The sequence below is a fragment of the Triticum aestivum genome, chromosome 3D (genome assembly GCF_018294505.1).
Source record: "Triticum aestivum cultivar Chinese Spring chromosome 3D, IWGSC CS RefSeq v2.1, whole genome shotgun sequence".
NCBI classification, from domain to species: Eukaryota; Viridiplantae; Streptophyta; class Magnoliopsida; order Poales; family Poaceae; genus Triticum; species Triticum aestivum.
In genome coordinates, this window is record NC_057802.1 from 530,335,348 (window position 1) to 530,407,023 (window position 71,676).

The 71,676-nt window shown below is 44.5% G+C and overlaps 3 protein-coding genes across 4 annotated transcripts; 2 read left to right on the top strand and 1 right to left on the bottom strand.

The window, feature by feature from the left end:
* Window positions 1-32,195: 32,195 nt before the first annotated feature.
* LOC123080264 (glycine-rich RNA-binding protein 2, mitochondrial) lies at window positions 32,196-34,155 on the top strand. The gene is made up of 5 exons (XM_044503175.1): window positions 32,196-32,334; window positions 32,825-32,988; window positions 33,070-33,138; window positions 33,371-33,477; window positions 33,715-34,155. Exons 2-5 carry the CDS (start codon window positions 32,841-32,843, stop codon window positions 33,919-33,921), a joined length of 531 nt encoding a protein of 176 aa, XP_044359110.1. The 5' UTR covers window positions 32,196-32,334; window positions 32,825-32,840; the 3' UTR covers window positions 33,922-34,155.
* A 1,449-nt stretch (window positions 34,156-35,604) lies between these two features.
* Window positions 35,605-36,742, top strand: LOC123075229 (uncharacterized histidine-rich protein DDB_G0274557). Its single transcript, XM_044497888.1, has 2 exons — window positions 35,605-36,149; window positions 36,246-36,742. The coding sequence occupies exons 1-2, from the start codon at window positions 35,756-35,758 to the stop codon at window positions 36,275-36,277; spliced, it is 426 nt and encodes a 141-aa protein (XP_044353823.1). The 5' UTR covers window positions 35,605-35,755; the 3' UTR covers window positions 36,278-36,742.
* Window positions 36,743-38,247: 1,505 nt separating this feature from the next.
* LOC123080266 (THO complex subunit 2) lies at window positions 38,248-58,711 on the bottom strand. 2 transcript variants are annotated; one of them, XM_044503177.1, is made up of 34 exons: window positions 58,406-58,711; window positions 58,206-58,331; window positions 56,384-56,425; window positions 56,183-56,242; window positions 56,006-56,068; window positions 55,687-55,767; window positions 54,442-54,516; window positions 54,305-54,352; window positions 54,140-54,208; window positions 53,904-54,037; window positions 53,010-53,085; window positions 50,837-51,027; window positions 50,584-50,664; window positions 50,207-50,408; window positions 49,700-49,888; window positions 49,546-49,626; window positions 49,332-49,451; window positions 48,082-48,141; window positions 47,722-47,849; window positions 46,859-46,955; window positions 46,653-46,781; window positions 46,469-46,572; window positions 45,949-46,126; window positions 45,689-45,840; window positions 44,295-44,901; window positions 44,087-44,191; window positions 42,714-42,869; window positions 42,566-42,646; window positions 42,388-42,463; window positions 42,241-42,303; window positions 42,035-42,129; window positions 40,528-41,592; window positions 39,906-40,195; window positions 38,248-38,743 (listed from the first exon to the last, which is right to left on the bottom strand). In XM_044503177.1, exons 1-34 carry the CDS (start codon window positions 58,547-58,549, stop codon window positions 38,674-38,676), a joined length of 5,238 nt encoding a protein of 1,745 aa, XP_044359112.1. In that variant the 5' UTR covers window positions 58,550-58,711; the 3' UTR covers window positions 38,248-38,673. The 2 variants fall into 2 exon arrangements, with proteins under 2 accessions (XP_044359112.1, XP_044359111.1); XM_044503176.1 differs by having other exon boundaries at window positions 42,035-42,303.
* Between the last annotated feature and the right edge of the window lie 12,965 nt (window positions 58,712-71,676).

The window sequence follows — 71,676 nt, forward strand, 5'->3', positions numbered from 1 at the left end:
CAGACATCGTGCTCGGTACGTTCCCTGTCAACACAGTACCTGCCACGGTTTTGTTTGATTCTGGAGCTTCCCATTCGTTCGTTTCGAAGAGTTTTGTTTTGCAACATGGTTTTCCGATACTTCCCTTGGAAAAATCTATGATCATCAAGTCCCCCGGAAATAAGCAAATCGCTCAGAGTTACTGCCAAGGAGTAATCATTGAGTTCGAAGGACTACAGTTCCAAGCAAATCTCATCGTGTTGGAAAATAAAGGACTGGATGTCATTTTAGGGATGGACTGGTTAACCACCAACAAAGGATTCATTGACTGTTTCAATCGGACCGTGATTCTCACTCACCATCATGGCAAGACAATAAAGGTTACAGCTCAAGAAAGGCCACGGTCACGGCAACCAAAACTGAACAAAGTGGACATTTCAGAACTGAGAAAAGTTCCAGTGGTATGCGAGTTTCCTGACGTATTTCCTGAAGAACTACCAGGCATGCCACCAGACCGAGAGATAGAGTTCAGCATCGAACTAGCACCTGGCACCGCTCCCATCTATAAGAAACCTTATAGAATGGCACCCTCAGAATTGGTGGAGTTGAAGAAGCAGATAAAGGAATTATTGGACAAAGGATTTATTCGAGCCAGCTCCTCACCATGGGGTTCGCCAGTGTTGTTCGCCAAGAAAAAGGATGGGACACTGAGACTGTGTATAGACTATCGAGCCCTCAATATGGTCACCATCAAAAACAAATATCCGATGCCACGGATAAATGATTTGTTTGACCAGCTCGCACAAGCCAAGGTGTTCTCAAAAATTGATTTGAGATCGGGATATCACCAATTGAAAGTACGGACAGAAGATATCCCCAAGACAGCATTCACTTCCAGATATGGGTTATATGAGTTCACAGTGATGCCTTTTGGACTAACGAACGCCCCCGCATATTTCGTCCACCTCATGAACAAAGTGTTCATGAAATTCATGGACAAATTTGTTGTGGTGTTCATTGACGATATTCTGGTTTACTCAAGGACACCAGAAGAGCATGCTGAGCATCTCAGAATTGTTTTGGGAGAATTAAGGAAACATCAGTTGTACGCCAAATTTAGCAAGTGTGAATTTTGGCTAAGACAAGTTGGTTTCCTAGGCCACATATTGAACCAAGAAGGCGTGGCCGTAGACCCAGAAAAGTCAAAGCCATACTTGACTGGAAGCCACCCGCCAACGTTACAGATGTGCGGAGTTTCCTGGGAATGGCCGGATATTACAGAAGATTTATTGAAGGATTCTCCACTGTGGCAAAACCAATAACACAGTTGCTCAAGAAAGACAAGAAATTTGTATGGACGGAAGCATGCGAGAAAAGCTTCCAAGAACTCAAGAAGAAACTGACAACTGCACCGGTCTTAACTGTGCCAGACATACACAAGAGTTTTGAAGTATATTGTGACGCGTCCCGAAAAGGCCTCGGATGTGTACTAATGCAGGATGGCAAAGTTGTCGCGTATGCCTCCAGGCAGCTGCGAAAACATGAGGAAAATTACCCAACACATGACTTGGAGCTAGCAGCAGTCATACATGCACTCAAGGAGTGGAGGCACTTTCTGTTGGGAAATCGCTGTGAAATATATACGGACCATAAGAGCCTCAAATATATTTTCACACAGCCAGAGCTAAATTTACGCCAACGACGCTGGTTGGAATTGGTCAAGGACTATGATGTCGGCATTCACTACCATCCAGGGAAAGCAAATGTAGTGGCCGATGCCCTTAGTCGAAACCCCAGCCCGGACAATGACGGTCCGCAAAACTTGAGGCCTGAGTTTCAGCAAGAGTTCGCTAGGCTCAACATGGTGTTAGTCTCTGAGGGCACCGTATCAATCTGGAGATACAACCCACCCTAGTGGAACAAATTAAGAAGGCTCAACAGGGACATCCCAGCATCGAAGGTATAAAGAAGAAAATGAACCTTGGTAAGGCTTCAGAATTCGTCACAGACAGTGAAGGAATATTATGGTACGGAGACAGACTTTGCGTACCTAACATTGAGGAACTCAAGCAACAAATCTTAATCGAAAGCCACACCGCCCCATATTCGATCCACCCTGAAGGGACCAAAATGTACAAAGACATTCAGGAAATATTTTGGTGGCACGGTATGAAAAGGGACATAGCCACATTTATTGCTTGTTGCGATTCATGTCAGCGCATCAAGGCCGAGCATCAAAAGCCAGCAGGGCTACTCCAGCCAAACAGGATACCGGAGTGGAAGTGGGATGAAATAGGAATGGACTTCATCGTCGGACTACCACGATCACAACGCGGAAATGACGCCATATGGGTCATCACAGACCGACTAACCAAGGTTGCTCATTTCATTCCCGTGAAGACTACCTACTCCACACAAAGACTGGCCAAACTTTATCTCTCCCGTATAGTTTGTTTGCATGGAGTCCCAAAGACTATAATATCCGACCGAGGCACACAATTTGTCTCCAAATTTTGGGATCACCTGCAACAAGCCCTGGGCACGCAGCTAGCTTTCAGTACAGCGTACCACCCTCAGACTGATGGACAAACAGAACGTGTGAACCAAATCCTAGAGGATATGCTGAGAGCCTGTGTGCTCACCTATGGATCCAGTTGGGAAGAGAGTTTGCCGTATGCCGAGTTTGCTTACAACAACAGTTACCAAGCCAGCTTGCAAATGGCACCCTTTGAAGCATTGTATGGACGGAGGTGTCGTACCCCACTGAATTGGTCAGAAACAGGTGACAGCCGTATCTTCGGCCCAGACATGCTTAAAGAGGCCGAGGAGAAAGTTAAACAGATCAGGGACAGACTCAAGACAGCGCAGAGCCGACAAAAGAGCTACTACGATCAAAAACATCGTGAGGTCAGCTTTGAACCCGGTGATTCCGTATACCTACGAGTGTCTCCTATGAGGGGCTTGCAACGGTTCAAAATTAAGGGGAAGCTAGCCTCGAGATTTATCGGACCATTTCGTGTAGAGGCACGAAGAGGCACGGTAGCCTACAAACTAGACTTACCCAAGGAGCTGTCAGATATACATGACGTATTCCACGTCTCACAATTAAGAAAATGTGTAAGTAACCCGGAGAAACATGTATCTCATGAGGACATTGATGTACAACCAGACCTCACCTACAGAGAGAGGCCAGTAAAGATATTGGAAGAGTCTGAACGGAGGACCCGTCAGAAAACGACAAAGTTTTTCAGAGTTCAGTGGAGCAACCACACTGAGGATGAAGCTACGTGGGAAAGGGAAGATTTTCTCCAGGCAGAATATCCATATCTATTCGAGGATCAGCTGAAATCTCGAGGACGAGATTTTTCCTAAGGGGGTAGGTGTTGTGACACCCAAAATTTTATTTGGATTTTTCAAAAAAATTATTTGACTTGAGGGAGGTGATTTAAATTTTTCCTTCAAAAGAACCCTCCCTTTCAAAATATTTTTTATGGCAAGAGTTTTATTTGGTTTCACCCAAGACTTGTTTTTGGTCTTGGAGGTTCTTGCTTTTATTTGGACTCAAACCAAAATGCTTTTCACTTGAGAAAAATGTCTTTTGAAGATTTCTTTGAAAATACTCTATGGCTTTTGGAATAATCCTTTACCACTTTCAACAAATCCCTCTTGCCATGGCCTTAGTGCAAATCCACTCTCCTAAACCTTCCCTCATCTTTGGATCATGATTTGCATCAAATCCAGCAAGTTGAACCTCCCCATATGATTATTTTCCATTTAAATCTTATCAAAACAATTTCTGCCTTCTATTCTAGCCCTTGGAGATTTACAAAGGAACTACTCTTTCTGTTTGATTTTTGCCCCCAAACCAATTCCCCTTCCTAGTCCTTTGAACCCTCAACCAAGATCCATGAAGATCCACTGGTCTTCAGTTCAAATTTTTCAAACTATACTTGCTGCAAGTTTGGACCAGATTTGTCAAATTTGATGAAATTCATTCAAATCCTTCTCCTAAAAATCTGAGAAAAATCAGGCAGCCTCTGGGTGCATTGAGAGGTCACCTCACCGAGTCCCAGCCCCAGGAAAATTTTCTTCACTCCAAATCATTTCGTCGAACACCTACTGGACACTGTTGCTGTCATTGTTCAGTTAAGTTCAGAGAACAGTTTCAGTGCACTGTCGTTTTCTTCAGTGTTCGTTGTCCATCTCGCCAGTGTCGCTGTGGCGCCTAGCTCCCCGTCTCCTCCCCCTTGTCCTCTGCACCGCACGAGCGCCTGGATGCTTGCGGGCGTCGGCGACGTGCTGGAGGAGGTGCGCCGCCCCGTGACCGACGCCAGCGGCGGCTTTGCGGCCGCCAGAGAGAGGCGCGGCGCAGACGGCGCCACTCAGCGCCGCCCAAGCCACCGGAGAGCGCCGCGTGGTCTTCCACTCCCCAGTGCGCGCTGCCACCCTCGTCGTGAACCGCTGGGTGCGGAGCGTGCTCTCTACCGCCGTCGTGCCCGTGCGGCCACCCCACTGTGGACCAGCACCGTTACGCCAAGACCGACCGGGATTAGCGGGGGAACGGCACCAGTACACCTCACTGATGCTGCCTGGCCACTTAAACTCCCTGCCAAGACACTGCCTCGCCGTAATTGCTCGCCGGAGCAACCCCGTTCACGGCCACCCCCTCGATCCGCCTATAAATAGAGGCCCCGAGCTTCAACTCGAGCCCACACCACCTCTGCACTCCACCTAGACCCTGCCTAGCCACTGGAAGAGCCCCGAGGGAGTCTCCTTCCTCAACTCCGGCCGCCGCGACCCGCCACGGGATCCAGCTCGATTCGCTCCCGTGCGTGCACCTCTGCCTCCCATTTCTTGCCAGTAGCCCTCTAGTGCATCCCTCCTTCTGACCCGCGCTTCAATTCGAAGTTTGCAGCACACCACCGGAGTTCTCCACCATCACCCGAGCCGCTGTCCGCCGGAGAAAGTGTCGCCGTCGACGTGGTGCTCTCCGTCGGTCGAGTCCACCACCCACCGACGCGGAAGGACACGCTGAAGCTCTTGGTACACTCCGATCTCCCTGTCTCGCCGTGGTTCGACGCCGGCGACCACCGCAGTCTTCGGGCGCCGGCGAGCTTTTTAAACCTGACATGTGGACCCCCCTGTCAGCCTCTATTCTCTTCTCCCTCGAACCGTTTTCTGTTGGCGCCTTCGGGCAAATACGTTTCCCTTTGAGCTGGCGCGTTTCTTTCCGAAGCGTTTTCTGTTTTCTCAGTTAAACCCCTGGAACTTTTCTGTTTCATTACAGATGACTCCCTGGACAGAAACCTTTATAACTTTTTAATAAAAAGTGATTTTTGAGTGATTCTTTTTCTGACAGTCTTAAAATTTTGTCTAGTTTTTTATGGGATTTACTTGGAAAATTTTTGGAGAAGTTTTTATGCACGCGTTGGTTTTCACGTTAGTGCCCGTTTTTCGTTATGCCGTAGGTTCCGGAAGAGGTGACGGAGCCGCGAACTTCGCCGAGCTAGACTCCGACTTCTCCGAACCAGGCAAGCATGTTTGAACCTTTGATATGATAGATGCTTTGCATGTTTGCATGAGAGTTTGTGCGTGGCATATGAGTGTCGGTGAGTACCTCGTTGCTTGTGAGGCAACTACCCGCATGTTCCAAAGTTGCGATGATCTCTGGTGAGAGATGGCCTAATCATGTGGTGACATGAAGGGCAGCAAGGTGGTACTGTTGTAGCATACCAGCCTTGCGTCGTCCGACTAATTCCGACGTTAACGTGGACGGAGTCACGTTATCGTTCTTTTCCCTTCCGTGCTACCACATGTTTCTTTTGCCAGGATGCGGTTTAGTAAGTTGGTAACCTCTTTCCGTGTACACACCAAACAGAGGGGCCGGGATGATGGTTCCATGGCCCTGGATTAAAGCCAGTCATCCGGTCAGGGGGCATGGGTGTTTCCGGTTGGGACCGAGAGGGGGGGCACCCCCTTAGAGCGCGCGTATAGAAATTTGATCCCATGCTACGCGAGGTTGTAGCCTCCCCGTCTCAAGGTTTTTCTTGAACGTTGCCGAGGGTGATCCCTGGCTTCGGAATGTTGAATGGGTGTGTACTGGTTAGACGTGTTTCTTCCAAAACACCGTAACGGAACTAGTCCCCGTGACTACTGAAATCCGTTGGCTGTGGTTAAGTACAAACTCTGCAGAGTCAAATCCTTCCAAGTCATCATATCCATGATCAAGTAGGACGATTAGTATATCCATTTCTATCCTCGTGGAAATTTATCCCCGGTGAACAAGCTCAAGTGGTAAACCCAGTTTAATTGTTATTCCTGCGGATGGACTAACCTTATATTTGTCTCGTACTTGTAATAATTTATGTTCTCGAGCTACTGAATTATTGAGCTACAATATAAGCCCTTTATGTGATGTCGCTCAGACGTCCGACTGTGGCATGTTTGCCTTTTACTTTCAATATAAGCCCTTTATGTGATGTCGCTCAGACGTCCGACTGTGGCATGTTTGTCTTTATTTTCTGTTATAGGCCCTTTATGTGGTGTCGCCCCGACGCCCGACTGCGGCATTATTATTCTTGCAGTTTCCTCTCGAGGAGTCATTCAGACCCTCGTTTGGCACCAGTATTACTATTCTTGCAGTTTCCTCTCGAGGAGTCATTCAGACCCTCGTTTGGCACCCAGTATTTATTTTGGGATTTCGGGAGGACTACCGCCCGACTTCTCTGTTATTTTCCCATGCATTATTATCTCTATGCCTGAACATACTTGTTATCTGTTCATATGCTTCATGTTTACATTTGTTATATCTTATGTCCAAACTGTCTTGCGAGTACTTTCATAGTACTCACCTGGCTTGTTGATTTGGCCAGATGTTGACGAAGGCGATCTCTTGGATGAAGAGTTTGATAGTGCGTCCGACGCCTAGAGGAGTCCCAGTCAGTCCTGTGCGATCCTGGATATTGGTCACCTGTGTTATAAACGCTTCCGCCACCCGCAATAAGTCTCCTCGAGCCTCACTCCGACGCTCGAAGAGCTGTAGTTTTCAGGAGTCATATCACCCACTCCGCTGTGATTTTTTCCACCACCGTTGTTTTCGTGAGTTAGTAGTTATGCCACCCTATCCGCCGTTATGTTTTATCGGCTGTTTGTAATAAATTGTTGAGCAGTCTCCGCTCAACCTTGTATTATATTCAGTACTCCTGGTATTTTTCTTCTGTGACCAAGATATTGTCTACCAGTGAGAAGGAATTCTTCTTTACTGGTCCGTAAAAGGGATTGGTCTCTCAATAAATATTTTATTGAAAAACCGGTCTTGACAGTGCCTCCTAATTACGCACAAAAAATGAATACTCCCCTGCTAGTTGGGACCCACCATAGTGGGAGGCTGACTTGTGGGCCTACTAAGTTGACGCAGACGGAGGGCTTTGTCAACTTAATCAACAAACGATTCTATCACTAGTGATTGTTGGATTGTTAACATCCAACGGTCGTCCTGCTTCTTCAACCTCTGATTTTCCTACTCTAGCCGTCCAAACCACCGCATGCTCTTGCCTCCTATGGCCAGTTGTGCCGCCGGGGAGGCGTCACCGCCCCCTACTACTCCCACCGCTGGCCAGGCCCTGCGGTGACGGTAACCTCACACCGCAGCCAAACCAGTGAACCCTCGTACTCCTCTCCGCGTGGGCGTCCACTGTCGCGTCTTCCCCGGCTCCGCGTCGTCTCCTTCCTAGGCCTCGCCGTCGTCCACCGCCTTGGTGCTCTCGATGCGTCATGGTCAATGTGGTCAAAGAACGACTTCCATCGGAAGAGTACTGTACGTGGAGAGGCTGACAGCTGGGTCCACGGCCGCAGCAAGGAAGTGCCTCCTTATTACGCGCAAAATAATGATTCCTCCACCTGACAGTAGGGACCCACCGGACGGTCCATCGTATTTCGTGAAAAAAAAGTTTCCCCTAACTGCTGGGACCCACCAGCTACATCTTCGCACGCAAGGAAGTGCGTCCATATTACAGGCAAAAAAATGATTCGCCCCCTGACTGCTGGGACCCACCAGCTACATCTTCGCATGCAAGGAAGTGCCTGACAGTCGGGACCCACCTGGTCGAAGCGTACGTAGCGTTGTCATTTTGGTCACGAACGTGTACGTACATACTGGTCGATCGGTCTATCTGCAGGCTGCAGCGATGAACCGTGGCCGAGTAAGGAAGCGCACGTGTCGTAGTAGAGGCGCGCATGTAGCATGTACACGTACGTAGTGCAAGAAAGTAAATACGGCCACGTACGTACATACGGGTGGGGTCTCGAACGCCTACTCACGCATACGTGTACATGGTTGGGTCGGAACAGAGAAACTGTGTCGTCGTGTTCATCGGGAGCCAACCGGCTTGGACGGAACAGCTGATCGAAACGAGGCCTGGCATACCGCAGAACGGAGGAAACAGCCTTGTGTTCGACCGACCACGGTCGAAACAGGATTCTGTTCATCGGAAGGGGTCTGACGTACCGCAAAACGGAGGAAACGGACTTCTCTTAGACCTCATATGGTCGAAACGGGGTCCTGTTGATCGGGAGGGGTGTGGCATACCGCAAAACGGAGGAAATGGACTTGTGTTGGAGCGCTACAGTCGAAACGGGGGTCCTGTTCATCGGGAGGGGTGTGGCGTACCGCAAAACAGGACTCCACAGGATACTGTTCATCTCCACCGTCGACCTCCTCCAACCTCCACAGGCTACTGTTCATCCACCGTCGACCTCCTCTAGCCTCCACCTGCTCCTGTTCATCCACGGGCTCCTGTTCATCCAGCCTCCACTGCTCCTCCACCCGCTACTGTTCAACCAGCCCTCTCCACGGGGTCCTGTTCAACCACCCATCCACGGGCTACTGTTCATCCAGCCCTCCACCGGCTACTGTTCAACCAGCCCTCCACGGGGTCCTGTTCATTCAGCCCTCCACGGGGTCCTGTTCATCCACCCCCAACCGGTCATGTTCATCCAGCGGCAACGGCCTCTACTACCACAGGGTCCTGTTCATCCAACCCCCCACCGGGAACTGTTCATCCACCCCCCCCCCCAACAATGCTCACTGTTCATCAAGAGGCAGCATCGATCGGCTTCAGTTAGCAGCAGTAGCGAAGGAATCACTCGGGTTCAGTTAACAGCAAGGGATCGATCGGGGTTCAGTAACGTAGCTAGTGCAATTGCTTGGGTTCAGTTAGAGCGCAACGCCTCGCACACACGCGCGTACGTGTACGAGAGAAATGTGCAAACCTCCGTGCATCGCTCGGCCCCGACCACCCACCGTAACCAGGAACTCCCCAATATTTTCCTCGCCCTCGCTTCTACCACGGTTTTTTCCGTCATGGACGGCCCAAAGAATGTCATGTAGCCGCCTCTCCGGCCCGCCCAGGACAAAAAGCCCATTTTATGTCATGATTTTTTGTCATAGAAGTAGGAGCCCACCACATCTATGATGATACCAGATTTTGTCACAATTATCATCATAGAAGTGTCATAAGCATGATAGAAAAAAATATGTTCGACCCAAAATGTCATGGATGTGTCTTTTTTTAGTGCTTGGAACATCGCTCATCTTCGGACTTATTACACTTGAGCCACCGGCTCTTGTGTTGTACATACTTTCATCAATGTATATATTATGATCAATATAGTAAAGCCGGCATCCCTGATAATTCAAGGCCTCTGTCGTTTCACTTCTAAGTATCTGAGTCTTTATTGTTTGTTCATAAGATCACTTGGGGGCTTTACTCAATGGGCATAGCTATTCTTACCCTCTTGATCGGCTTCCATGCCATATTATTGGTCACTTGGGGGCTTCCTACTCAATGAGCATAGCTATTATTACCCTCTTGATCGGCTTCCATGCCATATTATTGGTCACTTGGGGGCTTCCTGCTCAATGAGCATAGATATTCTTACCCTCTTGATTGGCTTCCATGCCATATTCTAGGTCACTTGGGGGCTTCCTGCTCAATGAGCATAGCTACTCTTACCCTCTTGATCGGCTTCCATGCCATATTATAGGTCACTTGGGGGCTTCCTGCTCAATGAGCATAGCTATTCTTACCCTCTTGATCGGTTTCCATGCCAGAGGTCGCTTGGGGGCTTCCTACTCAATGAGTATAACTTTCATACCCACTTGACCGGCTTCCATGCCATAACTGAGTTTGACCTGCCTGTCTGCATGATGCTACTCCACCAGGTAATCCTGAATGACCCGCCGTACTCTTAACAGTCAATCTTTTAACTAAGACACTGAACTTGTTAAGGTTAAAACGGCGGTTTGTCATGTGAGCGTCGGTTTACAGTGAGCGAGGACGACTCTAAGGCTGTGCGGCCTATGAAAGCACTCAAATCTTAGTGGTTGTGCGGCCCATGAAAGCACTTGAATTTTAAGGTTGTGTGGCCTATAAACGCACTTGTCTTTTTCTAAAATTCTTTTCTTCTGTACATTTTGGATTTGCGTCCATCAACGATTTCTTCTGCTCAAGTGTATTTGGTGCAATTCAGGCCATGTAGCCTTGATTATATGACTCATAATTGAGCATATTGGGTTGGTAACCTGCCCTAATGGCGGATTGTAAGCCGCTAGGATATTTGCCTCGAGCAATCAAACATGATGATATTTCATGTCTATGGCTTATCATTATCAAAGGAGTTACCATGATATTAATCTACAGGTATGTTTTTTCATGATGATATGAATATTCACGGTTTCGTAAACCGCCCTGGTTTTTTGACTTTAAGTCGCCAGCATATCTCCGGCTTAGTTAGCCTTTAGTCTTTCTATCAAATATTATTATATCAGGGTTTGTTACCCGCCTTGGCTTAAACCGCCAGGGTACATGCTTTTTCCTTGTGTGCAGGGGGTATGATAATATTCGATCTGACCCACATGATTGATAACATTATAAGCACAAGTGGGGGATCATAAAAATTAGATCGGCGGTTTAAGCATTCAAAAGATAAACATGCACGATGGCATGAGAGACAATTGTTTGCAAATCTAGGCTATTACAGGGCCACACTGGACCTGCCAATTGAAGTTAAGTGTTTTTCAGCACATTGTGCTTAACCCATGATTAAGAGCCGCCTGAGATCAGTTGCCATCGTCACGGCGGGTTGATGATTCCGGGTCATCCTGCTCCAGCTCTTCTTCTTCGCCCATCGGAAGTCAGGTGACGTCCAGTCTATGCCAGTTAAGGCCTTGAATACAGCTTCATAATCGACAAGTGTGGACGGATCAACATCAGGAGCAAAAGTATGCTTACGTGTTGGAGGGATGAGATCCACAACTTCATAAGTCGACGCTTTAACTTCGGCGTTATCCATGGTGTATGCTGCCTGGTACTTGGATAAATCAATCTCTTCAGCCATTTTGCATGCCAATGGACGCATCTCCTTCATGCAATTGGCAAAGTCTATCTTCTTGAAAGGAGATCCATCTTCTTTTAGGCTCGGACATCCAATGGCCATCTCTGCCGGGTCTAATTCCGCTTGCCATGCTTTGGCCCGGCTCAAAACGGTAAGGGCACCAGCTCGGGCGGAAGATCGCTTTATCTCTTCCAGTCTTTGAGGCATAACAGACAGTTTGTCCAGTACCTCCCTGATGAGTGTGGGTGGATGTTTGCTATGGGAGATAGCCGCTATCGTCCGCTGAGTGCCAGTATATAATTGTTCCACCAGGGTGTACACGGCTTTGAGCTTCACAAGCATATTCTGGCCAAGGTTGCAGCTCCTGGGGCATGTTGAGCAAACATATGGATAAGTCACCAGGCAGGTCAAAGTAAATCGGTTATGAAAGATTGAAGTAAAGTGTCACTTACCAAAGATGGCGGCTATCATATGATTAATGTGTCGCTTTAAGCCGGTTAACTCTTCAGTCACCGGCTTAAGAGCAGCTTCAACATCTTCAGCTCTTTTTAGGAGTGCTGCTTTCTCAGTATCCCAACCGGCTCTTTCAGCATTGAAGTCCATTCTCAATTTTTCAAATACTTCCAAGGCGGCTTTCAGTTCTGACCTGGCCTTTGAAGTTTCTGCTTGTTGCAATTTGATATTCTGCCGCAAGTCGACTACTTGTGACTCCTTCATGCTTATTCAGCCTGAAAAACAATAATCAAACAGCACTTTGTAGTTATGATAATCATTCTATTGAAGTCCCAAGCACATTACAAGTACTCTACTTGGCACTTGGGGGCTAATGTAGGTCATTTTTTAAACAAAAAGTACTTAATGACCCGGCTCAATTTTTCAATTTAAGCCGGCCCATGGTGGCTACATATTTGGATTTTTTTGCAAAATGATTTTAAGTCCCGGCTTAACTATTCAGTCTAACCTGACCCTTGGGGGCTACTCATTTGGATCCAATGGAGATAAACTGATTTTGAGGAGATACAAGATGAAGGCTATTATTTAAGTCTACAGTATTTTCAGTTCTTTCATATCCTCTAGACTTGACGGCTGACATGGATTCATATGAAAAAGGTTTGGTTGTTTACCTCAAAGCGTTCCTTCGTCGGGTTTACCAGGCCGGCCTCCATGTCACGGCTGGTGTGAAGGCGGCTCAAGTAGCCCGCATGGATTTCACTTGCGTTAAGCTAGCATAGCTCTCCAGGTCCAATTTCCATTTGCCCTTTTCGACGGTTAAAACTTCTTCTTTGGCACTATGTTTTGCTAAGATAGCAGGATTCCCTGGTTCTTTGAAGCCTGTACCAGTGATGATGACGTCCTCGGCAGTTTGTTGAGAAGGAGTCTCTTTGGCAGGCTTTGTAGGACTTGGCGGCTTAGCACTGGACGGGTCAACATCCATTGGATTCACTATGAGTTTCTGACGGCGGGTCATCGGCAGTGGCTTCGGGGTTCTGAGTTGAAGCTTCGGATATCGACGACTGTCTCTCCAGCTCAGTGGCCTTTGGAACTTCGTCCGGCTTGCTTAACTTCAACTTCTTGCTTGCTTTGGCTATACCGTTGAAAAGAAGACATAAATATATGAGTGTATCATCTTAAGATGTTAATCAAACAAGTAAGGTATTCTTACCCAAGGGCAATCTTGAAGGTAGGGAGCTGAGTTCCAGTTGAATCGCCAGAGGATGAATGAGAAGTTCCCTGATAATTTGAGTCGGAAGGACTAAGGGGTTGACGAATAAGACCCGCCTTTGGAAAGCAGAGGAGTGAACACTGAGGCACCTCTTTTCGACGTTTGCAAGGGACTGGCGTGTTGGGTAAGCTGGCATGAAGGTCTCCCCCTCCGCTGTTCCGGTTTGTACATCGGGCTTCATGCTGTTGTTTCTTCAAAATAAAGTTTGGATCGAAGTAAGCTAAAGGGTGACAAAACCTTACTTTCTGGGTCACTTGCCGAACTTTCTGTCTTGGTAAAGGCTCTGAGTCGGAAGAAATAATAGTTACCTCTTTAGCATCTGCCTGGCTGGTCTCCGCGTCATCCTGAGAGGGGTCAGCATCAATAAGATGTACAAAAAAGGAACCAAGAGAATCAAGTTCTACCTCCGACTCATCATCCAGGGTGACTTGTTCTGTTACATCTGTTGTCTTCTTGGTTTTCTTGGGAGCCTTGGTCTTTGTCCTGGCCTTTTTGGCCGGCTTATCCTGCAGCTTCTTGTTCCAGAAAGGAGAGTCGGCCTGAAGAAAGAAAGTGAGGATAAGGAGAATACAATGTATGAGAATAATGAATAAAATAAAAATGGTTTGAAACACTTACAGCTAGAGCCGGGTTAAGGACGCAGAAGGGGTTCAGCCCCATCTTGCTGCAGTTTTCTAGAGTCTCCCCAAGCAAGGATTTGGTCATTTCATTGATGTCCTTCTCTTCAAGGCGTGTTGAATTAAACCGCAGGGGATCCTTGACATCACCCGTATATGTGCACATTAAACCGGGGCGGCGGCTTAAGGGAATAATCCTCCAGGCAACCCAGCATCAGACCAAATCAATGCCAGTTAGGCCATTGGCCATCAAGGCCCTTATCTTGCTAAAAGCGGGTCCGTATTTGGCCCGTTCAGCAGAGCTTATTCAATCTGGAAGTGGGTGCATTGGGCTAAGCCGGCAGCTACGGAAACCCGACAGAGGGTTCTCACCCACCAGAGAGGTGTCTTGGCAATAGAACCAAGTATGATTCCAATCTCTCTAGTGACTGAGAAGTGAGGTTATAGGGAAGACAATGTCTCTTCGCCTCTGGATAGAAATTCCGCCAAGTTCAAGGCTGGGCCCATCTGTCATTTTTGTTTGGCAGTTCAGATAGTAAAATTCCCTGAAAAGGTCAACGTTGGGCTCTTCTTGAAGGTATACTTCACAAAAAACTTGAAAATTGCAGATGTTGGAGACTGAATTGGGTCCGATATCTTGAGGGTGAAGCTGATAGAAGTTCAGAACGTCACGGAAAAACTTTGAGCCAGGCAGCTCGAAGCATGTGATCAGAAAAAACTATGACTTCTCCTTCCTTTGGTTGAGGAGGAACCTCGGTTACTGGAACCCACCAGCGGATGGCGTCTTTAGATGGTAGGACGCCCATATCAACAAACTCTTGGAGAGATTTTTCCGCGACAGTGGAAACAACCCAGTCGCAGGAGGTGACGGTTTTAGTCATTTTTATCAGGTGAAAGCCTAAAAAGGAAATTGCGACGGGTCAAATTTGTGATAAGCCGCCCAATGGTTACAAGAAAGCAACTTTATTATGCAAAATTGCTTAATGTGCGAAGGCTAATATGAAAGAGGAGTATAAGCCGGCGAGGTCCTGGCGGGTTATATTAACGTCGGATATAATGATAGCAGACTAACAGTTTATATGTAAGCCTGCTGGGTAGCGGCGAGTCATGAAGGCATTATTGAGCCGCCTATGCAACAGTACTGAGGCGTTTACGGAGCTGGAATAAGGGGAGAATTTTGCTAAGTACCGAGAAACAAGTTTTAGAGGATGTGTATATATTTCTGTATCTATAGCGGTACAGAAAAGATGAAATATTGTTAGACCTAAAAACGTGGCGGCGGACGAACATGTGGTCTGAGCTTGAATCTGAAACAGGGGGAATGCATCTATGAATAAAGGCGGATGTTACAAACTGGTATCACGCAACTCCCATACTATTTGGGGATTGAATGAAGCATAAATGGAGCACTACGATGAGCTTTGGTGGGCGACCGAGGAACACCGATGAGCTAGGGTCTACTAATGTGGATCTAAGGCGAGGGGAGACGAATACCTGATCAAGCGGAGGAACAGCGGAGGGGCGATGTGTTCTCTGGACAGAATCACGTTGATGCAGCAGCCAGGTCGGAGTCGTTGTGAAGGTCGGCGGCAGAGGAGTTCGGAGGCTTCGGGTGCGCGAGGAGGAAGAAGAAGAGGCAGCGGCAGGGGTAAAAATGAAAAAAGAAAGCCCCCTGTCCCTATTTACAAGGAAGTGATAAGACGGCATGTGCGGAAATCGAGGAGGTAAAATGATTATGTTAACCATGCGGGCGCCTTGATTTTCGGGAAGCCCATTAAGATAAAGATCCGTTGAGATATCCTGGGTCTTGTGCGGAATTAATGCACATGACGTCATGGCGGGTTACAATGATCCCGTTCATGTGACGTCATGGCGAGTTATAGCGGTCTGCGTAAAATTTGGCACTGATGCATAGTCTGTTAAGTGAAGCAATGAAGATTGATATGAACAAGTTCAAATCAACCTGGGACCTAATGTTGGGAATATAGCTCCGAGGTGTGACCCGCCTAGGTGGGCCCGGGTTACACCGTTGGCGGTTTAATATGAAGAAGGTCCAAAGAGGCCCAAGGCGTGAAGACGGCGGCTCATGGAAGCAGGCCTGGAGAAAGCCCAAGACCCGAGCCTATGAACTATCGTATGATGACTTGCCCAGTAAATAATTATTAGTTAGAAACCGAGCCAGTCACGTTGTGTGAGCCGGCCGGGACTCTCTAAGCCTCCGGGTCTCGACCTGTGTATATAAATGTGAGACCCGGCGGCGGGTTAACTAAAGAGACAATCAGTTGAGAACTAGGTCAAGTGTATACGGTCCCTTGTAATCGAGACTCGAGCAATACAACTAAAAGCAGGACGTAGGCTTTTACCTCATTACAAGGGGCTGAACCTGGGTAAACTCCTTGTGTCCTTTGTCCCGTTCAACCCCTTCAAGCTAACCTAGTTGCGATGGCTCCACACCTAAGTCCTTTCACTAGGGCATCTGCCGTGTTAAATCCACGACAACAACTGTGATTTTCCTTTTTCGAAAAGCACAGTTGTGCTTTTCTCTTTTTGGGAAGCACTCGTGGAAGTGTCGTGCTTCTCGTGGAAGCATAAATTTTGCCTTTTTTCAGGGAAGCACAACTATGCTTTCCCTTTTCAGGGAAGCACAATTGTGCTTCTTGCGGAAGCGAGGATGTGTTTTTCCTTTTTTGGGGAAGTACAACTATGCTTTTCATGAGTAAATGATTTTTTGTTAAAACCTTGGGAAAATCAAGAAAAAGTTGAAAAGCCAAAAAAACTTGAAACGCGTGCTCGAAAAAAAGAAATCTTGATTGTGCGCCTAGCGCGTGACATGTGGCAATGGCTGGGCGCACCACTTGGTGAGCTCCCAGGGCCCAAAAAGTGACCTTCGTGGGAGCCATCGAAGGCGTACCCGTTAACTAGTTGCTCTACCATATACGAGGTCTCATGCCACCACGTGCAGGGGAAACAAGGGCCAAATGCTTGCCGTGACCCCTCTCACCGGCCTCGCAGGCTTCGGTCAAGCCCGAGAGAAGCGGAGGGAAACAGAGTAGCAACCCACCCCAACAGGAAACACACTTTGTTGATGATGACAGTTTTGTCTTGAACCTTACATTTACTTTATGGGCAACTCGGTTGGTTAAAAGGAAAGAAATTCATGAAGGTATCTTTCAAAGTGCACAACCAACATACTTGGCAGGTTCATTGCAGTGCTCCAGGTTCTAAAGGAGAAAATGCCAGCGATTACAAGTACTGGACCAACCGCAAATGGTCTAGGAAGTGAGACTACAGGGTCCGGCCAAAGGCGCCTTCTACTGGGTATGCAAAAGTCTAGGTGGGAGCAAGTGTGTCAAGAGCGACCAAGGGGAGGATCATGCTGCGGTCTGTCGGGACAATAGTGGCAACCACCTTGGTAGCTATTACCTTGTTACTTATGTCGTCCATGATGTGAGTACATTGGAGGCGATCGTAAGTCAGGCCCTTTCACTAGTGGAAGATCTTCTTCTCCACAGCTTCATCATTGCTTCCGTCTCAAAGCAGGTGGTGGGTAATATCAACAAGGGTAATCAAGGTCGTTATGGCTCTATCATTAGTGAGATTACGCTGTGAGTAGCTATGTTCGATTGTAAATTTACCTTTGAAGGGTATATGCCGCAAATGGCAATGCACATAGTTTAGCCAAGTTTTCGCATTCTCTGGGTCAGGGGCACCACATTTGGCTTGCTCAACCCTATGATCTAAATTGCATCCCACAAACTATGGCCTTTGATCAACAAAACTTGGCTTTACCCCCTAAAAAGATTGTTTCATCTTGGGAGCTCCGTGGGTCTCGGTGGAATGCATTCGTTGTGCTGCTCTGTGGTAATGCTACACAAACACAACAAAACCACAGAACAAAAATCATACGGAGTGTATGAGAGAGACCCTGTCTATCTTTCAGTGCAAGGCATGAGGTACGCCAAAGCTTTCTACCCAATATCATAAAGATCATGTTGCGCCTAATTTCACTATTGTAAACTCTACGTGTTGCTTTACACTACGAACATATGTAGATGATTTGTAATAGTCTTTTTCCAAGGGGATTAATATAGCCTATTATTATAGATTCAATATATTATTAAACGATTGAGCATAAGGCTTTTATTTCCTCTCTCTCAAGGTGACTTGGGAAAGCCTTCCTTTCCTTGATCTCTGTCGGCAAGCCCGTGGATTCGCCTCCCCTCCACCTGCCGTTTTGGGGGCCGGTGGCGGGGAAGAGAATCCCGATGTCTCAACTCCCGCTAGTAGATATGTAGGGTTTTAGTCCTCGCAAGGGCGACGTTTGGACGGATGGTAGCGCTCCTTCTTCGAGTCAGTCTTCCGGACTCCGATCCTCCTCAAGTTCATTCGTTGGGAAGGATTAGACGGAGCCTCGGCGTAGATTAGTGCTAGCTCCTTGGGGCGACGAGGTTAGGGTACTCTCTGTGCTTACGCAACGGTGATATTTGGTGTCAGGTTCTTTAGATCGATTCAAGAGTTCGAAGGCGACGACTGCGGCTCCAAGGTGCTGGTCCTTAGGGGCACGTGCACGAAGACTTCCCGGTTGTCATCGATGAGGTCAGGCCGGGTCCGGTATGGGAGCGGCGCGTCGACGGCTTGTTCTGGTAGCAGCAATGGTCGTTCGGTGGTCCATAGAACTCGATGTAATTTTTATTATGTTTGAGGTGCTTTGTACTTCAGTGAATCTTTATAATAGATCTGAACCTTTTCGCAAAAAAATATATGAACACATACGATTATCGAAAAAAATATGAACGCGTAGTTGTTTATGGCATAACAATAACATAATGTATGAATGAAGTATGCTTATGTCAAGAACCAAACATCTATGTATGTTTTTTTCGAAAGGACTGCGTACCATTTACGGTGATAAACGATAAAACAGTGATTTACTAACATTTTTCTCTGATTGAATGCAAAACGTTTAGGGCTCCTTTGATTCAAAGAAACTTTTTGTACTATATTCATAGGAACTTTAACATCCACTCCAACCTCTTTTTTGTAATTTCTTTGTTTTTTCTGTGCCATCGAACACTCCTTACTAATCATATAGGATTCAAGTGAGCATGCCACTCCAACCCTATATTTTTTCTATTTCCACGTTTTTAAAATCCTGCGAATCAAAGAGGCCTTTAATAATGGGAGAAATGTTTTCTTGGAGAGCAAGGCAAGGAGTAAAAGCAAAATCGGCATGCCTGTAGCGGCCGAGATCACCGGCTGGCTCATCCCTATCCACCAACCACACGTACAGCCCACCACGAGCCCACCAGATATTTTCCTCCAAGCCCTCGAGATATTTTGGAAGCCTGCTACATAAGGCCACAGCGCACCACAAAACCCTAGCCACCTCCGCCCCTCTCCTCTTAAACCCCAGCCCCCACTCCCCATTCCCCATTCCCCCTCCCCCGCCGTCACGTCCCAGCTCGCCCTCCAGAGGTACGTCCTGCCCCTCTTCCCTCTGATCCAGCGGCGGCGGCGGATTTGGCCTTGATCCGTCGCCCCCTTCCGCTAGATTGCTTGTTGGTTGTTGTTATTAGTCTGAAAAATGGATCGATTGGCGGATAAACGGGTAGGGTTTCGCGCGGCTGTTGTCTGATCTCTGATTCGTGTGGGTTCTAGGTGTTAGAGAGGGGCTATCGAGTTGGATTTCGTTCGGTTTTGTTGGATTATTTCGGGGCCGTTGTCATGGGAGTACGGGTTGCGAGTTTCGGAGGGGAACCGTTGTGTTCTTCGGATTCAGGGCCTCTGTTGTCTTCAAATCTCAGAATCCGAGTCGTTATTGTCATGACATATGATTCACTTCCGCGGCTTGACGCCCAGTTTACCGGGACCAAAGAGAGTTTTGTTGCACAGCACGACTCAAACATAGGTACCCGGCAAGCACATCTCACGAATATGTCACTTGGGGGCTTCCTGTTCAAACATAGGTGTATTCACCAAAGAGAACATAGCGTTACTACCCTTTTGACTGGGTTATCTTGTTCAAACATAGGTGTATTCGCCAAAGATGACATAACCCTTCTGGGTCATCCTGCCTGTATGCCAGCTGCTTCTTCATCAGGTAATCCTGATTGGCCCGGCGAACTCTTAACAGTCAATCTTTAAAACAAGACCATGAACTCGTTAAGGTTAAAACGCCGGTGTGTCATGTGAGGGCACGGCTTTACCGATAGCGACTAAGCCGCCTTCATTGAAACTTGGTTAAACCTGCCTGTTTGCTTGATGCTACTCTGACCTCGTGTACTCTCGATAAGTCAAATCTGAACTTATCCAGGTTAAAACATCGATTGGGTCATGTGAGAGCCAGCTTACAGAAAGCGAGGATACTCTAGTGGCTATCATGCTAGTTTCATTGAAGTTTTATGTTTAAAAGTTTGGTTTTGGCAATTTATGACAGCCTCATTATTTATGAGTTTTTTCTTGGCTTTATATTACGCCTTTTTTCTTGCCGTATGGTTTTCACAAATCAGGCTGAACAGCCCTGTCTGTCTCATATTTGAGCATCTTTGGGTTTTTTATAACCCGCCATGATGGCAGACTATAAGCCGCCAGTATATGACACTTGGAAGCATTGTATTCTAAGTCTTGGGATATTACCCATTGCTGTATAAGGCACTGCAAACCGGCAGTATATGACAATTAAACAAGGCATTATGTGTTCAATCTTTGGGTTGTCACCCTTACTGCACTGGTATGATAAGCCGGCAGTGTGATCAAGTACCAGAGGTATGGTATTTTACTAACAATTATATAAAGATTGCGGTCCTACCGGCCCTGGTTATGGACTATTTGTCCCCAGTGGTTTAATACAGGGTATTGTGACCCACCCCGTGGTAAACCGCCAGGGCACTTGTGATCTGTTTGTGTGCAGGGTATTGCTAAATCTGATCTGCATAAGTTGACACTATCATAAGCATAAAGTGGTAGTTTTTTCAACTAGCGGATCAACAGTTTGCGCAAAACGAAATGTGCACGATGGCATGGCAGATCAAAGTTTCACTAGCCTGTTACATGACTCGGTGAGCCAAAAAGATCAAGTGTTTTTCAGAAGATCAAATACTTAAACCGCCCAGCGGATCAATCTTCTTGGCCTTGACGACTTGAAGCTTCTAGATCATCCTTCTCCGGTTCTTCGTCCTCCTCCACCGTCTGGAAGTTTGGTGATGACCAATCAATGCCACACAAGGCTTGGAATTCAGCTTCGTCATCTATAAGATCGGACGGGTCAATTTCAGGGGCGAAAGTATGCTTACGGATTGGGGGAATCAGATCCATCACTTTATAAGCCGGCGTGGGCATCTTCTGATTTTCTGTATCATAAGTTGGCTGATATTTTGATAGATTTGTTTCATCAACAATCAGAGTCGCCAGAGGACGTATTTCCTTCACACAGGTAGCGAAGTCCTTTTGGTCAAATGAAGTGCCATCTTCTTTCAAGCTCGGATATCTAGTAGCTACCTCGGCCGGGTCTAGCTCTCGTAACCATGCCTTAGCCCGGCTCAAGGCCGTCACGGCACCGGCTCTTGTAGAGGACCGCTTTATTTCTTCAATCCTCGCAGGCATAATAGAAAGTTTCTTCAAGACATCACTCAACAGAGTGGGGGCCTGATTCATTGGAGAAATCGTGGCCAGCGTGTGCTGAGTTCCGGTATATAGCTTTTCAACAAGCGTATATACGGCTTTAAGCTTCACCAGCATGTCTTGACCAAGGTTGCTGCTCCTGGGACCTGTGTAATCATTGCGGACTGATTAGCGATGGTTTATGACATGAAAGATAAAACTCACTGTTGAGGCTGGCAAAGTTACTCACCAAAGATAGCAGAAACCATCTGGGATATACGGTGTTTTAAACCGGTAAGCTCAGTGGTCACCTCTTGAAGAGCAGCTTCTGCTTTTTCAGCCCGCTGCGTTAGAGCATTTTTCTCTTCAGCCCAGGCGGTTCTTTCAGCATCAAAGCTGGTCTTCAGTTTTTCCATTTCAGCCACGCTAGATTGGAATTTTGAGTCGGCCTTCCGGGTCTCAGATTCTTGATCCTCCAGCCAGGTCTTTGCATCAGCCAATTGCGATTGAAGTTGAGCCGTGGCGTCCTGTACAAGCACAGATTTGCAACCACATTCATATCCAGGTTACAGGAATATAAGTCCCAAGCCTTTTGCAAGCAACAACACTTGGCACTTGGGGGCTAATGCGTACGGAAAAATTCTTTGTGCAATGGCAAAAAATGAATAAGTCCCAAGCACTTTGCAAGCAAGAGCACTTGGCACTTGGGGCCTAATGCATATTACTCATGTTTCATTACTGCTTTATGATGACCCGGTTGTGCTGCAAACAACCACAACCGGCTCATGGGGGCTACACAAGTAAGCTTTCATTTATAAACAATGGTGAACAGTACCGGTTCATTCATGCTGATTAACCCGGTCCTTGGGGGCTACGGATGCAATGTTAATTGTTAAAGGCCCGGTTTAGTTCTGAAAGTGAAAGACGACCTTTGAAGGATTCTATCCAACATGATTCTTATACTCATGGTTATTCTAAGTCCACCGCATATTCAATCCTATCATACACAGTAGACTTGGGGGCTGGCAGGATATACATAACTTATTAAAGAGAGGAATTCATACCTCATATTTTTATGCATCTGCTTCACCATATCAATTTCAAGGTCGCGGCTGGTGTGCACTTGGTTGAGGTAGCCAGAAAGTACTTCACTAGTACTCAACTGAGAATAATTGGCGACATCAAATCTCACTTTCCGTTTTTCAATGAATTCCTGTTTGGCGGAGTGCTTGGCCAAGACAGTGGGATTTCCCGGTTCTTTAAAGCCGGTGCCAGTAATCACAACATCGTCGGCATGTGTTTCTGACGGTTTAATTGGGCTTGTTGATTTAGTGGTCACATGACTGAGGTCACTGGAGAGGTCAGGAACTTCTGGTGGAACATCATGGACAGGCTCGTCAGGTTGTAGCACGGAGGTGTCAGATGCTGGAATTTGCTGTTCCGGCTCATGGACTTTAGGATCTTCAGCCGGCTTGATCACCTTTGACTTCTTGCTGGGCTTTTTTTCCACTTCATGAGTCATGAGAGGCCAGTACAAGTATGAGAGCATAAGGATATAGAGAATAATAAGTAATTGTTGTTACCCAGGGGCAGTTTTGAAAGCCGGCAGTTGGGTCTATGATGAGTCGCCAGAAGAAGAGCGAGAAACTTTCTGATAGTTTGAATTAGAAGAATTAAGTGGCTGGCAAATGAGACCCGCCAATGGATAAAAAGAGTTTAAATTTGGAAGGACCTCGTTTCGACGTTTTCGCGGAGCCGGAGTATTCAATAAGCCGGAGGATAATTCTTCACCTTCGCTGGTCCGAGTTTGTCGCCGGTTCTCGTGCTGCTCTTCCTTCAAAAGAAAGTGAGGATCCAAATGAGCTAAGGGGTGTGAAAAGCTTACTTTCCGGGTTACCCGTCGAATTTTCTGTCTTGGCAAAGGCTCTGTGTCGGAGGAAATAATCATTACCTCTTCTTCGACCGCTTGGCTGGCCCCCGTGTCATCCTGATGATAATCAGTGTCAATAAGATAGTTGAAAAAGGAGCCAAGGGAATCAAGGGCTACCTCCGACTCAGAACTGTCGTCCAGCTCAAGCAACTCGGAAGCAGTCAATTTCTTCTTATTCTTTTTGGCGGCTCTCTTGACGGCTTTCGTTTTGGCCCTGGCCTTCTTGGCAGCTTCATGGTCATATTCCTTGTTCCAAAAATCGGATTCAGCCAATGAAAATTGTCAAAGTTGAGTTAATAGAACCTTTGAATGATAAGGTAAAATAAGTGATTTAGAGACTCACATCTGGTGGCGGGTTAAGTTTGCAAAAAGGGTTCAACCCCACTTTGGTACAGCTTCCCAGGCTCTCGTTCAGAAGGGTCTTCGTCATTTCATTGACTGCATTGTAACACCCACGATTCGGCTATATCTCTCACGTGTCGAGGCACGACTTAGAGGCATAACCGCATTGTAGGTTTTGTCGCAAAAGGGTCATCTTCACACAATCCCATGTAATGAACAAGAATGGGATAAAGAGTTGGCTTACAATCGCCACTTCACACAATACATAAATAAATTCATACATCATTCAAGATACACACATAGACCGACTACGGTCAAATCCAAATAAAAAGAACATAACCCCAAATGCTAGATCCCCGATCGTCCCAAGGGCTCCACTACTGATCATCAGGAAACGAAATGTAGTAACGAACAAGGTCCTCGTCGAAGCATCACCTGCACTGGCATCAACGGCACCTGCAACTGTTTTGGTAGAATCTGTGAGTCACGAGGACTCAGCAATCTCACACCCGCGAGATCAAGACTATTTAAGCTTATGGGTAGGATGGGGTAATGAGGTGGAGCTGCAGCGAGCACTAAGCAAATATGGTGGCTAACATACGCAAATAAGAGCGAGAAGAGAAGCAACGCAACGGTCGTGAAGCTAGAAGTGATCAAGAAGTGATCCTGAAACTACTTACGCACAACCATAACACAAAATCGTGTTCACTTCCCGGACTTCATCGAAAAGAGACCATCACGGCTACACACGCGGTTGATGTATTTTAATTAAGTCAAGTATCAAGTTCTCTACATCCGGATATTAACAAATTCCCATCTGCCACATAACCGCGGGCACGACTCTTGAAAGTTTATACCCTGCAGGGGTGTCCCAACTTAGCCCATCACAAGCTCTCACGGTCAACGAAGGTTATTCCTTCTCCCGGGAAGACCCGATCAGTCTCGGAATCCCGGTTACAAGACTTTTCGACAATGGTAAAACAAGACCAGCAAAGCCACCCGATGTGCCGACAAATACCAATAGGAGTCGCACGTATCTCGTTCTCAGGGCACACCGGATGGGCAAAACGTCGGGTTGGCATAGACCCTGGTTGCCCAGGGGGCGCCGGACGTCGCCCGTTTTGGACCAGCACTCAGAGGAACACTGGTCCGGGGGGGGTTAAACTAAAGATGACCCTTAAGTCTGCAGAACCCAAGGGAAAAAGGCTTAGGTGGCAAATGTTAAAACCAAGGTTGGGCCTTGCTAGAGGAGTTTTATTCAAAGCGAACTGTCAAGGGGGTCCCATAAATCCCCAACCGCATAAGGAACGCAAAATCAAGGAACATAACACCGGTATGACGGAAACTAGGGCGGCAAGAGTGGAACAAAACACCAGGCATAAGGCCGAGCCTTCCACCCTTTACCAAGTATATAGATGCATTAATCAAATAAGAGATATTGTGATATCCCAAAATCATCATTTTCCAACATGGAACCAACTTCAACTTCACCTGCAACTAGCAACGCTATAAGAAGGGCTGAGCAAAAGCGGTAACTTAGCCAAACAACGGTTTGCTAGGAAAGGATGGTTAGAGGCTTGACATGGCAATATGGTAGGCACGATAAACAGGTGGTAGGTAGCGCGAACATAGCGATAGAGCGAACAACTAGCAAGCAAAGATAGAAGTGATATCGAGGGTATGGTCATCTTGCCTGAGATCCCGCAAGGAAGAAGAACGAGTCCATGAAGAAGACAAACGGACGTAGTCAAACGGATCCTCACAATCGCAACGTAACCGAAACTATCAAGGAGAAGCGCAACCGGAAAGAAGCAAACAACATGGTAAACAACCATCACATAAGCATGGCATGATGCACAAACAAGTATGATGCATGTCCAGTTTAATGAGTCATGACATGGCAAAGTGCACAAACAAAACTACAAGTTAAGTGGAGCTCAATATGCAACGAGATGCATATCGACGAAACACCGCATTCGATTATTTAGTTCTCTCTCGGTTATGTATCCAACAATATTAAATGTTGATAAACATGGCAAGATGTGAAGCATAAAAAAACTAACTATTTAGGCAAGTTTAAGTGAGGCCGGAACAACAAATAACAATTCCGGAAAATCCTCATGTCCATATTTTAGATTTGCACTACAGAAATCAGCTATTTTGCCATCTGCCACGGCGGACGGCAAAGGCATGAACGGCGGACGGCAAAGGCCTTTGCCGTCAGCCGCGGACGGCAAAAGGCTCCGGCAAAGTAGGCTACGGTAAACACCTTCTTTGCCGTCTGCTTTTTGCAGCGGACGGCAAAGAGGCCTTTGCCGTCAGTGGCGGACGGCAAAGAAAATGGATGGCAAATAGTGGGTGTTAGCCACGGTAGGTGCTAACGGAGGCTTTGCCGTCCGCCAAACTAATGTTTTGCCGTCTGCCGACTAATAACAGACGGCAAAAATGTCCATCTACACGTTTATTACAATCAAAGACATCAAAGGATTTTGTTTATTAAAATATAGTGAACCAGCAGCCCAAGTGCACCACAGTATCCATCTACGCTTTGTTCCAACAATCGACGACGAATGAACAAATTTCACAATACCAAATTAGTCTATTTACACGGAATAGATTTGCATCTGCTCCATCTACACAAAATTACTCTATTTACATGAACACCACATTATCCATCTACACAAAGTCAGCACAAAAACCACAGTATCCACCGCCACCATGGACGCCCGAGGACCTACCGCTGCTCCTTGAGGCAGAATATGGTGCGGCGTCGAGGGAGGGTGACGGCGCCGGGGCCGACAGAGGCCTGGGGGGACGGGGATGACAGAGGCCTGGGGGGACGGGGCCGAGGCCTGTGGGCGCGATAGGCGACGGGGCGCGGAGGCCGCCGGTGGCGACAAGCGACGGGGCGCGGAGGTCACCCGGGCGAAAGGCGACGGGGCGAGGAGGCCGACGGGGGCGAGAGGCGACGGGGCGCAGAGGAATCAGCCGGGGGCGACGGGCGACGGGGCCGGGCCATGGCTGGCGGGCGCGATGGCGGCCAGCGAGGCCGGGGCCGGGCCATGGCCGGCGGGCGCGATGGCGGCCAGCGAGGCCGGGGACTGCCGGCGAGGTGGTGGCGAGCGCTTGCGGGGGAAGTGGATCGAGAGCAGGGAGAGAGATGAGAGAGAGATGTGGTGGGGTGGGGGTGAGAAGTGGATAAGGCAGACTGTGGGGTGGGGTGAGACGTGGGGCGCGTGGGTGTTCCCCTGGGGGCGCGTCGGTGGGGATGCCATGTCATCGATCCGCATGATCGATCCAGGTGTTGTGCTTCTTCTTTGCCATCCGCCCCGGCTTTGCCGTCTGCTATTTGTTCTTTGCCGTCCGCTGGCAGACAGCAAAGAGCCAGCTGATGGCAAACAGTCTCTTTGCCATCTGCTGGCAGACGGCAAAGAAGTTGACCTAGCCACGCCGTGCCCCATGGGGCCCACTAGGCTCTTTGCCGTCTGCCTTTTCCCTCTTTGTCGTCAGCCAGCAGACGGCAAAGAGCCAGCTGATGGCAAACAGTCTCTTTGCCATCTGCCAGCTCTTTGCTGTCCGCTTTCCCAAGGCAGACGGCAAAGAGCCTCTTTGCCATCAGCTAGCAGACGGCAAAGAGCTGGCAGATGGCAAAGTAGCAGATTCCAGTAGTGTTGGTACTGTTCTGTCCTAAAGCATATTTTAGAGTTGTCAAACATGCAAAGTAATGCCAACATGTTAACTATGCATTTTTCTACCCCATTACATATAAAGTTTATTTAAACCCGAGCTACGGTTAATTAGTTATGAAATAAATCATTTTAACATGGCATTTAGCAAATTAAATGCAAGCAGCATTTTAAACATTTTAAACAAGGATGCAAGCAACATATTATGAAACTAGATGAAATTCTAAGCATTTTACATATATAACTCATTTTAAACCGATGCACGGTTGTGGAGTTATTAAATGCATGATCATCAGGGTTTTTCTGCAAAACAGTAAATCACTGGATAATGCTAAATTCGCAGAACTGAAAAAAAAACATCTACGGGCCGAATCTGCACTTGGGCCAACAGTGGAAGGGGCGCAACGCTGGCTCACCATGGGCTGAGGCCCAGGTCGGTGGAGAGGGCGCTGGCTGGGCCGGATCTGGAGGCAACGACGCGGTCAACGGGCGCTGCGGGACTTGGCGCTGGTCGTCCTCCTCGCACACAGAAGCAGGGAAACAACGCGACGAAGAGGTCAGGCGCGCCGGCGCGATGCAGAGGAGGCAGCGGCGGCGGGGCGCGAGGAGACCGGGCGGAGCTCATCGTGGACGTCGAGAGGAAACGGATCCGGCGGCGAGTTGAGGCCAGGGCCGCGGGGTCGATGCGGATGAGCGAGACGAGTGCTCCGGCTCGTTGCAGAGGAGGAAAACCGACAGGTTCAGGGGACAATGCCTTGTAGGTGCGAGAGAGCGTCGAGGGGTTCCAGCAACGCGTGAAGGACGAGGTCGCCGGAGGGTGGCAAGGACGGGGCCTTAGGCGACGATTTGGCGGCGGGGACGAGGTGCTCGGGGAGCCCCTCGGGCGCGAGAGGAGGCTGGCGTCCCGGCGCTCGCGGGCCCAAGGGCGCACGAAGGAGGACGACGAGGTGGCTGGTTGCATCGGGAGGATGGATCTTGGGCGCGCTGAGGGAGATGGACGTGGGTGAAGCTCCAAGGCCATGGCCTTCCTGTGAACCAGAGAAGAGGAAGACAGTGCGGTCAGGGGAGAGAAGAACCAGGGGAAGGGAGAGAAAGGAAAAGAAATGGGTGCGTGGCTCATCTTGAATGAAGCTCGTCGGCGGCGCAGAGACGAGGCGGGGTCAGGCACTGCTCGCTGCTCCACGGGGACGAGAAGGAGCTGCTGGTTGGCTCGGGGCTGAAAACGAGGGGAGGTGGTGGATCGGGAGGGATCCCGATGGAGAGAGTGGCGGCTGGTGGATGGGTAGGCGGGTGAGATCCCGAGGAAGGAAGAGAGAATGGACAGGGGTGGCGGCGTCTAGGAGGAATTTTAGGGAGTTGGTCTAGGGTTTGTCCAAATAGGCATGTGGGTGAACTATATATAGGGAAGGGGGGGGGGGAGTTTGGACCTTCCGATCGAAAACTGACGGACGGGAATAAATAGGCTAGGGAGTCCAATAAAGAAAACGGAGATGTTTTATAGATGTTTGGGGATGATCTGAATCCAACGGTCACGGCCGCCCGGATCGAGTTTGGGGAAGTGGGACACGCACGCAAAGGGGGTTAGGCGGTCACGGTCAAGAGGGAAGCGAAAACCCGAGGGACTCGGAACCGTCAACGAAGGCAGGGGAACACGGCAACTACGAACGGATGCAAGCTTTATGAAAACATGCAAATGCAATGCGCATGATGCTATGAGATGAGGTGCAACAAACAAATAAATAACACAGCTGACTCGCAAAACAAGGAAGGCATTTGGAGCGTCGGTCTCGGGGCGTTACATGCATCATCAGTGAGGCACACAGAGCTGTGGCGCAGAGGATCTTTTGCACCACCCGTGTAATCACACATTAAGCCGGATCGACGGCTCAAGGGTATGATTCGCCAAGAAATCCAGCACCGAACCAAGTCAACACCAGTTAACCCATTTCCCAGCAGGGCCTTGACCTTTGCAATAGCGGGGGCAAGCTTTGCACGTTCAGCAGTGGTGAGCTTTTCAGGAAGATGATGCTTTGGGTCGAGCCGCTGGACGCGATAACCCGACAGAGGATTCTCGTCAGCCGGAGAAGTATCTTTGCAATAGAACCATGTTTGGTTCCAATCTTTTGGGTGACTTGGCAGGCGAGCGTAGGGGAAGATAGCATCTCTTCTCCGTTGAATTGAGACCCCACCAAGTTCTAAGCTAGGTCCGTTGGTAAATTCATTCTGTCGGTTCAGATAAAAGTATTCCCTGAAGAGTTCAACACTGGGCTCCTCTTGAAGGTATACCTCACAGAAGACTTGAAAATTACAGATGTTTGACACGGAGTTGGGTCCGATGTCTTGAGGATGCAATTGAAAGAAGTGCAGAACGTCTCAGAAGAATTTAGATCCAGGTGGTGAGAAGCCCCGGTTCATATGATCAGTAAAAACAATGACCTCATCATCCTTTGGGTGAGGTCTTTCTTCGTTTGGTTTGGGAGCGCGCCAATGCAGGATGCATTTGGCCAGTAAAAGCCGATTTTGACAAAGTCCTTGAGCGTATTTTCGGTGACAATAGAAGGGACCCAATTGCATGAAGTGACTGTCTTCGGCATTGTGAAGGAAGGAGCCTAAAAAAGGAAAAAAATCGGTTTAAATTGATTCATTAAGCCGGAGGTAAATGTTACAGTATATATATTCAGATTGGCGGCTTAAACGGGGCCTAATGACATATGGATAGTTAAGCAAACAGGTTTCACAGATTGATGCTAAGATTTCGGATCTGCGACACTTCAGATAATGGAAAATATTTTTGACCTAAATTACGGTGCTCGAGCAGTTCATATGTTCAGATTGATTTTTTCTTACGCAAAGGAGATGGTTTAATAACAAAGACAAGTATCACGGCTGCCGCCGTGCAGGAGAAGTGCTAAGTTTGAATCAAAATTACAAGCTACAGTGAAGAACAAGGAAGAACCCCGACGAACTTGTAGGAAACCCTAATGAGATCTAGAGGAAAGGGAAGGAGGAAAACTTCATTACCTGAGCTGTTAAGCGGCGGAGGCGTGGGACCAAGCTCTGGACAGATCAGGTTGATGCAGCGGCCGTTGTCGATGCAGTAGCTGAGGTCGAGGACGGCGGCGAAGCTCGAGCGCTGGAGCGATGTGAGGAAGAAGAAAGAGATGAAGAGGCAAGGGGGAAAAAGGGACCCCTGGCCCTATTTATAAGGCTGGAAGGATAAGTGGCATGCACGGGAATCGAGGAGGCCAAAAAATGGATACGTGACGACGGAAACGCCTCGATTTTCGGGATGGTTATTTAAAAAAGGATCTGTTAAGATATGCTGGGTTTTGTGCAAATTAATGACAGATGACGTCATGGCGGGTTTCCGTAATTCCAGGAGATGATGTCATGGCGGGTTACAATATCTCATGAGAACAAACAGAGAAGGATTTTTTCTAAGTGTTGAAGGTTGACATGAACAAGTTCAAATCAACCTGGGGCCTAATGTTGGGGATATGACTATTGGGTATGACCCGCCCAGGAGGGGCCGGGTTATCCAAATGGCGGTTCATCAAGACGAAGCCCATGAAGATGTTAAGATGGCGGTTCATGAAGCAGACCTTTTAAGGGTCCGAAGCCCAAAGGCGGCTTAAAGCCCATAAGTGTAAACCGCCATATATGCATAACTTGTATTGTAAGGCAAGAGTAATTAGTCACCAGGCCGGACACGTTGTTTATGACCCGGCCGGGACTCTGTAAGCTGCTGGGCATCAACCTATGTATATAAAGGGACGACCCGGCGGCGACTTAGGGCAAGAGAGAAGAGATCTAAAGCTAGGTCAAGCGTAAATCGCTCCCTGGTAATCGAAACATCAGCAATACCACTTCAAACTGGATTAGGCCTTTACCTTCACCGCAAGGGGCCGAACCAGTATAAACTCCTCGTGTCCTTTGTCCCGTTTAACCCCTTTAAGATAACCTCGTTGCGATGGCTCCACGACTAAGTCCTCACACTAGGACATCTGCCGTGATAATTCCACGACAGGACCCCCTACCCGAGATTCACCGAAATCGACTCCGTCACATAGTCTAGCCAAATGTTCACATTCTTTAAGTCAGGGGCGCCACATTTGGCTTGCCCAACCCCATGATCCAATTTGTATCGCACAACTATGGCCTTGATAAACAAAACTTGGCTTTACCCCTAAAAAAAGCTAGTTTTGCGTCGAGAGTATGTGGGTCCTGGCGCAATACATTCGTCGTGCTGCTCCATGGTAATGGTACACGAACACGAACCACAAAACAAATCGTACGGAAGTGTATGAGAGAAATCACGTCTTTCAGTGCAAGGGATGAGGTACACGAAAGCTTTCTACCAAATAAGATAAAGATCATGTTGCGCCTAATTTCTCTATAGTAAACCCTACGTGTTGCTTTACGCTATGAACATATGTAATAGATGATTTGTAATATAGTCTTTTTCTGGGGGGGGGGGGGAGTTAAATATATAGTCTATCATTCTAGATTGAGTATCTTACTAGTTAATGTATGAACACATACGATTATCAGAAAAAATGTACGAACATGCAGTTGTTTGTGGCATAACAATAACAATAATGTATGAATGAAGCATGCTTATATCAGGAACGAAACATCTATATATGTTTTTTTTTCCAAAAGGATTGTGCAACATTTTTATGTGCGATAAACCGATACAGCAGTGCTGCAACATTTTCCTCTGATTTATCTCCCAGATTATCCCAGCGAGTGAATGCAAAACGCTTAATGGGACAAATGTTTTCTTGGAGAGCAGGGCAAGGATTATAAAGGCAAAATCAGCATGCCCGTAGCGACCGAGATCAGCGGCTGGCTCATTCCTATCCACCAACCACCGTCCAGCCCACCACGAGCCCACCAGATATTTTCCTCCAAGCCCTCGAGATATTTTGGAAGCCTGCTACATAAGGCCGCAGCGCACCACAAAACCCTAGCCTCCGCCCCTCCCCTCTTAAACCCCAGCCCCCACTCCCCATTCCCCATTCCCCCCTCCCCCGCCGTCTCGTCCCAGCTCGCCCTCCAGAGGTACGCCCTGACCCTCTTCCCCCTTATCTCGCGGCGGCGGCGGCGGATCTGGCCTTGATCCGTCGCCCCCTTCCGCTAGATTGCTTGTTGGTTGTTGTTATTAGTCTGAAAAATGGATCGATTGGCGGAGAAACGGGTAGGGTTTCGCGCGGCTGTTGTCTGATCTCTAATTCGTGAGGGTTTAGGTGTTAGAGAGGGGCTCTCGAGTTGGATCTCGTTCGGTTTTGTTCGATTATTTCGGGGCCGCCGTCATGGAAGTAAGGGTTGCGAGTTTCGGAGGGGAACCGTGGTGTTCTTGGGATCTCGGCCTGAATTAGGCGGGATGGTCTGATCTGTTGGATTAGTCTATTATAGCAGGAGTATATCGTGTTTCTAGGGAGTTTGCACCAGTAAAAGTTCTTTTTTGTTTACAAATTTGTGCCTTTTTCCTCCGGTTGATGTGTCTAACCCTGTTTGCCCCTTTCGCTGATGATTTATTTTGTCGGTGCAGGTTTTAGTCTTCCTCCATGGCGGCCCTCATCAAGCTCGGAAGCCTTCTTAGGCAGAGTGCTGTGGCTAGCAGTGCCTCCACCGGCTCGGCTCCTGCCCTGTTCAACGCTGCCCGCTTCATGTGCGCCGGCCAGCCTGCTGATGGCTCCAAGCTTTTCGTCGGTGGTGAGTTTTCTTGCCTTACTTTTCTTGTACTGTATGTCCATTACCTTGTCTAGACCATCAGGTTTCAGTTTTATTTATCAGGTCTCGCCTGGGCTACTGATGATCATTCGCTGAAGGAGGCGTTTCAATGCTTTGGTGAGGTCGTTGAAGGTCAGTGTATATCTTTCAAGCCTTATCAAATTTGCCAAAAGTCATTTTATCTGTTATGTACACACGGTGTCGGCTGTTTGTTCCGGTATGTGGTAGTTATTGTTTGAAGATCTGAATGCTTAGCTATACATGGAAATTTGCTTGACTGTGCTTTTATTCTGATGCTCTTTAGCTTACCTTGTACGGTGTATTAATTATTACGGCTTCATAATCCTTGTCTTTCATGTTACAGCTCGTGTTATCACTGACAGAGAGACTGGAAGGTCTAGAGGGTTTGGTTTTGTGAGCTTCGCCAGCGGCGAGGATGCAAAGAGTGCTGCAGAAAACATGGACGGCAAGGTGAGTCAAACCAGAGTACCAGACATGTGTGCTGTTGTACTTTAATATGGAGTTAAACTTCTGCCATTTAGATGCTTATCAGGGTTTGATAATTTTCACCATGTACTAATACACCTTGTTAATTATTATTTCAAAGTTTTGTGCCTGCCTTTAGCCAAATTGCCTAGGCCTGATACTGATGCCATGCTTCACTGGCCACTACTTTTAAGGATCTAATGTCCATCCAATGCTTTGCAGGAGCTTGCGGGGAGGAACGTCCGTGTGAACTTCGCCAACGAGCGACCTTCGGGTGGTGGCGGCGGCGGCGGCTTCTCTCGTGGCGGCGGTGGCTATGGAGGTGGTGGCGGCGGCTATGGTGGCGGTGGCTTTGGTGGTGGCGGCGGATACGGTGGTGGCCGTGGTGGTGGTGGCGGCGGCTATGGTGGTGACCGTGAGTCCTACTAAGAAGAGCACTGGCTATCAAATTTAAAATAATGAGTTTTTAGGACAGTGTCTTGATTATGTGGAACCTAATGTTACGTCTGTCTGTTATCTGCGATAGTTGAACTCAATAGGGGCAGAGATGTGGTTCTATGTTATTTTTGGTTTTGCTTTTTTCTTGATGATGCAAGAGTTAATTTGTGTATGCTGCTTCGAGGCTTGGATGAGTCTCAAGGAAGTTTCATGCATTTTGCCGTATGTTGCGCTGTGTACTTGTAGAGAATGATTGCGTATGTTAGTGTGATCATAAATTCTCTTCGCATTACATTCAAATATTAAGATCTTAGCTATAAATTTGGTAATGGTACCAGACTACGAGTGGCGTATTTTCTGTGTTGTATGCTGCCAAATAATAACCACAAGCAGATAGTCTTACCAGCTACCAATGGAGAATTAATGAAGACTCACTATATATGCGTCGAATCTATATTTGAGTGGCCATCCCACCTTGTCCCTTAAATGTCCATTTTTAAGTCTGTGACACTAAAAATATATATTATAAAACGGCATAATTTAGATATTTCAAATGCAAATATTACAACAGAGATTTTCAATAGGTTTGTTGAATCCACAGCTTCTAAATTCAACGAGTTAGAATCACATCTCACGCATTATGTGCCCCTTGCTCCATCCAACTCCATTGCGCCCCTTGAGCTCCATCCAAAGGTACAAGCGTAAATCACAGGTTCATCGGCAGCGCGTCCTATACAATTTGATGATTGTCAAGTTGTAACATTGAGTGAATCAACGAATTGACTGGCATGTAGAGCAACAAAATGCACAACTTATGATCTTCATGGTTGACGAGCCTGATGGTGACATTGTCTTCACTCGTGCAATTGCATCACAAAACTTCATGACTGAGTCAAAGATGGTGTACCACCGATGATTCACGTGCAAGTTGTAGGGTGTGATTTTTTTCCTCATGAAACAAAGCATGCATGTTTTGCCAAAAGGTCAAGTCCCCTTCCCTTACGCCTACAAAGCCCGTAGATACGAGGTTCCACGCACGCAAACAACTCATCCTTCCCGAGTATCCCAGCGTCATTTTACTTTTGAAACAACACGAAAGTCAACAAAAAAGCTCAATGACATTTGACCAAACACCTGTCGGGTGTGGTGTATGTCATGAACGACGTCAGTAGAGGGACGAAGGGTACCTATCCGCGGACTGATTTTGGGTGGACAGCGGCATAGTCCAGGCGGGTAGGCGTGTAGGTGGGGGCTGCAAACGTCCGAGAATGCCTGGTCAGAGGCCAGGGAGGTACATATGCGTCGGCAGATGAGGAGGGTGCATATGCGAAGTAAGGGAACTCATGAACGGAGTGGAAGAACAATGGGACGGGGAAGAGATTTGAGTGGGTCAAGGATGTCAGAGTCCTACGTGACGGCGGTCCAGATGGGTACCGTGTTGGATGGCAAATTGCAACCGAACAGCTCGATCTGAACAGTTGTATGTGTTTTGAGGGCCCGCTTTAAAGATGCATTAAACACTGATATATGTTACTTAAAAGAAATTCAGGTGGACATTATAAAGTTGAAGCCAAAAAAAAGACTGACAAAAGCCAGAATCAAACATCTGAGGCCATCTGCGTCACTCGCGAACTGATGGCGAAAATTTCGAATTCATCTGGATTTTCTGTGATTTTAGAGCGAGGCCCCAAAGAGTGCGACAGACAGAGTAGCGCACGCGCGTGCTCTGACGTTCTGACGAAGCTGTAGTGTAAACCCTACCTATACTCAGCAGTAGCGCGGACGTCGCAGACAGAGAGGAGGCTCGAGAAACAGAGCAGACGCCATGGATCCGCCGCACCCTCCGCACCACCACCGGCTCCACCTCCGCCTCGACCCCGGCCACCACCACCGCATCCACGTCCACCTCCGCCACCACGCCGCCCACCTCCTCCCCGCCGCCGCTCCCTGTGCCCATCACCACCACCACCACACATCGGTTCCTCTTCCTCGTCCCCACCCGCTTCCCCACCCACCGGCCGCGGCGGAAGGACCACTCCCCGGGCCGCAGGGAGAGGCGGCGAGGGACGCGGAGGAGCCGGCGCCGCAGGCGGAGCGAGGAGAGGAAGTTTACCTCGGGCAGGAAGGGTGGGCAGAGGAGGAGGAGGAGGAACCGGTGTTCGTCCTGACGGAGGAGTGGGCCGAGTTCTTCGCCAAGGCCGACGCCAAGAGGAGGCTGGGTAAGCCGCCTTGCTCTCTCCCTCGCTAATTTCTCCCCAATCCGTCATGCTTGTTCGATAACTTTTGTGTCTTCTGCAACTCTGTTGGTTCTGCAGCCAAGCAGCAGAGGAAGAACCGGAAGAAATAGGAGCGCCGCGGCTCAAGCGACGATGGAGTTGGAGATGCAGACCGGACAGGGGCCCGGCTTACCAGAACTTTTGATGCTTCGGATTTTGTTTTACGAGGGAAGGCATTTTGCGAGAGGAGATGACATTATTCAAAATACTTCTGGCTCTTGATCAGCTCAGCGGGCAGTATTCGCAGCATACCTGATGCTCCGCGTTGAGAAATTCTGTTTCGAGAGGGAGTTTGGTTTTTGCCTTTTAAGAATACGCCAAAACGGAATTTTATATCCGAATAGTAATAATCATAAAGGAAAACAGTGTTTTTGCGTGTAATAACTCTAGTTTGGCAGCAAAGTTTTTTCTAAACTGTGGTAATTGAAAACCACAGTATTACTCTGGGTAGGCAAAGAATACTACGGTTTTCTAAAACCAATGTTTTTCTCAGTTTTACATGTGTTTGGTTGCTGCTGTTTAACCAAAGTTTTGACTAAGTATTTTAGCGTGGGTGACTGAGTAATTAGCGCTGCTAACGGCTGCCGGCTGCATGCAGCTGTCATGCACACATAATACCATCCTAGGATCAGTCAGCTAGATTGAAGAAATGCCATCCTAGGAGTAGTCAACTAGATTGAAGTAATACAATCCTAGGAGCGTGTTGCCATTATATGTCTATATACGTTCATGTACTTCGAGCCGGTCCTAAATTCTTTGTGCGCGTACATGCGTCATTTATACTGAATCGGCTAGCTAGCTACTCCCTCCGTTCCGAAATATTTGTTTTTCTAGTCATTTCAAATGGACTACCACATACTGATGTATGTAGACATATTTTAAAGTGTAGATTCACTTATTTTGCTCTGTATGTAGTCATTTGTTGAAATATCTATAAAGACAAATATTTAGGAACGGAGGGAGTAGTATATATAACCTGCTGCTTATGAGTGTTCTCCAAAAGGATCAATCAATCTAATCTGTGCGCTACTCGCCGGAAATACATAGGCAGCCAAGGACTCGAGAAATAGCTTGCTGCGAACAGAGTGTTCTCCCTTGTGGTGAGCTTGATTCAGTCATGGCACTGCAGAGAAGAGATGGAGACTCGCACGCGACACGCCAGCTAGAAGATAAACTAATCAAACTGAATCGGCTATAACCAGGAGATATAATATGGTCGTTTACCATATAAGAGAAAGAGGGAAAATATGATGGGATCGCTCTGAATATTCTTATTTCGACGTAGACGGCAACGTCAAGTGCGATCTCCCAGAAGATTTCTTTCCGTTCTGTTTAAAAAAAAAGGATCAGGACCTCTTTTCCGAATACTGCAAAAAGACCATGGTTTCTAGCATAATGTGGTTTACAAAACTTTGGTTTTTTCTGAAACCAAACGCAGCAAAGTATTCAAAACCATGGTATTTTTCAGAAACCATGGTATTCTCAGAAAACTTAAAAAACTTTGCTGCCAAACGCAGCCCAGTTTGTTTTCTGGTTTACCGCGTTGCGATTATTCAAGCAGGCACGCTGTTAGTAGAAAACAAGTTCTCTCTCGTCCATGGACAGGTACTGCGCCTCACCATCGACCCCGCAACAAACGAACTAAACGGTTGGGGAATTGGGGTTTGCAAGACGCCTTTCAAAATTTGGCAGCACACTTGACGATTACCAAAATCTTTTTTTTTTGCGTGTTGAATTACCCAAATCTTGTAACGCAAACTGGCACCTTTCTGAATTGCTCAAGTAGATGAAATCACACAGGCACTAGGGTCAGAGCCAGGATTTAGACACAGGGGGCGAGACGACCCTGAAGCCAGAAATACTTTGTGCCTCACAATTTAGTGAAAACAAGAATTATATCTAGATATCGCCCACATTTGTCTTTGCCTGGACACACACATAATATTTGCAGTCGGGGCGTGTCTAGCTATAGCTAATACTGCTGAACAATTTGCACATATGTTGCCGCAGATGAAATTGATAATCAAACCATTCCAAAATATGAGATGAAGTACTTTGCTACAAAACATTCTCCTCATCGTTTTCTGCCACTGTAGGATGAACACATCTCCTCATGCTTGTTTACAGCAAATTCGTCTAGGATAATATGGCCCACAGTTTTGTTGCTCGTCATTCTACGTTACAATGTTATAACAGCTTGTATAATCAATCGACCATATGGCCCAGATGCCTGTTCCTTGCACAATGACATTTTTCATAACAGTGCATCTGGACAGCGACACTGTGTAGCATCGATGAAGTACAGCTGAAGGACACATCTGAAGGATTGAGACATCCACGCTGAATGTTTCAAATATGTCCAGATAGATCTTCCTGCTACAACAAAGCACTCTTGTTCGCAGGTGATCATGCACATCCTCGAGGTGAAACCATGTCATGTGGCAGTGATCAAAAGTCCTGCAAGAACCTATTTCCGATGCTTTCTTCTTGCTTCAGTTCTTGGCCTCTTTTCCTCTTCCCGTTCTCTATCATGCGTTCTGCAGTTTAAAGGTTTGTTAGAGAAACAAAACTTATATTTAAAAAAGGTTTATACCAAAAAACGCGGCTCAAGCAGATGCTTCATTACAGAACTGGAAAGGAAAAACCATCCTAGTAATCATCTTTCTACAGATTTATTTATATATACCTCTGCTACATATTTAAGGTAACTAGGTAAGACATTAAGCTTACTCATAACAATGTGATTACTCTCTTTTCTATATGTAACTCAGAAATTCATTAAAATCTCAAGCTCGTATTAAAGCCAAAACAAGGATTAACACAATTTTAAATACATAAATCAGAATTCATGCAGAATCAGGCCGTTAAAATATGCTTCAAGACAACAAAGTGATGCAAGAATATGTTGCATTTTACATGTGTAAGCTTTCAGTGCTCACTTCCTTTAGGACACTCTTGCACACAAGGGGAAAAAAGAGAGTAATACCAATTTTGCATACACATTGATCTTGGTTTTTGCTAGCTAGGATTTAACAGTATCACCCATGACAACTAAATAGGTGATAAATACCATAATTCTCAACACATTACTCCGCTGAACTGTTTGTGTCATGTAGCTATTTGTATGGTCTAATAAAATGACAGTTTTTAGTTGCATGTTTCTCTATAATTCATTATTGCACACGAGTATTTATACTTTTCAATTGTTGAACCACCTTCGAGGCAGCTTTCGCAATATTGCTAGCTTAAGTGGTTAGTTGCCAGCCACACCATACCTTAAGTGCATGACACCATCTCCGTCCCAAAATAAGTGACTTAACTTTGTACTAACTTTAGTACAAAGTTAGTGTAAAGTTGAGTCACTTATTTTGGGACGGAGGGAGTACAATTTAGGAAGGTGAAATGGTGGATTTTCAACATTCTCTACCTGCATAACGACTAGTAACCTGGAAATACAATCATTATTTTATTTGACTAAATATTTCTTCAATTTAGGAAGAGGCGGGTCAGGTGCATGCTAAAAGAGGTCAAGGAAAAAAATGGGCTACAATTTGCACGAGATATTGATCGTTCCCATAAAACAGACCGTGTGTTTCACATGACAGCTAAGGTATAAAGAACACAGCAAAGTGAAAAATGTTATAAACTGTAGGAAAGCGTGCATGCTTAGTTCAATGAGATCCTCATTTCCAAACTTACTGGTCAGTCTCTCTACGACTTGTCTTGCTTATTGAATCCTTGGCATGCATCCTAGGGAGGTCATCAGCATGTGACGGCCGATGCTGTGAAATAACACCCTTTCTTTCTCTCTCTCGTATTTCAAATTGCGAGTTACCAGCTCCAAGGCTCGGAGGCTGTGGAGCAGAAGGTGCATATTCCCCAGCTTCTAAAGCAGACTGATCTCTCTTAATTTTTCGCCGTTTGGATGCACTATTAGGGTCACTATCTTCCTTCATAGTATTACCTTTGTCCCTATCCATGTCATCTACCTATAAAAATAACATAGCATTAGAGATCAAGCAAAAATGTTCGGTTACACAATGCAAGATCCCAAGAGGAGTGATTGCATGCCAAGTCTGAGCACGAGACACAAATGACTTTTATCGATATAGCTTAACTAGTGAGCAAAAATTGATCAAAATCAGAGAAGAGTATCAGAGAGTGAAGACATATATAGATATAACTGAACTAGTGAGCAAAACTTGATCACAAATCACAGAAGAGTATTAGGGACTGAAGACATATATCGATATAACTGAACTAGTGAGCAAAAATTGATCACAAATCACAGAAGAGTATTAGGGAGTGAAGGCATATTTACCCTGCTTGATGAAACATCCCTATCTTCACGCTTTCTATCCCGGAGATCTTCCTCTCTTCTGTGCTTCCCATCATCCTGCGACAGCGGAACATTCTCCTCCACGTGCCACCTTTCTTTCTCATCATGCCTGGGAGACAACCGCTGAGTATGTCTGGTGCTTCCACCCCTTCGGTCACCATCTTCATCTCTTCGGTTAGCAGCGACTGATTGGGGTACAAAACTAGTTGGAAGAGGTGGAGGTGGTGGCAAGCTTTGCCCTCGGAACCGTTCATCAGAAGTATGTGCCCGGTCTATGGAGGGCTCAGCATGCTTAATTTTGCCTCTCTCCTTATTCCTGTCTTCTCTTCCTTTTTCAGGAACCCTGTCCGTCCCTCTGTCTTGCATCCTTTCAATAGAATGTTCTCTCCTTTCCAATGATCTGTCTGTTGGTCTCTCAACCACGTCTTCTCCACGTCGCCTCTCAGTCCGATCTGTTTTTTCTCTATGGTCTCTGTCGTATTTCTCATCAAACTTCTCTTTTAATTTCTCTGTCCGAATTATGTTTTGTTCCTCATTATTACCTCTCTCATGATCCACAGAATGGAATTTATCTACTGATCGCAGGTCCATTCTTTTCTCTTTGTCTGTATGTTCTGTTAAGTCATCATCCCGGCCTTCAATTTCTCCTTTTCTTCGTTTACCTGTTCTCTCTTGTTCTTCAACGGGAACAGATTTTTTTTGCCGTTTCACGGTAGAATCAACCAACTCAATAGATTCACCTTCACCGGTGGGATTAGCTGTTGCATCATTATGTGCAGCCAACACCGTTGACCTTTGGGAGGATGCTGATACCTTCCGTGGTGCTGGATGTACATTACCGTTGGTGCCACCCAACGAACTAGTGGGATTAGTATCCAGCCCACCATCAGCTGGCTGAGACAATACTTCTCTGTCAGCAGGAATAGTAGAGACTTCTTGATTAAGAACCCTGCTGGTAATTTTCCCAGGTTTTGCATCTTCCTTCACCAAATCATGCTTAGATACCTTTGCAGCATTGTGTGCATCACGCTTTTGTGGTGCTCTTGTCTGTTGTCATAAAAACTATTAGAAACAATGCAAAGTTGCAAACTATCCAGCACAAAATTGCTCATTGGTCACTGCTATGCTCCATGAGACAACGAAGGACTATAAATTGAAGACGTGCTATCAAGAAACACCTGAATCCGTTGTTTTGAAAGAAAGAAAGAAAGAAGAAAAAAAAGAGGCGGTTCACAATTTAAAAAAATCCTAAAAGTTTACATGTGGAAATACTTTTATCTACTTGCAAATATTTGTGAAGTGCATTTATTTGTCGTCTGGAGAAAAAGACAAGGATGAAGGACTAAAATAGACATTATTTTTGAACCAAAATGCTAATTTTTGCACAAAGATGTATAGATGCACATACTATTGCCATATGCACCCTTTTAAGAAAAAAGATTAATTCAAAAAACTGTTGTCACTCTCCACATGATAAACTGAGAGGTACCTCAGATTCTGCAGCAGGCTTCAAAACTTTAACTCCCTCATCAGACAAAAGTTTTGGAGGTTCATCTGCACCACGTGCAGGTCCTGAAACTTTTCCTTGTGCAGAGGACGATTGCATTTGACTATCAGATCCATTTGCAGTCGAGGCATTCTTCTTATTATATAGAGCATCAGGCTTCATTGCATTTTCTGACCTTTCATGCCTACCTTCTGTAGATTTTGCACGAAGGCTGCGATCTTTTGCCGTTGAGGGATCTGCAGACTGATTTCCTGTACGAGATCCAAGGAACAGTTACGCTCCAGCTAATCATAGTGGTCCGACAAAAAATAAAGCCTTCTGCATCTTCCATTTACCAGGAATAGGTTTTGCAGGCACTGGCTTCAGATCAAGGTGACCCATACCAAACTCTTCTTCAGATAGCCATGAACTCTGCATAATAATTGGGCATTCCACACATACATCTCATAACATACGCAGGTGGTTGTCTCCTGATAGGGAGAAAAAAGGCACCAGTCAAGATGTAACACTTACCTTGCGAGCTGCCAGAGCAGCAGCTACACCAGTGGCCAGTACTTTCAGGTCTTCCCTCTCATCCCCCTTTAGCTTCGCAACCTGGTAAACATATTTGTGAGTAATAGCCCAACAGCATATCACAAATGGTGACTACTGATGTACTTACCCTTTTCTCAATGTTGATACCGCTTTTTCGAATCACAGGAAAAATACTAGTTATCTTTGTGAGCACAATAAGGGCGTTTCTAATTTCCATGTATTCTTTTGATTCCATACATTGATTAAGCACCTTGGTAATTCTTGTACTCCACTTATAATGGACCTTTGAAAAGCACAGAAAAAAGATGTTAAAAAGCACATGTGAAGAATATAGCAGGACAACATAAATTTTTGGATACTAGACATTCACATGTCTTTTTTGTTAATTCAGGCGACATGAACAAAATCTACGAAAAATGCGGCACATGACAATAATATATACTATAGAGTCCATGAAACCATGCTAAATTTATGCCTGTTCAAGAAACAGAAATTTCACCAACAAAAATGGGCAGATGCGTATCAAACTATCAATGGAAAGTATGCAGTGGATCATTTTGTACAGACACATTTAAACATTATGGGAAACTTGCAGGATTAACATTTTATTCTCTTTAAATAAAAAAGCCAGCAACACAATTCCCAAACTGAACTCTGACATGTTTGGCATGATAAATAACAGATGGGGCCTACTTACTAAGAATGAGCTTTCCTTCGCAAAAATGTGGCAAGATAACATATTCTTAGCAAGCAGAGTACAAAGATTTTATGTCTTATGTCCTCTTTGTGCGGAATTAAGGTGAAGTATCTGTAACCTGGAACTAGCATAGTTGCTCAAAAAATCGTATAAAAATCACCAACACAAAATGTGCCATTATATGGGGCATTGGAGCCACCAGATTTAGATGAATGAGTCTGGGTTCCTCTAACATAGTTTGTGAATTTGTGAACTAGTTCATTTGCAAAATTGTAAATCCATTAAACTAGTCCATCAAAATCTGGTGTGCCAACAGCTCACACTAAAGAGTTGAGTCGGCATCTAAACATGGTTTTGCGTATTAGTATTCCTCACATGATTAACTCCTGAACTGAGATAGGACGGAACTTACTGTTTTTATGCACTATCTATGGGGCCTCTGTGGCGAAATATCTAGTGCAGAAGTATTATGTTTGAAGTAATTTTAGAAGGTGACAACACGCATAAACTACATAATAGACTTATTTCCTATGCACAAAAGAAGTTTACTTGTGCACAAAATTGTGCTTTCATACTACAGATCGCCCTTAGGAACTCTTATGAATTGTGATATCACCATATCATGCAAGTTGAGGACAAGTTAGTCCTAAATTTTAGAAATGGCGATCAAAGCAAAAAACAGGGTATCTATGTTTTGATCACTATTTCTAAAATTTTAGGACTAGGCTGTACTAAAGGAAATCATAAACATGCAGAACTTAATTATGCGACACACATAACTTCAAGGAGTGTGTAAAGCATACTTTAATGAACTGAGCATAAGGTACACGTTGACTGTTTGGAAATCTGAAGTATAAAGCGAATCCTGGCTTATTTCCACATTCACGCTCATATATTGCTTCATCACTCTGCAGAAAGTTGTATATGCAAACTCAGAAGCACTAGAACAATGTAATAACCATCAGGAAAGCTGTTGTGAAAAAGTGTACAGCGCATGAATCAAGAAGCTACCTTCCAATAGTAGGCCATCTTCAGTGTCTCATGAAGAAACCGTCCAAGCCTACCAGCTTCATATTCTGTACAACAACAGATCATTGGCTGTAGTGTCTTGCAGATGAAAACATCTATATGATTCACCGTGTTAAAAAATGGAGTCCCAAGTGAATGCATCGTCTGGACAAATGTAGCACAATACACAGCATCCTGCATGCTAAAAACGCAACGTGGATATATACAACGCTGGAGAAATTCCATGTTGATCTTCAGTGCGTCCGGACCGGAACTCAGCCATTTATCCTTTTCACGGGCTAGCCTTTGGAGAACTGATGCAACGTGTTGTTGATGCTTGTCAGATTCGTTGTTCAATTTGTCAACTAAATCTTGGATTCTCTCCTTGTCTTTCTTACGTCGTGATATTGCAATGCTAGAGTTATCTGAGTTATCTTCGAGTTGTTTGAGATTGTCATGCAACTTCTTGATTTCTGCATCATAACGATCTTTTGGGAAATGGAGATCATAGAGTGTTAAACCCCAGAAAGTAGCATACAATTCAGGTGAAAGACCATTCCAGGCTTTTGTTGGCAAAATTGTTCGGATTGTGTTAAGAAGATCTGACCACCTGTAAAAAAAAAGAACACAGACAATTGCACATGAATCAAACCTAAAATACCATGGAGATGTCAATGAAGTTCCAGTATCATTTAGAAACAGAAAATTTGAACCACAGTTAACCTCAATGAGGCTTAAACCGTTAGACTATAAGTTTCTGAAAGCAATCATTATCAAAGGTATAATAGCTGGTAGCTACCCTACCAGCTTCCAAGGACACAAGATCTTTGCTAATCTTTTAGTTGCAAACAAGGAGGGGATCAAATTCTCATTGTTGTTGTCAGATGATTTGACGGTGCATATTTTCTCCAAACTTTCCTTCCTTTGTAATTTACTTTTCAATTTATTTCAACATGAACCAAAAGATGAAAGTGGAATAACTAAGACATGATAATCCCGAGGCAGATTTCAAGCTCTCAGAAACATTTGTACCTTTTTTTAAGAACAAAAAAGTGTTTTGAGGTTCCGACGAAAATCGAAAAGAAATCAGACTATGTCACATGCAAAAATGCCTGTTTGTGGTCTGCACAAAAAAGAAGAGGATGGGGACTAAACTAGCAACTATTTGTAAACCCCTTTTTGTTGCAATGAACAACGCGTATTTTTGCACAAAAATTTGCAAGTCTGCATTGCCATATTTACATTTGATATTTTTTTCAGAATGGTTTGCAATGTGGATTTCGTTACAGTTGTAGTTGAGCCCAGGAGCCCAGGTTCAACTAGGAGTTGCTGGTGATGACCCATACCAATGAATGGTTGATCGAGAGACTCGTGGCAGATGTTCATAGAAGACTTACATGATTAACTTCTGGGATGAATCACCATGCAATGTCATATCATCACATGATACAGACTCCCCTTCTTCATTGCCATCCAGAGGCCAACAGGCTTCACCACTACTAGCGCTTTTGAAAAGCCTCATTACAGGGCGGTATATAAGAAAAGCAACCTAGAATCAAGTTAAATTACTAAGATGTTAATTCACTAAGGCGTGATTATACAACGAAAAAAACACTCACACATTAAAAAAATAGTGTGCAAGGTACGAGTGTATTACGTCTGGCTCGATATGATATTTATAAACCAGATCTTCCAAGGGAGGTACAAGTTGAACATAGGTTGATGGAGTTACAGCACTTGAAAGAAACTCGGCATACTGAAGTAGTATTCCATGGCATCTATCAAACTGCTCACTAACCATCTTGATATATGTGGCATCTGCATTTATTATAATCCTGAGAATAATGCCAAAATTATCAACTTTAAAAGGCCCGTGCAAATGTAAAAAACTGAATATGACAGGCTTCTAAGCTAAAACATGAACCCCACAATGCAGATAATAAAGCTTTAGCTAATGGTCCTGAATATTTGCTTTGGCATAATCTAAATAAATAAATGCATAGTTCCAGAAATATAGTCAAGAATTTCAATCATTAGGATACATCTATACTAACCGTCAGTATGCATCTACATTAAAATATCATACAGAACTACAGCAAGACTGAAGTCCACTTAGCAGAGGGAGCAGACCAAAATTAGGGCCGGGGGAGGGACAGAGGATTTTGCCAAAACCTTACTTGGATCTGTGTTGGGCAATAAGCAGTAGTAGAGGAATTGCAAGTTTAGGTTCATCTTTTGGCAGCAGAGAATCCCGCAACTTGTTAGTAGACTTATTCAGGACCTGCAAAAAAAATGATTTGGTAAAACTGTTTTTTGACCTTATCAGGAAATAAAGAAAGGAGCCTTAGTTCCTGATAAAACCTTATAGTTCCGTGTTGAGCCAAACAGTGAAGATTGAAGCCGCAGCGTTTCACTCCCTGCCATACCATCAACCTGTTCATCAGTCATGTTCTCAGTGTACTGTACATTTGCCATTTGCTGAATGAGTTCCTGCATGTTACATCATTTTAAACTTCAGATTCATACGATAACAAGGCAGCAAGAAAGTTTCGACATAGCCAACAAACCTCAAGTACAACAAGCTCAGTGCCCAATCCTTTCTTCAGTTGATTAACTATGTATTGGAAAAGGCATTTTAGCTCCATGGAAAAATGCTTCTTGCATCTGTTAAAGTTTCTTGGTTCAGAATAGGAGCATATAAAGATTAAAGATAATAACAATACTGATAAGGGAAACACAAGCACCCCAGATATTAGAAAGACATACAACACTAGTACAGATATTGCTTGCTTTTCTCAAAGCATAAAGATTAAAGACTTATTCTGAGAGTTGGACACAGTAATTATTCAGCCATAACAAACAATAACAAGAATTTGGAGTCTTGGCAAATCGGTGATATCTTCGTTGTACAAAACTTATACAGACATGATGTTAGAATGAGCGAACAAATGGGGAGAGGGCAACTCAAGATTCTGGACAAGATAACAGCCAAAGATCCTAGCTGTAAAGCGAAAGGTAAACCTCTAAATATTTAGGTTATAAATCAATTACCTTATGTTGCATTAGCATACTAATATCATTGGCATGCATGTTCGACATAATGTATAGTATGCTTAGCTTACTACGTGCGAATACGAGTAGAGAAGAATCTTTGTGATATTTATTAAAACTGCATCCTATGCAGGTATTCATTTCAGTTAGTTTGCTGCTAACCACTACAATGGAGAAAAAATATCAACAATGCAAATTTTGAATGGCAGGAGATCATTGTTTGAGCCACATGATAAAAGCACTTACATGTGCCCAATAAGCAAAGAATATAAATCACTAAATATCGCTGGATCATCAGGTTTAACTAAAAATTGATCAGTACATCATATCATGTGTTGTGCAAATAATGTAATCACAGACAGGAGTCAAAACTACATACAAGTGTCCCCAGAATGATGCAAGACATTGAAGCCAATCTGACAGGTTAAGACCGTCATCTTTTACTCTCTCACGACCACCTTGGGCCAACCGTTCTATTACAATATATTGCAAGATATCATACTCCAGCTGTAAAAGAAGCATACTTAGACAACACTGTAAATTCAACTTATAAAAACAATTCAAAGACACAAGCAAAACAACTACAGCCGACACTAAAAAGGTAAAAGAAGCATACTTGGACAACACTGTAAATTCAACTTATAAAAACAATTCAAAGACACAAGCAAAACAATTACAGACGACACTAAAAAGGGTATGGGCATCTGTATAAAACATGCATCACATACACAGCTAATACCTGAGTCAAGTATTTAAAAGCATCCACAACTGGATTTATCATGTCCCTGTATGCTTCGACCTGAAAGTTGTGAATGTATTGTAGAGGTAAATAATTGAAACAAGTCAACAAAGGATTGCAATTATAAAGGTGAACTTCCAGAATCAATGAATTATCATATTTTAACCCAATAAAAATAATATATTCAGATATCATTTGGCCAGACTCCCTCTGTTGCTTCATCAAGTGCTGTGTAGCCCTAAGGAGCATGCTCCCTCTCCACGTGTACACATTCCATTATATTACTAATATATAGAGCAGTAGGACTTAGGAAGCTCTGCTGCCTTTTGGTCCCCCAAATTTTTTTGTCAGCACCATTATGATTAATTTACAAAGTTAACAGTAATGAGAATATGAGATTAGCATTCCCCTAAACATTGATCAGTTCCAATTTGACTACTCTCAAATGGTTTTCACTTTCAGTGAGATTTCGATGAAGTTCACTGAATTTCATTAATTTCAGCAGTAACTGAAATATTTACCTTTCCGCCAAAATATTTCAGCGATTTCAGTAGTACACATGATTTCAAATATTTTTCAAAAATAATTTCAAAACATTCAAATATTTTAAATGAATTCAAGTGAATATTTCGGCCTTTTGGCCGAAATGCAAAGCGAAATCACTGAATTTTGGTGATTTCGGTTGGTGCTGAAATTTTTCTGAAACTGAAAGTGAAAACCTCTATGTCCGTTAACTACAACTTGATCCTTGGAAGGAATAACACCAGAGGATATAGTAACAGCAGACCAGCATTCAAGGGTCTGCTGCCAGTTTAGTTGATAAGAACACCATGGATCATACCCAATGGCAAATCTACTGCACAAAGAGCTGATGTAGCCAGGGAAAACTAGAATAGCATGCACTCGATAAGTTCAGCATCTAGGATAAAAACATATAATGGATTTGGACACTGCCAGGTTGGCACAAAGACATTCCACTGGTTCCAGAGAAGATAAAAGAGCCAAATACAGTCCGAATGGAGCTGTCAGCAGATGTAACAATGGTTGGTCATCTCCAACATAAGAGAACTAAAACAGAACAAGGGGAATAAGTTATTCGCAGAAAGAGCTTGCCAAAAAAAATTAATTACAGAAGGCCACAAATACGACAGCTGCTAGTCCAAATGGAAGTAGGGCTGCATGTTTCAGAAATGACTGCAGTATCTATTATTGTTTGAATAAATTGTATGCGCGCAGTTGGTTCAAAATACCTGTTGGACAATTGTCCGAAGTACAGTCATCGGATTTGCATGAGCAAGTTTAGCCACCATGCGGCCAAGCTGCTTCAGATTTTCCTTGGCCAGCCGTTTTAAGAGCCTTCTGGTATCCAGCTAATTGAGAAATTAAGCATGCTGGTGAATCTAAAGCTCAAGCTAAAATGATAGGTGAAAGAAAGAAAACTCAGGCATGGAATAAGCAGACAACCTTTGCTGTTTGCCTTGCAGCAAGGACAACTGGGTTTTGTTCAGCGTCCTTCTCCCACTCACCATACAAACGATAGCGTACCTAAACATGAACAGTACCAGACTGATTAAAGGTAGTGCAATATAACAAGCAACAATCATGAAGCATGGCAAACCTCATAAGGAAGAAGGGAAAGAACTCCCCATATCTCCATATCAACAGCAGGATTGGCAGGTATAAGTTGCAGTGAAGGAAGCAAGCATGACCCAAGTGCTTCTTCGATGTGAGATTCTGGAGACATTACACCTGTTGTATGGGCTGATTCTTTCGACGAGGCATGGTACGCCTTTAGCACTCTGCAAACCTGACAATGAACACAACAAATGCACCATTAAATAAACAATATCCAACAATTTTTGCCACTAGATGCTCCAGGAGGAACTGCATTATTGCAAGCAAAGGTGTTCATAGTCATAGGACCTTTCCAAATGCTTTGAAACAAATGCAGTAAAACTTTTCTTGCCATATGAAAAAAGGTATACTCTGGTAACAAGCACACTAAGTATGAATGGAACAGGTGCTGTGTGCACCCATCTCTGGAATAAGTCATATCCAGTAGGGTAGCAGGAGAACAAGCAGACCAAATAAGAGAAGAATTCAACACTAAAAGATCTAATGGTACCTTCTGAAATAATTGTGTGTCACGATGAAGGTATGGTCCACAGACAGCAAGCATTTGGAAAAACACTTTCGGCGGATGAACCAAATAACTTGGTGAAGAGACAGATGATGCATCTATCATGTGAGTGTCGATGTTACGGGAGATTTTATGATGCGTTTGACAATATGCACTGTAGGCTGAAGAAATGGTCTTCTCAATAATTCTGCACAAATGAAAGTAGAATTGAACAACATAAATCGGGGAGCTCAACCATTGGATTACAAGAGACATACTCGGGCACGCCATAATATGTCATATTTCGTAGAAGTACAGATAATATCATAATAGTAAACATCTGTTGAGGCTGCTGATAGAATATGAAGAGGAAGTAGACAAACCTAAATAAACCATGACAAATTTCAATGTGCTCGACAGGATTTAGCTGTGCAAGACGTTCAAATAGTAGCTGCGCATGGTCCCTGGCAAATAACAGCAGAAGTCGATCAGTGAAATAATAACATGTCAAAGAAGACAGATGTGTTTACTGCAGGAGTGAAACTGTACCAAGTGACTATAACAATGAATCGTTATTAAAAGAAACTTTGCAGTATTATAATAGAACATCCAAGATCAATGGCACGCAAGGTATACCAATCATGAACTGAGAGGAAACCAAGAAGAAGCCCAAGCTTCTGGTTCTTTTCTATCTCAGGGGCTCGCTCCTCAACTATATCATTTTCCATCTCCAATGCTGTGTATAAATCGATCGTTATTTCTTGCTTCTCGTCGTCCATAAGATCCTTTCCAGTGGCAGCAAGATTTATTTTGCCTATTTTAGTAGCCTGTGATCAAGAAAGAGATGAGTAAACTCCAAGTTGAATCCGATGTGTCAATAATTATTGAAGTGTACTGAAGATCAATGCTGACATAGCATAAATGCAAGACAAGATCTGCATGCACAGTTCAAAATATTTCCAGTAACTTAAAACACAGTTATACCATCCTACAACCAGTGGTGCGGCTGTATTACTGTGTCTACTGTTGACAGAGAGGTTCATATACCTAGAGGTAACTGTAAATATGACACTCCTTCAAAGCCTAAAGTACAAGATGACAATCAAAAGAATTACATTTTTGCCACTCTAGTTCCAATTTCTATATATATGGTATACCAATTTTGAATCAGACCAGAGCTTCAATCCTAATCACTGGGCCCCTAAATCTAACAGTTAAGAGCAGTGGTGCATTCACAGTGAACAGTAGCCAAGAGCTGCCTCCACCATGTTTTTGAACCATCCACCACCTTCACAGAAAAAAAGGGCATGCCTCCTGGCCAAGTTGGAGCTTGAGAGGAGGAATGACCCACCATTAGCTGCAACCAAGCTGATAGGAGACGCAACTATCCAAAGCCACACCATTGCTGCACTACCATGTTGAGTAAGCAAAATTCGAGATGGAGGCAATAGTAGTGATACTTTGTCTGAGTGAAGTGGGGAGAGGGAGCGTCATTTCCAACGCCCTGCAAAGAGATGGAGGAGACCCCAACAACAGAGATAAGATGTTGAAGGCAGCCACTGATAATGAAAATGAAAGTGCAGCGAGCCATTGGGTGAGATACGCGTGATGCTCCGGGGCTTGCAATCGCTGCACAGTACTGCTACAGAGATTTGGGATGAGATCAATGGCAACAAACAAGAGGGTGACACCACCCGCTTCATGGCCGCCGTGGCTCCGTTAATCACCGTCAGCTACTGGGCCTGCGGGGCTTATTCAAGTTCAGCCACAAGGATAGCAAGGGTGCTGGCATCGATGGCAAGCAGGATAGGGCAGGGATAGAGCCAGTGGTTGAATTAGATCTGGATCTCCATCATTAGGCGCTTACATCTGACATTGACTGAGTTTAATCTGTGCTGTACTTCAAATACATGGGGATGCTCACGATGGAGCACAACTAGGACAAAGATAGAAGCACTGCTGAACCAGAGCATTCATCCAGTGGACATCCTGTTGACTGGCCACTGCCGAAGGGCGATATTCCCACTGCTCAGGGCCGGAACCAAGTACAAAGCCAAGGACATCGACCAGAGGACGACACTGGAGTAGTCCAGCGGTAAAGTCAGGGAATTTGTTGCCAGCTTCACTGCGGCAAAGAAGGACAGATCATTCATGAGAAGATGGCACCTTGGTGGAGCAGAGAATACATATTCAGGAGCGGAAGAAGAGTTTAGTCAGTCCACATTGGCAAAGTCAACAACAACAACAACAACAACAAAGCCTTTAGTCCCAAACAAGTTGGGGTAGGCTAGAGGTGAAACCCATAAGATCTTGCGACCAACTCATGGCTCTGGCACATGGATAGCAAGCTTCCACGCACCCCTGTCCATAGCTAGTTCTTTGGTTCCGATATGGCCGCATTGGCAAAGTCACGCGGGCAAAATAATCACGTCATGACTGACATGTCAGTTTTGCCATCAAACGAGGGGTTTGGGAATTGCATGAATAATTAGCGTGTGGTTTCATGAAAAAATATCTAAGTGTGGCAACTGACTATTATTCCTCATGAAGTTGTGGTTCCAATAAGAATTATCATGGTATTTGCTTAAACAGAACTTTACATGGCATTGTTTCCTTTTTCAAATGGTAGTCTTCTGTTACATCTAAGGGCAAAACATAAAAGATAAGTTTATTGAAAATCTGTGGCGGTATTTTTATTATTTGGGTGCATTGCAGCAACATGCATATAATTCTCATTTATAACCCTACGAAATACAGCAAAACCGTTTTTTAGAACAGAATGAATTCAACTGGAAAACTACATACTAACCTCATCAATTTTCCTTGAAACAAAGGAGCCAAAATGCTCAAATGCCTCATCATCATTTGGAAGTAAATGAGCATAGCTGAAACAGAAGGCATGAATATTAAATATGATCCAGCAGCAACACTAATTCATATTGACACAGCATAAAGGAGTCTGAAAATAAAAGCAAACAAGGACTTGAGACTACAGTTATGGTTAGTTGGTTAGTGAAATAATTAATAATATTCATACCAAGTAGGATTTTTTTCTCGGTATTGCAGTACCTTCTGAGGAAAATGACCTAACAATTCAGTACTTCTTGTAAAAGTCATCACATAGTTACAAGAAATGGCCATCAAAATAAGAGCAGAAATTGAAGAGGGCATCGACAAAGGAATGTGATGTTAAAAGTGTTAAACTTCATGCACTAGCCAAGGCAACCAAAAGTCCGAACTGATGGAAAGAGCTAGTGCAATCCACATATACTGTAACACCCCCCTCTCACGTGTGACGGGGAAGACAAGTCAACACGTGCAACCGGAAGAGAGCGACGGCGCGCGAAACTCACGTATGACTCAAGAGGCCACTACGTGGACACAAAGGGGGGGCTACCAGCAATTTTTAATAAATTGCAAAAGTCAGGATTTGAACTCAAGACCTTAGCTCCGATACCATGTTAAGCTTCATGCACTAGCCAACACAACCAAAAGTCCAAACTGATGGCAAGAGCTAGTGCAATCCACATATACTGTAATAAAAAGTACCAATTTTACATGTATGTAAACCTTACAAAAAGTTTTTTGACTGCAGATTATTTTTTAGAACAAAATATTTTGGAAATATTTTGAAGGAGGATGTCCGAAATAACAGTTGAGTTCAAGAAGTGTAGAGAAACACAAGGACAACTAGAAAACTTACAGGTTATCAAGGTCAATAAGACCAGATTTGACCAACAGGGCTGCTATTCGGAAAAGACCAGATGGAACAGGGATGTTTACATCCAATTGTTGATAGTACTGGAATTTGAACCCCAAAATTTTAGCAGCATGGGACTGTAACAAACAGAAGTCATAAGATGGGCTGAATCAAGTACTACGTGAAGTATGGTAATAATCTTTACAGGCAGTGGTATCTTATTCAAAACTAATGAATACCTTTGGAAAAAGAGGTATAAGCTGATAAAAGATACTGTTATCTGGATAGAGTTCAAAACATTCCAACACCTAGCAGGCAAACAAGGAAGAATGTAATTACATTGTAGCAATGACATACTTTTACAACATCAGATGGTAATACCGGGATAAAAAACAAAAACTCACAATGTCAAATACACGATTTGGGTCCAGGTCAAAATGTCCGATCAATGACTGTAACAAGAACATTATGTCATTACACAATACTGTTTACATGCTCATATCATAACATAGGAGTAAGAAAGAAAATTCCAACACCCAACCTTTATAATGCTGATAGTAGCTGAAGAAGCATTTTGGCAAGCCAAATCTGAACCGACTTGACAAAGTAGGGTTACCTGAATTCCAGACAAACAAAGGCAACTAGGTTAAAAATTACACCAAGCTACAGTAAACCATTTTAGACGCATCATTTGGAAATTACTGAAAATCCCACACGATTGCAATTTACTCTCAAATAATTTCAAACTGGAAGTATAAGAAGTTAGAACACGTGTGTGGATATATACATCTGCAATCACAATTACAATTGTTTGTAGAAGTATCTAGATTATAGAGTCTACCTTCTAGATTTGTTAGGACACATGTTAAAAAGAGGAAGGCAAAATTGGCTGCAGGAAACTGCATTTGATTGACATTACCTGATTGTGTCACAGCCCGACACTTAGACACATCATAAAGTTGTGTCCATTTGCTAGTAGACACTAGACACCAAAGTGTGTAATAGCAAACGAGCATGGTTATTCAGTAATTCTATAGTTTTCAGGCAGCAAAAAGTGTCCAGCAAATGACTACAACTTCATAGTGTGTTTGGGTAATAACATGGGTTTGTGGTGTCTGGGCAGATGCTAATCAAGACAAGTGTTCTATAGCATCTTTCAAATAAATGCTTTGAGAAACACAGGTTATTTGGCTTCCACTATTTTGCAGTCCAAGTGTCCAACTCTGTAATTTTAGGATCAATAATAAATCGAAGTCTGGAATTAGTTGATTGTTTTAAAGACTGCCCTTGAACTATAGATATACAGTTAGTAATAAGGATCAAATAATTTTGCAGTAATTTAGGGCAGTACTGCTCAACAAAGCATCAGTGACGGAAGTAGAAGCATAGGAACGCGTGTGTTTTCGACCATGTGAGGCCTTCGCTGAATGAGCTTGTAGACAAGATTAAAGACGAGACCCGATGTTGGGCAAAGGCCAGAGCTCAAGGGCTCAGGGTCATTTTGCCGCCATCCTGGGATGTCCACTGAGGCCCTCTTGGCTGTGTAAAACTACCTCCTAGGAGGATGTAAATTCCCCTTTCTTTCCAATGCAATGAAACGCAAAAGCCATTTGCGTTTTCTCGAAAAAAAAGGAAGTAGAAGCACATAAAGATATGTTATGCTACTCAATCCATATAGCACAAAGAAATAATGATGATTACTTAAAATTTTCTTAAAAGTATGAATGAACCAATGTACAACTATAACAAGAACTTTGGTGGAAGTTTCACAGGCAGATATACATACCAACTTGGCGTAGCCCTCACTTTCTTCTCTTAGCAGGTTGAATTTAGTTTGCTGATAAAGAAGTCGCGTGTTGACTCTGACCTGTTGCCAATTATTACAAGCAGCCGTTAAAAAATGATGCAATAAACAGGTAAAAAGGAAAATGTGCCAAATAAGGAAAGGATGTTGCACAGAAACCATGTTTAAAAGATATATGCACTAATGTGACATGGTATATTGTATAATTCATGTGAGCACACACAAAATATGAGGAATTAATGATCATAACATGATATCCTAAGTCCAAACAGTATGCATGGTATTAGTATGTGACACATACCTCCTTGGCTTTTAAATCCTGGCCCTTTGACTTACTCTGTTCAACCTCCCATAGGAATTCTTCCTTCAAATGTGCACATACAGGAAACAGAGACGACATCGTGTCAGCTGCCTTGAATATGAAAGGTGGTTTCAACAAGGATGTGATGCCCTAGTATGACGAACAACAAATACTCACTTCACATCGCTCTTGAAGAAGCCTAGGCGCAATCAATGAAGACTCCACAAATGATTTAGTCTGCAGCCAACAGTAGTATTTAAAGGAAATTAGTGAGGACTAAATCCTCCACCGAAAAAAGGGTAGGGGCCAAGAAGATAGATAGCCTATTTGCATACTAAGATTATGAATACGTGTTTAAGTGTCAAATTTTTTTTTTACCATTTTGACAAGACGGTTGCGATATTCACCAGAAATTGTAATCTGCACATAACTTCAGGTCAGATCGACTAATAATACAGCATTCAATGATTACAAGGAAATGACAGCACAAGCAACGGACTGGTAAATCTAAGTTACATGATTCAAATAAATGCATCTTGGACTAGGGCATCAACCATGGATCAAAAGCAGAACCACACTGATAGGTGGGAAATAAAAGGTTATTGATAATGAGTAAGCAAGACACACAGGTGTCAAGATATTTTCGTTTTTCCAGGATGGGAAGTGGCAAGAGATTGAATGAAGGATAGCATTTACATTTCTATTGACCCTGGTTGTTGGAAAAACAACAATAACACCATAGCAGCATCTAGGTCAAGGCTGTCATGGCATCCCAGCGAGAGTCGCAGCGATAACCGGGCTTCAGGATGACATTGCCATGGTGTGCGCCATGTCAATACTCAGGAGATAACACATATTGGCCAAATTGGCAATTATAACTCATATAACATGGAGAATGCCCATGGGTGCAATTCCAATGGCAGGGGAGTTCCAGACGGTAATTACAACTGTTCTACAGCCAAAAAGACCATCTATGTCTTGATTTGTGAGCCATCTGCCACTTGCTGACCTAATTTAATCCTCCACAGCCCTTTCCTCACTACAGCTGCCACACAGCCTGTCTGGTCTAACCACAGCAGCAGAGTACAGAGACTGCCCTTTTCCCTCTACTGCTACATTCATCCTCACCTCATAAACCCAGTTCACCACAACAGTCGAGTAAATGGGGAAACGAAAGCTATGACAGAAGCCAGGAGGTGTTGGATCACCATTTCCTAGCCCAAGTTGGGGACCCCTCTCAGTCCTCGAGCCCAACGCCACCAGATCTGCCCGTCCCACTAGATTCGTTGGCCAAACCCGAAATCTCTGGGTGACACTCCCTGTCACCTGTGTCTGTGATCAGGTGACAAGTCGACAACTCGGTAACTCCTAGACAACAATGCTCTTGGTAACTGTTTTGTGGTATAGATCCAGAACAGTTCCATTTTAGACCGGTTTCACTGAACAGGAGAACTAAAGCCATGCAGGGTAGACCTTTGAATTGGTTCACCAGAAACTGGAAAGGAACATCACGAGCTTTTGTACAATAATCACCTCGCTTATCTGTAAGATTGTTTTGCATTTCACTGCAGAGAGATATACTGATAGCTACAACTAATATCCATGTTCATGTGCATAAGCATTAATCACCTCGCTTATCTGTAAGATTGTTTTCTACTTCACTGCAGAGAGATATGCTGATAGCTACAACTAAAATCCATGTTCACGTGCATAATCATGCAAAATCTAAACACTCCCGCACTACAATTCGAATAACAATGAATAGGTTAGTGCTTTCGGCCATTATAAGATTTGCTACCCAAAGCTAGTAGTTTCATGTTCATCAGTAAAAGCATAATTTAAACCTTCTTTTCTGCTACAGCTTCAGCAGGGTACTTTTTTCCAAACATAGCCTTTAGAACTTGTGCAGAGCTAAAAACGCTATCACTTCCAGTGAGATAATTGTTCATCACTGAAACATCTTGCAATTCAACCAGGTCGTCACTTCAGCTGGCACAACAAGTAATACAGACTACAAACTGGCCCTCTCCAATCATTATTGTTTTTTGGCCAATTCAGCTAAGCACTGCATACAGTGTTACTCCCTACGACCACCCAATAGCGAATTGACTAATCAAACACATTCCATCGAGCCACTCGAAACTAAGTAAGCACCACACAGCAGCAAAGGAAAAAGGGGTGGAGACTGGAGAATACTCACATCCTGCCCTAGGTGGGCGACGATGTCGGCGAGCACCGAGCCGGAGTCCTCCTGCCACGCCTCCTCCGCGAACACCACCGAATCCAGCGCCGCCCGGCACTTGTGCGGCGACAGGTCCCCGAGCACCTGCGCAACCCGACCAACGCAATCAGCGCGAAGACGACAGGGACAAAGCCAGCGAGCTGAGTACGGGAGCTCACCGTCGCCCAGCACAGCTCGTAGAGGAAGCGCGGCATGGGGACCGGATCGGGGATGCGGAAGGCGGCGGCGGACTGGCCCTTCCATTCGCGGAGGCACTCCTCGGTGACGTACTTGTAGTCCGGAGCCTGGAGCGGAGGCGGCATGACAGCGGGCGCGGTGTTGGGTTTCGGGGGAACTAGGGTTTCATGGGAGGTGGCGGGGACTGAGGAAGGAGGAGGAGGTGGTGGTGGCGGCGGTGCTAGACGGGGATGAGAGACGGCGAGGGAGGCGGAGGGGGAGTGGTGTGCGAATGCGATACGCTGCGTGGTTTGGGCGCTCGGTTTATCCGGTTTACCTTGGTTTTTTGCCTGCTCGGGCTCGGTTTTCCCTGGTCGTTGCCTGCTCGGGTTTCTAATTAACAGACGAATCATTTTGGAGTCAATTGCATTCTCTTTTTTTTCTTTGAGAGAGATGAGAGAGAAGAGAGGAAGAGTAAAGCATTCTGAATCCTCCGACTTGCGGTAAGCCTATGATTGAAGAAAGTATTCCAATACAGCCCTGAATACGGTTTAGCAGTAAGTCTGTGATTGAAGAAATTAGTGCCGAAAATAAGATTCTCCTAGGTGGGAAGAAGAGTCGAAAGTCTGTTTTCAAAAGAAAAGAAAAGAAGAAGAGTCGAAGGTTGAAGAAGAAGCAAAACTTGCCATTTTGCTGACTAACTAATTTTGATGATATATCAGTATTTGGTAACTCTAAAACTTGCAAAAAAAAAGAGTATGTATTGTGAGGTTGACAAACTATATTGGTTGTCATTGGTAACCAGTTGGTTGGCTTGTATTTATATTGGAAGTCATATTTTAGCACCAAACCAAACAACCTTTAAGAGGACGCGACACATAGGATGAGAAGGGAAGGGTGAATCTGTGTGTACCACGTGCCTTGGTGCTAGACGAACTCATGGTTGTTAGTGTGATTGTTCTATCAACTGAAGCGCCAAGCAATGGGCCGCGGTGATTTTTTCCCATTCTTTTCATTTTCTATAATTCTTTTTTGTGTTTGTACTTTTGTGATGTTATCCTTGCTTTCCTCATTTCTTTGTTTTTCTTCACTTTTCGCAAACATTAGCCCACATACGTTGGCCTTTCAGGAGTGTAACAACATCTGGGAGATCCAACTCGGTGCCCAAGTTTCTGACACAACTTGCATCTATTTTTGTTAGCTTTTTGGGACCTTTTTAGTTTTGTGTCCTTCTTTTCCTTCCTTTTTTACTAGTCCCACCTTTCTCAAACCATGACTTAAATCTACTCTCTTTAGGTCTGCCAGCCTTTCTTTTTGTTAGGGGAGGACACATGGAAAATTCAATTTTCACTTCGGGCCACTAAGACTAATCTGTAAGTGCTGGAATTGGAGTTACATATGCAGCCTTGAATTTTGCTACTGAGTAATATTCATGCAAATATGGGTGCATGTTTATCTTCGGTTGGGAGGCCAAGAAAGGTATGGTGTGATCACATGGTTTCCTAGTGTGTTGCCACTCCAAACAAGTGCAATCATGCATTTCAGTATTAACAACATGTCTTCTTCTAGTTTTGGTATCTCTAACTTCAACACCCCACACTGAAAATTTTTCAACAGATAAATTTGTAAGATTTTTGCTCCTGTTTACCACCTGCTGTATGATACGTCTCCAATGTATCTATAATTTTTGATTATTCCATGCTGTTATATTATCATTCTTGAATGTTTTACAATCATTTTATAGCAAACTTCATATAATTTTTTGGGACTAACCTATTGACATAGTGCCCAGTGCCAGATGTTGTTTTTTGCTTGTTTTTTACATCGCAGAAAATCAATACCAAACGGAGTCTAAACGCAGCAAAACTTTTTGAAGATTTTTTCTGGACCAGAAGACACCAGATGGGCCAAAGAAGTACCAGAGGGGGCTCCGAGGGGAGCACAACCCACCAGGGCGCGCCCATGTGGGTTGTGCCCACCTCGGTGGCCTCCTGCACCGCCTCCTTGCCCTATAAATACCCAAATATTTCAGAAACCCTAGGGGAGTCGACGAAACACAATTCTAGTCACCGCAAGTTCCAAACCACGGGATCCAATCTAAACACCATCACGGAGGGGTTCATCATCCTCATTGGTGCCTCTCCGATGATGCATGATTAGTTCATCATAGACCGACGGGTCCGTAGTCAGTAGCTAGATGGCTTCCTCTCTCTCTTTTGATTCTCAATACAATGGTCTCTTGGAGATCTATTTGATGTAACTCTTTTGCGGTGTGTTTGTTGGGATCCGATGAACTTTGAGTTCATGATCAGATCTATATCCATGAATATTATTTGAGTCTTCTTTTGATCTCTTATATGCATGATTATTTATAGCCTCGTATTTCTTCTTCGAATCTTTGGTTTAGTTAGGCCAACTAGATCGATTTTTCTTGCCATGGGAAGAGGTGCTTTGTGATGGGTTCGATCGTGCGGTGTTCTTTCCCAGTGACAGAAGGGGCAGCAAGCCAGAGCCGCCGCTCGCCCTACCTTCTTCTCCTCCCTCCCGCAATCTCCCTTTCCCTCCAGTCTCTAACCTCTCAAACCTCTCTCTTTTCTTCAATAGGAGCTGCCGCTGCCGCTGCAGTTCGTCCGCCTCGCCACCAACCGCCGCCCTTGCCTTAGATCCGACCCATTCCTGAACTCCCTCGCCCTGCCAAGTCCCTCTGCTGCTCCTCTGCGTCGTGCCGCTGCTCTGCTTCCCGGAGGACCTCAGCGAGAGCCTCGCTCGTGCCCCCTCTGTCCCGTCGCCTAGATCCTGCTGCTGGTGCCCCCAAGTCCCATGCCACCGCTGTTGTTCCTGGCCTCGCCCGCATCCTGTTGCCGCATTGACTGAGACTGCTTCGGCCTCCAGCCAGCGTCGAGTCGCCGCCTCAAGCTCTCATCGCCGGCCACCCCTGCTTCTGTGTGCGGGGACGATGACGACGACCAGCGACAAGTCCCCTCGCCCATGCGTTGACCTCCAGCCCGCTCGATTCTGATGTTTGCTTGAACTACGTCGGTATTTCCCCAAAGAGGAAGGGATGATGCAGCACAACAACGGTAGGTATTTCCCTCAGTGATGAGACCAAGGTTATCAAACCAGTAGGAGAACCACGCAACACTACGTGAATGACACCTGCACACAAATAACAAATACTCCCAACCCGATGTATTAAAGGGGTTGTCAATCCCTTTCGGGTAACGTCGCAGAAATTGGCAAGTTGACGGGATAAAATATGATAGATTGGATAAATAGATCTCGAACAAAATAAAGTGTAGCAAGGTATTTTTGTATTTTTGGATTAATAGATCTGAAAATAAAAGCAAATAAAAATAGACCGTGAAGGCAAATATAATAAAGAAGAGACCCGGGGGCCATAGATTTCACTAGTGGCTTCTCTCGAGAAAAATAGCAAACGGTGGGTGAACAAATTACTGTTGGGCAATTGATAGAACTTCAAATAATCATGACGATATTCAGGCAATGATCATTATATAGGCATCACGTCCAAGATTAGTAGACCGGCTTCTGCCTGCATCTACTACTATTACTCCACACATCGACCGCTATCCAGCATGCATCTAGTGTATTAAGTTCATGGAGAAACGGAGTAATGCAATAAGAACGATGACATGATGTAGACAGGATCTATTTATGTAGAAACAGACCCATCTTGTTATCCTTAATAGCAACGATACATACGTGTCGGTTCCCCTTCTGTCGCGGCCTAGTGGGTTGTGCCCCCCTCAGGGCACCCCTCAGGTGCTTCTCCGGCCCATTGGATGTCTTCTGGTCCATAAAAATTCCACAAAAAGTTTCATTGCATTTAGACTCCGTTTGATATCGATTTCCTGCAATGTAAAAACAAGCAAAAAACAGCAACTGGCACTGGGCACTATGTTAATAGGTAAGTACCAAAAAGATATAAAATGATTATAAAATGATTGTAAAACATCCAAGAATGATAATATAACAGCATGGAACAATCAAAAAATATAGATACGTTGGAGACATATCAATCCCCTGCTTCACGGGACGTGTTGCGGCCTCGATCTGTGGTTCTGGCATCGACCGCTCCAACCGGCCCAGCTGCGAGCTGGCCTGCCTCCCGTGCCAAGGCCCCTCAAACCCAGCCCAGCTTCTGCCGCGGCCTCCTCACCAACCAGGCGGAAGCCCATGGGTGAGCTTCCCTGCAGCCCCCCTCTGTTGGCCCAGCCTGTGTTGTTTCAGCCCATAGTTGTTTTTTTCTGTGCGCTGTGTATTTGTCCAATTATCCAGGAACTGCAATTTTACAAAAAAAACCCTCAAGCTCATGCATTTAATAACTCCACAACCGTGCATCGGAATTAAACAAACTATATATGTAAAATGCTTAGAATTTCATCTAGTTTCGTAATATCCAACTTTCATCCATGTTAAAAATGTTTACAATTGTTGTTTGCATTATTTTGCATAAATGACATGTTAAAATGATTTATTTAATAACTAAATAACCGTAGCCCCGAATTAAATAAACTTTATATGTAAATGGGGTGGAAAAATGCATAGATTAACATGGTGGCATTACTTTGCATGTTTAACAACTCTAAAATTGTGTATAGGGCAGAACAGTACCAAATTCAAAATATGCATATGGGGATTTTCCGGTATTGTTGTTTGTTATTTCCGGCCTCATTTAAAGTTGCCTAGATAGGTAGTTTTATTATGCTTCACCTCTTGCCATGTTTAATAACATTTAATATTGTTGGGTACATAAACGAGAGTTAACTAAATATTTGAATGTGGCGTTTCATCAATATGCAACTCGTTGCATATCGAGCTCCACTTAATTTGTAGTATTGTTGTTGCACTTTGCCATGCCATGCCTCATTAAACCGGACATGCATCATATTTGGTTGTGCATCATGCCATGTTTATGCTTGTGCATTTACCATGATGTTTGCTTCTTTCCGGTTGCGCTTCTCCTTGATAGTTCCGGTTACGTTGCGATTGTGAGGATCCGTTCGACTACGTTGGTTCGTCTACTTCTTGGATTCGGTCTTCTTCCTAGCGGGATTTCAGGCAAGATGACCGTTACCTTGGATATCACTACTATCTTTGCTTTGCTAGTTGTATTGATGCTATCGCTATGTCGCGCTACCTACCACTTGTTTATCAAGCCTCCCAAATTGCCATGATAAGCCTCTAAATTTTTCACCTTCCTAGCAAACCGTTGATTGGCTATGTTACTGCTTTGCTCAGCCCCTCTTATAGCGTTGCTAGTTGCAGGTGCAGTTGCAGGTTATTCCATGTTGGGACATGGATATCATGGGATATCACAATATCTCTTATTTAATTAATGCATCTATATACTTGGTAAAGGGTGGAAGGCTCGGCCTTTTGCCTGGTGTTTTGTTCCACTCTTGCCGCCCTAGTTTCCGTCATACCGGTGTTATGTTCCTTGATTTTGCGTTCCTAACACGGTCGGGGTTTATTGGCCCCCCTCGACAGTTCGCTTTGAATAAAACTCTTCCAGCAAGGCCCAACATTGGTTTTAAAATTTGCCTAATAACAAGTAAAACTTGCATAGGGACTTCCCGGGCCTGAGGATAATTAATTAACAACCCCGGGCAAGTGCTCCTCATGAGTGTTGGTCCAAATCGGGCGATGTCTGGCGCCCCCTGGGCAACCAGGGTCTCAGCCAACCCGACGTCTGGCCCATCTGGTGTGCCCTAAGAACGAGATATGTGCGACTCCTATCAGGATTGTCGGTACATCGGGCGGTCTTGCTGGTTTTGTTTTACCATTGTCGAAAGTCTTGTGAACTGGGATTCCGAGCTTGATTGGGTTCTTCCGGGAGGAGTATTTTCCTCCACTGATCGTGAGAGTTTGTGATGGACTAAGTTGGGACACCCCTGCAGGGTTTGATCTTTCAAAAGCCGTGCCCGCGGTTATGTGGCAGATGGGAATTTTTAATATCCGGCTGTAGAGAACTTGACACCAGATTCGATTTAAAATACACCAACAGCGTGTGTAACTGTGACTGTCTCTTTTCGAGTGAGTCGAGAAGAGAACACGGTGGGGTTATGTTTGAACATAAGTAGTTTAGGATCACTTCTTGATCATTACTAGTTTGCGACCATTTACGTAGTTTCTCATCTTATTCTTGTACTCATAAGTTAGCCACCATATAATGCTTAGTGCTGCTGCAACCTCACCACTTATCCTTTCCATACTCATTAAGCTTTGCTAGTCTTGATACCCATGGTAATGGGATTGCTGAGTCCTCGTGGCTCATAGATTACTACAACAACAGTTGTAGGTACAGGTAATGCGATGATCTGACGCGAGAATAATGCTTGTTTGTTTTGGAGTTCTTCTGCTTCTTCTTCGATCAAGGGATAGGTTCCGGGTCGGGAGCCTGGGATTAGCAGGGTGGATGTCGTTCTTCTTTATCGTTTGTTTTTAATCCGTAGCCGGATCCTGCTCTTCTGTATGATGATTGCTATGTATTGATGAACTGTTGTATTCATGTTGTAGCTTGTGGCGAGTGTAAGCCTTTATCTTGTATTCTCATCTATTCAGTACATGGTATGTTGTAATGATATCCACCTTGCTATGCGCTCGAAATGCGGTTGTGCCCCAATCATGAATTCATCACGTGATTGGGATAGAATCGTGATGACCCACAAGTATAGGGGATCTATTGTAGTCCTTTCGATAAGTAAGAGTGTCGAACCCAACGAGGAGCAGAAGGAAATGATAAGCGGTTTTCAGCAAGGTGTTCTCTGCAAACACTGAAATTATCGGTAACAGATAGTTTTGTGATAAGGTAATTGGTAACAAGTAACGAATAACAAGTGTAAATAAAGTGCAGCAAGATGGCCCAATCCTTTTTGTAGCAAAGGACAAGCCTGGACAAATGCTTATATAGAGAAAAGCGCTCCCGAGGACACATGGGAATTATCGTCAAGCTAGTTTTCATCACGTTCATAGGATTCACGTTCGGTACTTTGATAATTTGATATGTGGGTGGACCGGTGCTTGGGTGCTGTCCTTACTTGGACAAGCATCCTACTTATGATTAACTCCTATTGCAAGCATCCGCAACTACAAAAGAACTATTAAGGTAAACCTAACCATAGCATGAAACATATGGATCCAAATCAGCCCCTTACGAAGCAACGCATAAACTAGGGTTTAAGCTTCTGTCACTCTAGCAACCCATCATCTACTTATTACTTCCCAATGCCTTCCTCTAGGCCCAAACAATGGTGAAGTGTCATGTAGTCGACGTTCACATAACACCACTAGAGGAGAGACAACATACATCTCATCAAAATATCGAACGAATACCAAATTCACATGACTACTAATAGCAAGACTTCTCCCATGTCCTCAGGAACAAACGTAACTACTCACAAAGCATATTCATGTTCATAATCAGAGGGGTATTAATATGCATAATGGATCTGAACATATGATCTTCCACCAAATAAACCAACTAGCATCAACTACAAGGAGTAATCAACACTACTAGCAACCTACAGGTACCAATCCCAGGCTATGAGACAAAGATTGGATACAAGAGATGAACTAGGGTTTTAGAGGAGATGGTGCTGGTGAAGATGTTGATGGAGATTGGCCCCCTCCCAATGAGAGGAGCGTTGGTGATGACGATGGCGATGATTTCCCCCTCCCGGAGGGAAGTGTCCCCGGCAGAACAGCTCCGCCAGAGCCCTAGATTGGTTCCGCCAAGGTTCCGCCTCGTGGCGGCGGAGTCTCGTCCCGAAAGCTTGCTTGTGATTTTTTCTCGGACGAAAGACTTCATATAGCAGAAGATGGGCACCGGAGAGCCACCAGGGGGCCCACGAGGCAGGGGGCGCGCCCCCACCCTCGTAGCCAGGGTGTGGGCCCCCTCTGGTATTTTCTTCGCTCAGTATTTTTTATTATTTCCAAAAATAACTTCCATGGAGTTTCAGGACTTTTGGAGTTGCGCAGAATAGGTCTCTAATATTTGCTCCTTTTCCAGCCCAGAATTCCAGCTGCCGGCATTCTCCCTCTTCATGTAAACCTTGTAAAATAAGAGAGAATAGGCATAAGTATTGTGACATAATGTGTAATAACAGCCCATAGTGCAATGAATATCAATATAAAAGCATGATGCAAAATGGACGTATCAACTCCCCCAAGCTTAGACCTCACTTGTCCTCAAGCGGAAGCCGATAACGATAAATATGTCCACATGTTTAGAGATAGAGGTTTCGATAAAATAAAATACGGACATGAGGGCATCATGATCATTCTTATAACAACAACATATATATATTGTCATATGATTTCTTATGCTAAGGTAATAATCTATTCACAATGTAAAGTATGAATCAGAAACTTCATTGAGAACTAACAAACTATAATCTCAGTCATTGAGGCAATTGCAATTTATCATAACATCAGAAAGAGTCAATAAGAGCTTTTCAGCAAGTCCACATACTCAACTATCATTTAGTCTTTCACAATTGCTAACACTCACGCAATACTTGTGGTTACAGAGTTTTAATCGGACACAGAGAAAGATAGGGGCTTATAGTTTCGCCTCCCAACCTTTTACCTCAAGGGTAATGTCAACAATAATAGCTCATGCTAACTTACATCCAATTGGATATATATATATATATATATATATATATATATATATATCAGGATCTTTCCAACACAATGTGCTTGCCAATGGATAAAATGTAAAAAGGAAAGGTGAAGATCACCATGACTCTTGCATAAGGTAGAAGATAAAAGTAAAAGATAGGCCCTTTGCAGGGGGAAGCAGAGGTTGTCATGCGCTTTCAGGGTCGGATGCACAAAATCTTAATGCGAAAGAACATCACTTTATATTGCCACTTGTGATATGGACCTTTATTATGCAGTCCATCGCTTTTATTTCTTCCACATCACAAGATCGTATAAAGCTTATTTCCTCCACACTAAACAATCATACATATTTAGAGAGCAATTTTTATTGCTTGCACCGATGACAACTTACTTGAAGGATCTTACTCAATCCATAGGTAGGTATGGTGGACTCTCATGGCAAAACTGGGTTTAAGGATATTTGGAAGCATAAGTAGTATCTCTACTTGGTGCAAAGAATTCGGCTAGCATGAGGGAGGAAGGCAAGCTCAACATGTTGGATGATCCATGACAATATACTTTATCTCAGATATAAGAAAACATGACCCATTACGTTGTCTTCCTTGTCCAACATCAACTGTTTAGCATGTCATATTTTAATGAGTGCTCACAATCATAAAAGATGTCCAAGATAGTATATTTATATGTGAAACCTCTCTTTCTTTATTACTTCCTATTAATTGCAATGATGACCAAAACTATGTTTGTCAACTCTCAACAACTTTTAATCATCATACTCTTTATATGTGAAGTCATTACTCTCCATAAGATCAATATGATCTCTTTTTTATTTCTTTTTATTCTTTCTTTTTCTTTTATTCCCTCAAGATCATAGCAAGAAATTCAAGCCCTTGACTCAACACTAATCTTTATTATATAGCTCACAGACTCGATTACATAGAGGGATCATAAAGCAAAACTCACGACTAGATCATACTAAAACTTTATTCTACTAGATCAAGATAATACTAAAAGGATCGAACTAAGAAATACGGTAAAGATAGGAGTGTGATGGTGATACGATACCGGGGCACCTCCCCAAGCTTGGCAGTTGCCAAGGGGAGTGACCATACCAGATACTTAGTTCGGAGGTGGTGGTGTGATATTCTTGGCGATGATACTCCTCAGGATACGATTCTCTTCCTCGATCTTATTGAGTTGCTGCTTGAGATCCATTATCTCCTTACGGAGCTTACCCGTGACGGTTAAAGCTCCTTGCACCCATGGATGTTGCATAGCTGCGGGGGAGCAAATAACACTCTTTTTCATATTCTCGTAAGAAATAAATCTAACATTGGAAGGGATAACCGAGTTTGGAATAGCCGAGCTCTGTAGTTCCCCCATCGTGAATCTAGCTCGGAAGCGAGAAGTGACTTCTTGATCCTCCTCCATGGCATCTATCCTCTTCAAATCAGCCTCCATCTCTTCCTTCGTTGCTGGCCCAAAGTGGTCAGCATCGCTGTTTGTCCTTGATCTCGATGCCGGATGAGACACCCGGCTCTCCCCGACTGACTCTTGAGAAGACATCTTGCTCTAATCTGCAGCAGCAACAACTCGAAACAAAAACAGAGGATATTTGCGTGATACGGTGGTCAAAACCTTCGGTAGATTATATAATGAATTTTTACCGACCGAAATACGTATCGTGCAAGAAAACGGAGTCCGGAGAGCGCATGAGGTGCCCACGAGGTAGGGGGCGCGCCCAGGGGGGTAGGGCGCGCCTCCCACCCTCGTGTCCTTCCCGGACCGCTTCTTATTTTCCTATTTTTCTAAATATTCCAAAACGGAGAAAAATTGCCATTAGAACTGTTTTGGAGTCGGTTTACTTACCGTACCACATACCTATTCCTTTTCGGAGTCTGAAACGTTCTGGAAAGTGTCCCTTATGTATTCCTCCGGGGTTACGGTTTCAATAATATTAGTTTCAACATTTATAGGATTACCTGAGATATAATGTTTGATTCTTTAACCGTTCACCACCTTTGGATTTGTGCCTTCGAAGTTGTTGATTTTTATGGCACCGGAACGATAGACCTCCTCGATAACGTAAGGACCTTCCCATTTAGAGAGAAGTTTTCCTGCAAAGAATCTTAAACGAGATTTGAATAGCAACACATAGTCACCTACATTAAACTCACGCTTTTGTATCCTTTTGTCATGCCATCTTTTAACTTTCTCTTTAAACAGCTTGGCATTCTCATAGGCTTGGGTTCTCCATTCATCAAGTGAGCTAATGTCAAATAACCTCTTCTCACCGGCAAGTTTGAAATCATAATTGAGCTCTTTAATAGCCCAATATGCCTTATGTTCTAGTTCGAGAGGTAAGTGACATGCTTTCCCATAAACCATTTTATACGGAGACATACCCATAGGATTTTTATATGCAGTTCTATAGGCCCATAATGCGTCATCAAGTTTCTTAGACCAATTCTTCCTAGATCTATTAACAGTCTTTTGCAAAATTAATTTGAGCTCTCTATTACTCAATTCTACTTGACCACTAGACTGTGGGTGATAAGGAGATGCAATTCTATGATTAACATCATACTTAGCAAGCATTTTACGAAAGCACCATGAATAAAATGTGAACCACCATCAATCATTAAATATCTAGGGACTCCAAACCTCGGAAAAATAACTTCTTTAAGCATCTTAATAGAAGTGTTATGATCAGCACTACTAGTTGGAATAGCTTCTACCCACTTGGTAACGTAATCAACAACAACTAAAATATGTGTATACCCATTAGAGGCAGGGAACGGTCCCATATAATCAAAGCCCCAAACATCAAATGGTTCAATAACAAGTGAATAATTCATAGGCATTTCTTGACGTCTACTAATATTACCAATTCTTTGACATTCATCACAAGATAAGACAAACTTACGAGCATCCTTGAAGAGAGTAGGCCAATAAAAACCGGATTGTAATACCTTATGTGCAGTTCTATCTCCAGCGTGGTGTCCTCCATAAGCCTCGGAGTGACACTTGCGTAGGATCTGTTCCTGTTCATGCTCAGTACACAACGTCTAATAACACCATCTAATCCTTCTTTATAAAGATGCGGGTCATCCCAGAAGTAATGTCTTAAATCATAGAAAAACTTTTTCTTTTGTTGGTATGTGAAACTAGGTGGTATAAATTTAGCAACAACGTAATTAGCATAATCAGCATACCATGGAGCAGTACGAGAAGCATTTATGCCATTTAATTGTTCATCAGGAAAGCTATCATCAATAGGTAGTGGGTCATCAAGAACATTCTCTAACCTAGACAAGTTGTCTGCAACGGGGTTCTTGTAGGAGATATGCCCTAGAGGCAATAATAAATGATATTATTTATCTCCGAGTTCATAATTATGTTTATGTTCCATGCTATAACTGCTATGGTTCTCGAGTCTGCAATAACCACGAGGCTCGGAGGAAGACTCATATGCACGTGTGGAATAATAAACGGTAAAATGTATTCCTAGTCTGGCCTCTAAGACTAGCTCAAGTGTTGCATGATGGTTATGTTTTCCTGATCATGGGCATGTCTATGTCAGCAACCTTGAGGGCATAATGTTAAGAGAACATTTGTGTTGAATCGACCCGGCATGATGTTATGCTATGAGATTCATTCGTCACAAGTTTATTGGTACATAACACAGAGATGGTTAACGTTTGCATGATTCCTTAGACCATGAGAGTATCGAGTTTCTTCATGCTTTCTTCATGAACTTTGGGGTTTGTTAAACGTCATCCGTAAATGGGTGGCTATTACGGCGGCTTACGGGTTCATGGAAAAGTGTGTCAAGTAACTTGATAGCTCAAGATTGGGATTTGCTCCTCCGACGATGGAGAGATATCTCTGGGCCCTCTCGGTGTTACGGTATCCATCATCGTCTGGCCAGACACTTTGTGATTTGATCACGGGGATGCCGGAACACGATAACAAGAAAAGAGAACAATACCGGTAACGAGGTAACTAGCATAGTGGACAAGTTGTTGATCCACGGGAATGCCAACATGTCTCACCTCGGGTATTTGTAACATATCGCGAAGCAACAGGAATAGCACACGGCAACTGGAGGTTCACTCGAATATTTATTCGTGTGGGTATAGGGGTCAATATGGGTGTCCACGGCTCCGATGTTGATCATTGATCGGAAGGGGTTCCGGGTCATGTCTATACTTCACCGAACCTATAGGGTCACACGCTTAAGGGTCATCTATCTGCTGAATACTAGACAGGGAGTCTGAGAGAAAATCACCGAAAAAGTTTCGGACACCGAAAAGTTTCGGACAGCGGAATCGTACCGCAGAGAGAGGTCATCGGATAAGTTTTGATGATACCGAAAAGTTGTTTCGGGATACACCATTAAGTCAAATTGGTTTCGGCACATGCCTGATAATTCTTGAAGGATGCCAGAATCATTCTGGAAGCTTTTTGGAATTTTCTGAGATAAAAACCGGAAATGTTCCGGAGCTGCCGGAGCCACTTCAGATGCGTTTCGCAGATGAAAATCACTAAAACCGGAATTGTTTCGGAACGCGTTGAAAATCATTTTAGTGGGTACTGGAAATGTTCTTAGCCCACATAAATA

Excerpts from the sequence above, each read along its gene's own strand:
- LOC123080264 (XM_044503175.1), top strand. The coding sequence starts at position 32,841 with ATGGCGGCCCTCATCAAGCTCGGAAGCCTTCTTAGGCAGAGTGCTGTG. Across the intron at positions 33,139-33,370 it reads CTTTGGTGAGGTCGTTGAAG|CTCGTGTTATCACTGACAGA; the intron begins GTCAGTGTATAT and ends TTCATGTTACAG. Across the intron at positions 33,478-33,714 it reads CAGAAAACATGGACGGCAAG|GAGCTTGCGGGGAGGAACGT; the intron begins GTGAGTCAAACC and ends AATGCTTTGCAG.
- LOC123080266 (XM_044503176.1), bottom strand. The coding sequence starts at position 58,549 with ATGCCGCCTCCGCTCCAGGCTCCGGACTACAAGTACGTCACCGAGGAG. Across the intron at positions 58,332-58,405 it reads ACGAGCTGTGCTGGGCGACG|GTGCTCGGGGACCTGTCGCC; the intron begins GTGAGCTCCCGT and ends CGGGTTGCGCAG. Across the intron at positions 54,209-54,304 it reads CAAATCGTGTATTTGACATT|GTGTTGGAATGTTTTGAACT; the intron begins GTGAGTTTTTGT and ends TTTGCCTGCTAG.
- LOC123075229 (XM_044497888.1), top strand. The coding sequence starts at position 35,756 with ATGGATCCGCCGCACCCTCCGCACCACCACCGGCTCCACCTCCGCCTC. Across the intron at positions 36,150-36,245 it reads CGACGCCAAGAGGAGGCTGG|CCAAGCAGCAGAGGAAGAAC; the intron begins GTAAGCCGCCTT and ends TTGGTTCTGCAG.